At 39.3% G+C, this 72,089-nt stretch overlaps 1 protein-coding gene across 5 annotated transcripts; it reads right to left on the bottom strand.

The window, feature by feature from the left end:
• Positions 1-20,206: 20,206 nt before the first annotated feature.
• Positions 20,207-64,325, bottom strand: LOC128702102 (serine/arginine-rich splicing factor 3). Of its 5 annotated transcripts, none has more exons than XM_070102804.1 (7): positions 64,174-64,265; positions 53,525-53,590; positions 50,893-51,087; positions 49,076-49,177; positions 39,678-39,770; positions 30,908-30,974; positions 20,207-20,856 (listed from the first exon to the last, which is right to left on the bottom strand). In XM_070102804.1, exons 2-6 carry the CDS (start codon positions 53,551-53,553, stop codon positions 30,908-30,910), a joined length of 486 nt encoding a protein of 161 aa, XP_069958905.1. In that variant the 5' UTR covers positions 53,554-53,590; positions 64,174-64,265; the 3' UTR covers positions 20,207-20,856. The 5 variants fall into 5 exon arrangements, 2 of the variants coding, with proteins under 2 accessions (XP_069958905.1, XP_069958906.1); XM_070102805.1 differs by having other exon boundaries at positions 39,699-39,770; XR_011394335.1 differs by lacking the exon at positions 20,207-20,856 and adding an exon at positions 40,529-41,223 and having other exon boundaries at positions 39,699-39,770; positions 64,174-64,266.
• Between the last annotated feature and the right edge of the window lie 7,764 nt (positions 64,326-72,089).

Below are 72,089 nucleotides of genomic sequence, written 5' to 3'. Positions count from 1 at the left end.
CAACGCCCCCGTGGCCCGGTCTGTGACCAGGCCTCCTGGTGGATCAGAGCCTGATCAACCAGGCTGTTACTGCTGGCTGCACGCAAACCAACGTACGAGCCACAGCCCGGCTGGTCAGGAACCGACTTTAGGTGCTTGTCCAGTACCAGCTTGAAGACTGCCAGGGGTCTGTTGGTAATCCCCCTTATGTATGCTGGGAGGCAGTTGAACAGTCTCGGGCCCCTGACACTTACTGTATGGTCTCTTAACGTGCTAGTGACACCCCTGCTTTTCATTGGGGGGATGTTGCATCGTCTGCCAAGTCTTTTGCTTTTGTAGTGAGTGATTTTCGTGTGCAAGTTCGGTACTAGTCCCTCTAGGATTTTCCAGGTGTATATAATCATGTATCTCTCCCGCCTGCGTTCCAGGGAATACAGGTTTAGGAACCTCAAGCGCTCCCAGTAATTGAGGTGTTTTATCTCAGTTATGCGCGCCGGAAAGCTTTATGGAGAAACATCACCCTGACAAGGTTGTTGCAGACCATGTTGGCAACATGTACAGTGACAAAGTCTTGGGCCATTTTAGGGAAGTGTTAAAGAAACGCCAGAAACAGAGCTCTCTCCACAGTTATTTTGCGAAACAGGACTCCAGTGACTCTCAAGGTGGTCCTAGTGGCATTAAGAAACAGAGAAGAGAAGCAACCCCAGAAAAGCAAATGGTACCTGAGGTGTTGATGTAAGGGGATTCCCCTTCCAAACTATAAACAATCCACTCTCCTCCTCCAGTCTCCCATACAATAAGAATCTCCAATAAAGGTAAGTGTTATGCTGTTAATGTTTCATTCATCATTTCCCATTGTATTGTTTATGTACTACATGTATATTTCATGCAAAAAATTTTTTTGTTTTAATACTTCTGGGTGTCAGGAACGGATTAATTGTATTTACATTATTTCTTATGCGGAAAATTTATTTGCATATCGTAGATTTCGTTAATAGTAGCAACTCCAGGAACGGATTAACTACGAAAAACGAGGGACCACTGTATACTCATAAATTCTAGCGGCTTCAAATCAGGCAGGAGAAAGCTGGTAGGCCCACATGTGAGAGAATGGGTCTGTGTGGTCAATGTGCACCATATAAAAAAAAATCCTGGAGCACGCAGTGCATAATGAGAAAAAAAACTCCGACCGTTTTTTTTTTAATTAAAATGCCGACTTTGTGGTCTATTTTCGTATAATATTTGTGGTTGTATTCTCGTTTTCTTGGTCTCATTTGATAGAATGGAAACTATATTATAGAAATAGAGGTGATTTTGATTAATTTTACTATAAAAAGAACCTGGAAATGGAGCACAAAGTACGGGAAATGTTTGATTTTTGCCGATGTTCAAAAGTAAACAAATGATGTCATTGTCCAATAAATGTCCAAATAGCTATTCTAATATGCAGTCATGAATGGGTTGATGTAATTTTTACAATTATTACAGTATTGCAGTAATCTGCATAACAGTAAATCTTCTATTTTTTGTTTGAATAAAATTTCAAAATAAAAAGCAAGAATAATATCACAGGGGCCTGGAGACATGACTGATGAACAAACAAAATGTTATTTTAGAGCCAGGAATGTCTGCATTGTTCATTCTGGTCCTTATTTTGAAATTGTCATTTTTTTTTCGTGAAATTGGCCAAATTGCAAATTTCTGACCATGTTACTGGGTAGTTGGAATCGGTAAATGGGCAGTTTCTTGTACTCAATCGATGGAAAGAATGGAGTTCTGAAGAAATAGCTATGAGTTTGGTTGACTGGAATAATGGAATTAGCCGAAAATAGGGCTCAAAGTGGGCGAAATCGCCGATTTGTAAATATCGCCGAGGTCGCTAACTTCGCAAGAGCGTAATTAAGTCAGTTTTCCATCAAATTTCGTTTTTTTGGTGTCTTTACAATCGGGAAAAGATTCTCTATCATTTCATAAGAAAAAATTATTTTTTTTTTTTTAAATTTTGCAACACCAGGAGACACCTCAGGATTGGGGGTTGCAACAGTCAAAGGGTTAATCAATATTTATTACTGGTATTTCCAGGCATTTCAGACATTACAATTTAATGTTTATTAGGAAATCTGATTGTGGTTTAATGCATTCATTCTAACTTCGATTTATTTTTATTACTTTTATTAGGAACCCATATTCTTGTTTTATAAAAGCTTATTCTATTACAGTAATCCCATAGCTACTATCTGATGTCTTTCAAATAAAAATATCCTTTTATAACACCTAGGTAATGTCTACTGGCAGTAGTCACAGTACTCTTAATATGTTACATATTATGGTAGTTTTGCCTTTACACTAAAGTTTACTTAACTCTTTGACTGTTGCGACCCCCAAATCCTGAATTGTCTGTCGCAAAATATTTGGAAAAAAAAAAAATTCTTATGAAATGATAATCTTTTTCTGATGGTAATGACACCAAAAGTATGAAATTTGATGGAAAACTTACGGAATTACACCCACAAAGTTAGCGATTTCGGTGATATATACGCATTGGTGATTACGCCCACTTTGAGCCCTATTTTTGGCCAATTCCATTGTTCCAGTCAACCGAACTCGTAGCTTTTTCTTTAGAACTCCATTTGTTCTATCGACCAAGTAGTACAAGAAACTGCCCACTTACCAATTTCAACTACCCAATAAAGTGTTCAGAAATGGGCAATTTGGCCACTTACACACAAATTAAAAAAGATGCCAATTTCAAAACAGGGTTCAGAATAAACAATGCAGACATTCCTGACACTAAAATAACATTTTCTCTGTTCACTAGTCATGTCTCCAGACCCCTCTTATATTACTCTTGCTTTCTATTTTTAATTTTTATTCACATAAAAAATAGAAGATTTACTGTTATGCAGACTACTGCATTATTGTAAAAATGGTATAAATAATATCAGTGCACTTGTGAAAGAAAATGAGACTCACCAGTTGACGTGTATTGGACGCATGGCGTGATTTGTTTGCTCTTGAACATTGGCAAAAATCGAACATTTCCACTACAGTGGACCCCTGCATACCGTTGGCCTTGCATAACGTTAAATCCGCATACCGCTACATTTTATCGCCAAGATTTTGCCTCGCATACCGCTAAAAAACCCGCTCAACGCTGTTCGTCTGAGACGCGTCTAATGTGCGCCCTTAGCCAGCCTCACATGTTCCGCCGGTGGCATTGTTTACCAGCCAGCCTCCGCGGTAACATCCAAGCATACAATCGGAACATTTCGTATTATTACAGTGTTTTTGGTGATTTTATCTGCAAAATAAGTGACCATGGGCCCCAAGAAAGCTTCTAGTGCCAACCCTACAGCAATAAGGGTGAGAATTACTATAGAGATGAAGAAAAAGATCATTGATAAGTATGAAAGTGGAGTGAGTGTCTCCGAGCTGGCCAGGTTGTATAATAAACCCCAATCAACCATCGCTACTATTGGTGGTACAGCTGCTGCTGCTGCTGTACCACCGTCAGCTGCTGCTGCTGCTGTACCACCGTCAGCTGCTGCTGCTGCTGTACCACCGTCAGCTGCTGCTGCTGCTGTACCACCGTCAGCTGCTGCTGCTGCTGTACCACCGTCAGCTGCTGCTGCTGCTGTAGTACCGTCTGCTGCTGCTGTAGCACTGTCAGCTGCTGCTGTAGCACTGTCAGCTGCTGCTGCTGTTGTACCACCGTCAGCTGCTGCTGCTGCTGTTGTAGTACCGTCAGCTGCTGCTGCTGCTGTTGTAGTACCGTCAGCTGCTGCTGTAGTACTGTCTGCTGCTGCTGTAGCATCGTCTGCTGCTGCTGTAGCATCGTCTGCTGCTGCTGTAGCATCGTCTGCTGCTGCTGTAGCATCGTCTGCTGCTGCTGTAGCATCGTCTGCTGCTGCTGTAGCATCGTCTGCTGCTGCTGTAGCACTGTCAGCTGCTGCTGCTGCTGCTGCTGCACCACCGTCAGCTGCTGCTGCTGCTGCTGTAGTACCGTCTGCTGCTGCTGTAGCACCGTCTGCTGCTGCTATAGCACTGTCTGCTGCTGCTGTAGCACTGTCTGCTGCTGCTGTAGCATCGTCTGCTGCTGCTGTAGCACTGTCAGCTGCTGCTGCTGTACCACCGTCAGCTGCTGCTGCTGCTGTAGCATCGTCTGCTGCTGCTGCTGCTGTAGCACCGTTGTTGGTGTGGCTTATTGAGAATACCAAGAAACAATTAACCCCAGAGGATTTGCCACCCAGGATAACCCAAAAAATTCAGTGTCATCGAAGACTGTCTAACTTATTTCCATTGGGGTCCTTAATCTTGTCTCCCAGGATGCAACCCACACCAGTCGACTAACACCCAGGTGAACAGGGAAAAATGCCTGGAACTAGTGCTCATACTGGTGAATTTAAAGCCAGCAAAGGTTGGTTTGAGAGATTTAAGAATCGTAGTGGCATACACAGTGTGATAAGGCCTGTTCTGGAAGAAAATGCGAAACAGGACCTACAGTACTCAGGAGGAAAAGGCACTCCCAGGACACAGTGTCTCATCAGTCATTGCTGCATCTTCAATAAAGGTAAGTGTCATTTATTCTTCATTTAGTAGAGTAGTACATGCACAATATATATTGTGCATGTACTACTCTACTATTGTGCATGTATCCTTCTCTTTGTGTGTAGGAAAATGTATATTTCATGTGGTAAAATTTTTTTTTTCATACTTTTGGGTGTCTTGGACGGATTAATTTGATTTCCATTATTTCTTATGGGGAAAATTCATTCACATAACGATAATTTCGCATAACAATGAGCTCTCTTGCACGGATTAATATCGCTATGCAGGGGTCCACTGTACTTTGAGCTCAACTTCAAGGTCCTTTTCATCGTGAAACTAATCTCATCTCTTTCTGTCATATGTCTTCCATTCTATGAAATGAGACAAGAAAATGAGAATACATGTACAACCATTTATACTGCACCTCAAAGCCAGTGTTTTAATCGTCGGATTTTTTTTCTCATTATGCACTGCGTGCTGCAGTTATTTTTATACTGTGCACACTGGCCACACAGACCCATTCGCTCACATGTGGGCCTACCAGCTTTCTCCCGCTTGATCTGAAGCCGCTAGAATTTAGGCAGAGTGTATACATGTACAACCATAAATACTATACAAAAAAGTGCACCTCAAAGCCAGTGTTTTAATCGAGGGTCTTGGCAAAAAAAAATAAAGAATCACGGTCGGATGACACTTTTTTTCTCATTATGCACTGCGTGCTGCAGTTAGTGGACGTTTTCTATACTGTGCACACTGGCCACACAGACCCATTCGCTCACATGTGGGCCTACCAGCTTTCAAGAGTGTATCAGTCTGTAGTGGAAGGAAGGCGGGGTAGGGGTCGGCCTAGGAAGGGTTGGAGGGAGGGGGTAAAGGAGGTTTTGTGTGCGAGGGGCTTGGACTTCCAGCCGCTGAGCGTGTTTGATAGGAGTGAATGGAGACAAATGGTTTTTAATACTTGACGTGCTGTTGGATGTCAGCAAAGTAACATTTATGAAGGGATTCAGGGAAACCGGCAGGCCGGACTTGAGTCCTGGAGATGGGAAGTACAGTGCCTGCACTCTGAAGGAGGGGTGTTAATGTTGCAGTTTAAAAACTGTAGTGTAAAGCACCCTTCTGGCAAGACAGTGATGGAGTGAATGATGGTGAAAGTTTTTCTTTTTCGGGCCACCCTGCCTTGGTGGGAATCGGCCGGTGTGATAATAAAAAAAAAATAAAAAAATTAATATGTCAGAAACACTGGCTCGTAAGACGTATATATACAACCAAAATGGTCAAAGGGTTAATTATCAATTTTTTTCTCTCATTACATGTACAGCCTCTCCTCACTTAGTGACATACTCGTTTGCCGAAGCCTCAGACTTACGATGGGCTCTCTGAAAAGTATACTTAATGTATATTAGAGATAATTTCCTCTATTCTGTTTATTTCAATATACAGTACACTATTGTATAAACATTTAAAAATATGCCAGAAATGTTATAAATAGTGCAAAGGTAACATTAAAACAATATCAAAGGTGGCTGACAAACCCACTACCATTACAGTATGCTCCTCACTTAGCAACAAATTCATTTAACAATGGGTCTTAGGAAAGGAACTCCATCGTTAAGGGAGAAGAGGCTGTAGTTTGTTTCAGGAGTCACTGTTCCAATCTCAAGTCTTTCAAAATACTGTTTATACTATGAACTTAGTAAGGACGGCAAGTAAACAAGTTTATTTAGGCACAAGCACACAAGTACAATTATCATATACAGTATATTGTAAATTACCTAGATCCAGGTATAACCCAACAAAAAAGTCAGTGACTTATTCCCATTGAGGTCTTTGACAGCCTTTAGGTTAATAAGTGTTACGCCTCTGACACTAACATTACATTTCAATAAACTAAGAATTGTTAATTATGTATAATATTTAAACCTTCCACAACATTCAAAAAGCACTCTTAATTACAATAAATTTAAAATATAATTAAAACAAAGGACAAATAGATTGACTTTATTTATGGCCATTCTAGCATAATGTGATTATGGTAATCACAAGAGTGCCAAAACAATTACTGAAATTTTATTAAAAACCTTAATTAGCCTTTTAAACTTCCCTCTCCTAACTTAAAATGAATTACAATGTTTAATAAATTACAAAATACCAAAACAGGAAACCAACATTATGCCTTAACCACTTAACTATCATATAGATCTATTCTACTGGGATCAATGTCGGTGCTGCAGACCTATGCATAATTCAGTATCCTTAAATTTGCTGAACAGCAAATTTTGGCCTAGATAGGATAGAACAGGACTGCAGTGGGTGTGCACACTATTAAATAAATAAAAAAATTGGAACCATGCAGTTTAACCCTTTCGGGGTTTCGGCCATACTAGTACGGCTTACGCGCCAGTGTTTTTGACGTACTAGTACGCATAAATTCTAGCGCCTTCAAATCTCACGGGAAAAGGCTGGTAGGCCTAGGTGTGAGAGAATGGGTGTGTGGGGTCGGCGTGTGCGGTAGAAAAAAAATCTGGGACGCTGTGGCGCATTGTGTGAACGCCATTTTAGTAGACCTTGTTCACCATGCCTCGCGGTAAGAAGCTCCTCACTCCTCGGTGAATTGGGACACTTTTGTTCCCCAATGACAGTTCTAATACAGATAGAAGTGCCAGTGAAGATGAGTTTCAAGGTTTTGGCGAGGTTGTGACAAACTAATGACAATAATATCGGTAATAGTGAGGAAAACCCAGACGACCCTCAGCTTTCCACCTCTGCTGCTGGGCCATCTTGTTCACGTTCAGTTGTACCAGAATCAAAGAGGAAACTCCTATTTTCCCAAATCCCGGATTCAGATGTGAGCATTGGTGATAGTGATAGTGAATATGAACTACAAGCTCTTGAAACCAGTTCCTGTAGTGATAGTGAAGTGGAATATTCTCCATTGAAGCATCAGTACATACGACGATGTGCGCGCTCTGGTAGTGTGCCATATGCTATTCCAAGGGGAAGGAGTGCATCTCGGAGTACATCCCGTGGCTGTACAACAGGAACAGTGAAAATGACGATGATAGTGTTGCAATTGGGATGGAAAATGTGCATGGTAGTGGTAGTGGTGGTGCTGGCTGTGAGGCACCAGCAGTGGGCCATACTGCCACCCACACCGCTGCCTCAGCTGGTCTACAACAAAGGCCACCAGCCTCCACAACCACAACCTCCACAACCACAACCACCTGTCAATGTCCAGTACCCACCAGCAGACTGCACCTGGGATTGGCAGGAAGCTGTCAATTTTGTTCCAAATCCCCACCAGTTTGATGAAAGCCAAAGTGGAATATGGCCATGTTGTACACTGGGGAACAATGCCACTGAACTGGAATGTTTCGAGTTATTCTTTGATGAACCCCTGATGGAAATTATTGTCAGGGAAAGCAACAGATACTACGAGTACAGAATGGCAAACACATTACTTTCACCAAAATCACGTCTACACCAGTGGAAGGAGACAACTGTGGCTGAGATGTATCTTTTCTTTGCCACAATAATGCTTATGTCACATGTGTATAAGCACAGAGTGAAATCATACTGGTCAACAGACCGCCTGATTGCAACCCCAGGTTTCAGTGATATAATGGGAGTGAATCGATCTGTGTTACTTTTACATATGCTTCACTTCTCAGACAAAAACCAGGCCTGACAGAAATGACAGGTTATATAAGATTAGGAATGTGTTTGTGTATCTGAAAGAGAAATTCATTATGTATTTTAATCCCTTCAGGAAGCTTGTAATTGACCAGTCTTTGATTCTGTTCAAAGGAACTCTTTCAAGCAGTACATACCAAGCAAGTGAAAATGCTTTGGTATAAAGTTGTTTGTGCTTTGTGATTGTTACAGTGGTCTGGTATTGGATATTATTGTGTACACTGGAAGTTATACATTGCAAAATACCTGGAAGTTATTGGGCATCTCTGGTGATGTGGTTAGAACAATGATAGAACCATACCTTGGTAAGGGGCATATATTATACACTGATAACTGGTACACAAGCCCCTCACTCTGATTTTTTGCAAGTGAACATGACAGATGTGTGTGGCACAGTGCGTGCAAATCGTAAGCATATGCCCAGGTTTGACGCTGGCACTCGTAGAGGTGAGGTGCAGGTGTTTGCTGCCAATGACATCATGGCATTTTGGTGGCATGACAAACGAGATGTCACAATGTTGTCATAAGTTCACCCTAATGAAATGGCAGACACTGGCAGGCAGCATAGAGAAAGCAATGAACCCATTCTAAAACCTACAGCTGTGATTGATTACACCCTCAATATGCATTCAGTGGACAAATGTGACATGCAGATTGGGTTTGCTGATTGTGTTCGCAAGAGTTATAAGTGGTACATAAAACTCTTTTTCCATCTTCTGGACATTTCCATGCTCAATGCTTATAATATGTACAAGATGAGAACCAGAAACAAACCATCACATGGCGAATTCTGTTTGTCTGTCATCAGACAAATAGTATTCAAGTACCAAGGAACAACACCTGCAATAGACCGCCCACTAAATTATCAACAACTACCTTCTCGTCTGAAGCATGGTGATCACTTCCTAGTAAAACTGCCTGCTACTGCTTTCAAGAAAAAGGCTCAGAAGAGGTGTTACGTCTGTGCACATACAAAAAAAACGCCCACAACAACGCAGACACTCGTTTTATGTGCGAGGAGTGTAAAACACCACTGTGCATGACACCACGCTTCAAAGACTTCCACAGGCTGCGGAACTTCTAGAAACATTCCCTATGACTGTATATGTGTATATAAAATATAGAAAAATAGTAATAAACAACATTTTATATCGTATGTGTGTGAAAACAATTATAAACAATATAAGGACAACAGTGTTTGTGGAGTTATTGTGTAGTAAATAAAGAGAAAAAAATTATAAAATAGTGCTAATATTGGTCTCACAGGTCATAAAAGTAACTTGGAAAAAAATTAAAAAAAATAATAGAAAATAGTACCTAAAAAGCAAAAATAATACCGGGTGACGGCAGTCGCCGATGATACCATACATGGGGCATTTTCTGTCAACTTCACGCCTCCATATCTTGGTAAGTATTGATGGGAAATTTTTTTGTTTAGCCTATAATGTTCAGAAAAAAAAAAACTTTCATAAGAATTTTTTTTTTTTTTTGAAATTTGGGCGACCCTGAGAACAAGTCTCTGAGTGGGCTTGCCGACCCTCAAAGGGTTAAATAATGGGAGTAGCTAACCTCAGAACTTGTCTTTGGGTTAAAATAGTGACATTGGGGTGTCTTCTAGGATGATTCCATGATTTTATTGGATATTTCATGGTGCCAATAGATGGACCAAAAGATATACTAGTAAAAGTGATAGTATTTTTGGTCAGTTTCAGACTGGAAAAGGCACATTCTCCCCTCTCTCTCATGGCTGGCACTAGAAGCTTTCTTTGGGCTTATGGTGGCTTATTTAGCAGTTACAAGCACTAAAAAAAATAGAATAATACTAAATGTATCGTATGAATGCGTGGGATCGTCCTCACTGGCTGGTAAACAATGGCACATTGACTGTACATGGAGTGTCGGGGCCACTTGGGCCCTGACACGAATGACTTATACCGAGTTCAGTGACGTTCACCAAGCCAATATTCTGACGCAAAAACGTTACTCCGAATATTACTTATTCCAATGACATCTTAATCTGGGGGCCCACTGTAAAAAGAGGAATATTGTTTCTTGTAGAGTAAATATTTATGTAATATTCAGCATATCTTTTTGATACTAATATTATTTTTCATGTGCTGCATTTGACAATTTATTTTCATATGACCAAAGTGTATTTTTTATTATTAATGGTGGATTTCTTACTGTGACATGTTAGGTTGCTGGTCATGGACCACACCGTAGGAACGGTGACCCCCAGAGTTTTATAACACTGATCGCTGGTTCTATACCCGCTTGTGGTATGGTTCATTTGCAATCGTGTCACTACGATTTCATGAGTCAAGTTACAAGGACCCCAATGGAAATGCATCCTTCTTACTTTTATGGAGTTATCCTAGGAATTTACACACAGCACTACTATGCAAGACAATTTTAATATTCCAAAATATGTAAAATTGTACCTAAATTAGCTTACTTAAGGACAGGTGTTCTAGTCAGCTATTTAAAGAAACTTCAACAAATAATGCACCCTGCCAATGATATGCATCTTGTGTAGAACCTTATCTTAATGCCTTACTGATGAACATAAGAATGAGCACAGTAATATGACAGTTCAACTCTTTCAAGCAAACGTATATTTTTCCCCCCCTCAACATGTCGACAGTCTCCCACAAAGGCAGGGTGACCCAAAAAATAAACACTTTCAACATCATTCACACACAGACAAGATGTTCCAGAGAGGGGACACAGAAACAAGGGGTCACAATTGGAAGTTGAAGAATCAGATGAGTCAAAGGGATGTTAGAATGTATTTCTTCAGTCAGAGTTGTCAGGAAGTGGAATAGTCTAGCAAGTGATGTAGTGGAGGCAGGAACCATACATAGCTTTAAGACAAGGTATGATAAAGCTCATGGAGCAGGGAGAGAGAGGACCTAGTAGTGATCAGTGAAGAGGTGGGGCCAGGAGCCGAGTCTCGACCCCTGCAACCACAATTAGGCGAGTACAATTAGGTGGGTGAGTACAATCACTATCTTTGCACAGGCACTCAGATATGACAGTTTAGATGTCACTCCAAACAGCCAATATCCCAAACCCCTCCCCTGCAGGCATTGTACTTCCCACCTCCAGGACTAAAGCATGGCAAAACTATATATGTACAGTAATTATTGAATGACCATAAGAACAGCTGTAGATTTTCTGGCCCACACCATACAGGTCCCATTCTCTTCCACCCTTCTCACTGATACAGATGGCTAATGTATTTTTAATTAAAGCTGCCCAAAGCATTAGCTGTAATTAGTTATTTTAAATTACCTACAGCTCTTGCCAAACCAATATATAATTGCCTATTTCTTTTTCATACCCCATCAGCAATCTCCCACAAAGGAAGAGTGACCCCCCCAAGAAATTAAACATCCATCATTCACTCAATCACTGTCTTACCAAAAGTGCTCTTTTGTGAAAATTCAAAATGATCCTTCAAACTGCAACATCCTCAACCTGTAGACAGTAAGCTTACTGTCTAGTTATAGTCCCCCCTTGGAGTAAGCCTACTGTCTAGTTACCCTAGTCCCCCCTTGGAGTGAGTTGTTGTGGGCCTAATTGCACGAGTGCCTACCAGAGGGCAGGGCCTCAAGTTAGACATACATAGCCATGCCTCCCTCTCACTCCTAGACCTACGGCTTTCCAGTTAACAGCTCCCGTCCTGGACTGGATTCAGCACACCTCACACTGCCCCCCTGTGAACCCCATTATTCCAATAAATTAGCTAGTCTACGGCTGTATATCTCTCCTACCTCTACGCTACCTGGCAAGTTACTGGACCAACCCAGTAGAGTTTTAACAAACCCCTCCTTCAGAGCAAAGGTACTTCCCATCTCCAGGGTTAGTCCAGCTAACCAATTCACTCTGAACCCCTTCATAACTGCTGCTATGTTCACATTCCAATAAGTCCATTAAAAACCACCTGTCCGTACTCACTCCAGTCCAACATGCTCATTTGGAAATCGAAACAGTATACCAAATTTTGCCACTGTTTTGAGATGTCTTAGATATTTCAGCACTACTTATGTCCCTCTATTTACCACAATATTACCCTTATTCTACCCTCAAAGGCAGTGCCTCTAGCTAGGCTAGTGAGGGGATCTTGTGCAAGAAACTGGCCCTTTTCTTGGATGATAATAATATCATCTTTATTTCTACATGTATAAAGTATACAGGCATCGCTGATATACTTGGAAAGCCACTTATTATGCAGAGCATTTTAGGCAAATTAGGTCAGGTTTGAAACCTGACTGCATCATTGAGGATAGAGCCTTGGGTCACTTGAAAAATAGACAAGTACACGAGTGAGTTTGGGTAAGCGAGTTGGACTAGCTTAGCATTTACCAGCAGGCCCAATCAGTGCTGCTCCTCAATGTTCATATGCCTCCAATTCCCCAGGTGCAATATGACCCAATTACAATAAAAAAAAAATCCCATAATTCCACACTAAAAGAATGCAAGTTCAGTGCATGTCTTTGTAAGATTATTACATTCATGATTTGGGAGGGGTGATTAAATCTATGCAAGTCCTACATCCTACAGCACTGGGAAAATGGGAGGGAACTGGGTTTGATCAAAGATAAGGGAGGGGAAATTCAATTCCTTAGATCAGAAGCCCCTCACTGGAATCGATGAACTTCCCTCGAGAGGTTTTTGTAGGCAAATTTTCCGACACTGGTTCAACTTTATCATCCTCGTATGTTTTCCTGAATTTATGTTCCTACCTGTCTACCTGGATATAGTTCTGAGGATAAACACCCCCATGGCCTGGTCCTCAACCAGGCCTCACAGTGGATGACCAGGGCCTGATCAACCAGGCTGTTACTACTGGATCTGGCTGTATGGCTAAAGTATTGTGTACTTTGATGCAGAGTGTGTAGGTTTGAATCTAGCTGTGGACCGAGAGAGGATGCTTTGCACGTCCCATGGCTCAGTAGGCAATGCCCTCGCCTCACACAGTGTCAATATTTTAATCCCTGGCCAGGTGGAAACGGGTATGTTTCCTCAAGTGGCTGTGACCTGGAACTGACAAGGTTGGGTCAGTGGCTTAAGCCAGTGGGTGACTTGGACCTGCCTCACAAGGGGCCAGTAGACCTGCTGCAGTGTTCCTTCTTATGCTCTTACAACTGGATTCCCTGTTCACCTAGTAATAAGTAGATACCTGGGTGTTAGTAGGCTGGTGTGGGTTGCATCCCAGGGGACAAGATTAAAGAACCTCAATGGAAATAGGATAAAAGTCCTTGAGGAAACACAGACTTTCTTGGGTTATCCTAGGTGACTACCACTCTGGGTTAAATCTCCAAACAAATCTCGTCTTAACCTCACCTACTCCGAGGATGGGACACCATGAGCACAGCTTTGCTCCTGTAGCTACAAATAGGTACAGTAATTATGTGCAACATTTTTTTTACAATGAGTCCTCTCCCCAACCACTATGTATACTCACATGTTATTCTCTGAATGAATTGATAAAGTCCCCAGTAGACAATGTCATTAACAAAATGCCATAACTCAAACATTAAGCCTTAGCTACACATGCTTGTCAAATTATGTTTAAGGGAACTTCAAATTGTACCAAGTGACTGATTCTACTAATTTTACCCACTATTGAGGTCAGGCTGATTATGAAATAAATCAATGATACGAACCCATCTATGCATTTGTAGCCAATTTAAGCAAATGTGGTAAAGTTAGACTAAGTTAAATAGAAGGCAGGACATAATTCATTCTTAATCTTGCATTTGTTATATCTTTTTTTTTTTATCCCAGGACACATTCATTTATCTTTTATAACAATTCCATGGTAAAAAAAAAGTACATGTTTTTAAATATTTAGTGATAATAGGCACGGTATATATACATTTTAATACTCATGTACTTTTAAATGAGTTATGCAATAGAGATTCTGGACAAATAAGAAAATTCTCTTTTAATAAGTAAATTTAGTAAAGGAACAACCAACCTAACCTAGGCCATGAAATTTTTAGTCAAAGTCTGTGTAAGTTAGGTAAAATTTGGTTGAATCGTGAAAAAAAAAAATCCCATACATACTAAATATAAATAGCTCCATTAAACACGGTACTGGAAAAAATTCCATAAAAGTACACCTGAGGCGTAAAGTAAATACTGACTCATTTAACTAACTTTTTAAACCTTGAAAATAACAGCTGATACTGAAGGCAAGTCCCATTAACGACTAAATAAATAATATATTATTAACAATAGAACACAAGCAATGATTCAATGTTGCAAACACGCAACAAAAGCTTCATAAAAAAAATCTAATTTTAACTTTCTGGCAATCATATTTAATCTACGTTGCTTTAACAGTTTACGCGGTATTAACGTCTAATTATGCTTCATTTACTTATCGTGAACTGTACTCTTGCCAAATAAAACTTATTTATATATACGTACATATATATAAAATGTCCTCACGACGTAGGCTGAGGAGTCCATTTTGTTGGATCCGGAGAAAATCCTTCACATAATCCTGCGTATTTCTACTATCCGATCAAGTTTTTAAATACACGGAAATTGTATTGCCGGCTTACAGTTATTCGAAATAGTCATGGGAAGTACACGCGAGCCGAAAAGAGGAAGAAATGAAGGGGAAATTAATGATAAAACATGGATGGCGTCATATGTATTAATCGAAGTTGCAAGAAAAAAATTGTAGATACAAATTATTTGAAAAAAAATACTAGAAAGTCTTTAAAATATTCGTAGAAACCCTCAAGGGTTAATTAAACCAATTTATAAATGCAGGAATTTGAAATAAAAGACCGTGGTGCCTCGTAATGGCCGCCTCTCCCATCTCCATTGTCTCCCTTTCACCGCCTTCACACATTCCCCTAATATACCCAAAAACCACTTATTTACTTCCCTTCTAACACATCTGGGTGCACTCCCCACATAATCATCTTCCCAGGACCAGACACTTACCTGATGGGAACATGCACTTAACGGAGAAAAACCGATATATAAAGATGAGATGTGATGGAGGTGACGCAGCTTTGGTGGTGATGGTGGTACTCAGCTGCCACACTCAGGCCGCGCCACCCTCTCTAACACCTCTTGTATCAACCACTAGATGGCACTACTAACCTAACTTCACTTTAATGCAATAGATGGCGCTTGTTGTGAACATGTACCAATGTTTTATTTGGATTAGTTTAATCCGGGATTACCCAGTCAAATTGTGTGTGTAAGTTAGGTAGTCATGGAGGACACTTGATGTATCTTGTTTCCTTTGTGATCCTTTTAATTATCTTGCTCAAGGTGTGGATCCCAATGGAAATCAAGGACCTCGATGGAAATCAAGGACCTCGGTGGAAATCAAGGACCCCAATTGAAATCAAGGCCATCAACGGAAATAAGTCAGTGACTTTTTGGGGGTTACCCTAGGTAATTTACACTATATATGATAATTGTGTTTGTGTACCTGTGCCTAAATAAACTTTTTTGCTCACGACAGTAGCTCATAATCAATGTGCCTACTTACTGCTGGTGAACAGCAGCAAAGAGTTTAGGGTGTCCCGTGACTTGGTTGACAATGCTATCGCCTCACACACTGAGTGTCCCTGGTTCGATCCCCGTCAAGGGAGAAAATGCTAGGCGTTTCCATATACCTGCTGTCTCTGTCCACGTAGCATTAATTAGGTACTCGATGTTAGTCCACTGTTGTGGGTGGTATCCTGAGGGACAAGACTGAGGGACGCTAATGGAAATAAAACAGTCTTCGATGACGCACTGACTTTCTTGAGTTATCCTGGGTGGCTAACCCTCCGGATTGAAAATTCAAACAAATCTTGTTTTATCTTCAGGAAACATGTCTAATGTTTCCATTCGTGCCGGGGATCGAACCCCGGTACCTCATTATTATTATAATCAAGGGGGAAGCGCTAAACCCGTAGGATTATACAGCGCCTGTGGGGGGATGTGGAAGGTATTCAGGCTTAATTCAGGAAACTGGAGCACAGATCCAATTACCTGAATCAAGAGCCCCTCACCAGCATCAAGGAGCCTTCCTTGAGGGGCCCGGTACCTAAGTGAGCGAGCTGAGGCCGCTACCAACCGAGCAACGATGGAATGGGCAGGTAACATAAAAAAGGTGGTTATAAATAAAATAAGTAAATAAATAAATATAATATGTATTTCGTTGCTAAGGTTACAGTGTGTGTTTACATAATATGATTGGAGCAAAGAAAGCCACTATCATGCCGAGGCATTTCGGGTTGGCTGACTTGCATCCATAATAGGCCAGTAGGCCTATTGCAGTTCTCTACTTTATTAATGTTGGTAGAATTACCGACAGTATGTTAGGTAAAAGGACACAAGTGCAACTAATGTGACATTTTGTTGTGGTAACAGCTTGATAAAGCTCCTGTTGAGCGAATCGTTGACACAATAAAATGTCACATTAGTTGCACTTGTGTCCTTTTATCTAACAGTTCTCTACTGTTGGTATGTTCAGATAATCACCATTATTATAATTATTACTATCTGTTCATTCATTCCTCTTGGCTTCAAGTCGTCTCGTTCGAGATTCCTGCAAACATTCGCTAGAGGCCATTAAATTTACTATTATTCTCTTTAACCTATGCCAATTTTCCTAATCTTGCGTTTGCCAGGTTTAAAATCCATTATTATTATACAGCGCATGGAAGGTATTCAGGGAACCGGAGCACAGTTTCAATTCCCTATATCAAGAGCCCCTCACCAGCATCAAGGAACCTCCTTTGAGGGGTTTTCATTCAGAAAAATGGCTTAATCATGTACAGTAATGGATCAATTCAGTGGAGAAACTTGGTGCAATAAAGAATTATTTTTATATTTTGGGGGTGCCAAACCCATAGTGGAGTCATACAGATCTGACCCAAGGGTGAAGAGGTCTGATTCCTTAGATCAGGAGCCCCAACTGGCTGTAAAGAACCTCCCTTGAGTTTATACAATGAAGACTCCTCTGACTTCCGGTGTCTTATCATTACCTGTACAGGGGTCTTATTACATTCGTGAGTTAAGTCTTAAACTTGTGTCATGCAACACCTGGGAAATGGGAGGCAATTAAATTTGATCCAAGGAAGAGGATTCTAATGAAAGGAAAATATTAAACTTGTAGAGATCATATGACATATGGGGAAAGCGAGGCAATAAAGTTAGATACAAAGAAACCAACATTTGGCGCCTCCCCAAGTTCCTCATATCCTTTGATTTATTATAATCAAGGGGAAGCGCTAATCCCGTAGGATTATACAGCGCCTGTGGGGGGGAGGGGGGATGGAAGGTATTCAGACTCAATTCAGGGAACTGGAGCACAGATCCAATTCCCTAGATCAAGAGCCCCTTACCAGCATCAAGGAACCTTCCTTGAGGGGAAGGAAAGTAATACAGAGCAGATACCGACAGGAACCAAAAGAAATTAGGACAGGCGAGGAAAGTAATACAGAGAACAGATATTGCTAGGAGCCAAATGAAATTAGGATGGGTGAGGAATGTAATACATTACAGATACTGGCAGGAACCAAAAGAAAGTAGAGATACTTAGTTGGCTCATGTGGGGAAGGCTAGGTTAAGTGTGTGGGAGCACTTGTACTTCTGGGATAGAAGTGGAATTTTAAAGGGGTTGGTTGGAGAATGAAGTACGTGAAGGAATGACAGTGCTGTTGCAAGGTTTTCAGACAAATTTTGAAGGTCTTTCAGAATGTGGTGTCAAAGGCACTGTTTTAGAGGACTTTGTGGGATGGTGGAGCACAGGCGATAGAGATGAAGAGTTTCAACATCAGTCTTATCATAGGTCAACTAAGTTCCAGCACAGTTATGGTGTGGGTTTGAGTTCCCTCACTAGTAGGCATTATTATGATACATACCAAGGGGGGAGAGAGGGGTTTCTGGTTATCGAAGATCAGTTTTGCTATATTAGTCATGTTTCTGTTTACGAGCAGGGCGAATACAAGTTTCAATCCTTGTGACTCAGAAGTGTTGAAAATCTAATTATTGTACATCTGAAGCAGCCTGTACAGATTTGATGTATCACCATTTGAGGGATGACAACCTTTCCGTAGCAAGAACCAAGTAGTCACTGCGATCCTGCCAATGATGTGGAGCTAAATTTGTTTTATTGGCTTGGTCAGTATCTTTTGTGCTGATGCAGTACAGCTCACATTTTAGTAGGTGTAATGCATGTCCAATGCAGTGTTTGTAGCATTTCTGTCAGTGGAAGAGGTTTTCAAATGGTGTGTATACTCTTTCAGCACTGTTTGCTCTCTTAGCAATGACCAAGTCACTCTTTCTGCTTCATCTATATGTGGTTCTGGGGATTACCTTCCCCATGGCCTTGTCTCAGACCAGGCCTCCCTACTTGGCAAGTAAATATTATAGGATTAAGAACACAGGAAAGTAAAGGTATGTACTATACTGAATGTTAGTAGTAAAGATTTACTTGTTATATGAAGGATAGATCAGCAATCCTACCAGTGAAGAGTAAGTTTCCATATCACACATTTGACAGGACAGATTGCCACTATCTACCAACCTGCAAATAAGAGGACGACACCTCCAGAACAGAGGTAGACTTAGCAAACCCACCTTAGTAGACGAAAGCACTAAAAGCGCAATCGTCTTTCAGCTAATAGTGGCTGGCGAATCAGAAATGACACCTAGTCGCACCTTCAATTGCCACTCCTGGACCCACAGACAACCTCCAGTAACATTGTACAGCACCTTTGTCAGAAGCCCTGCTAGATGCCAGAATATAATCTATTACCTTCAAGTGGAGTGGTAAGACAACCACAGAACTACTAACATAAGCTATGTTAGAACAAGGATGATAAGTGTCCTTTTTCCCTCTATATAGGAGCTAGGCCTCACTAAATGGTATTTTATATTCCTGGGGGAGAACTAAACTTGTAGGGGTGAAGAATGGGAGGCATTCAGGTTTGATCCAAGAGAGAGTACATGTCTAATTCCTTTTTTCAAAAACCCCTCAAACTTAAAGGAACCTCCCTTGAGATTCCTTGAAGTCGATGGGGGTAAAAAGGGTTAAGGGTAAAATTTAACCAGACACCAAATGGAGAGTTGCAAGATTGGGGTATTTATTTTTGATCCTCAGCCCCTTAGCTGAGACAGGTAGTCCCTCTTGAAGTTGTAATTATAAAACTGACTCCATTCCGTTGATTATGCAAACCACTGGACAATAAATGATATACAAATGTAGTGCATTATCACTCTTAAATCTTAAAGTAAATGAAGATTTAAGTTTAATTTCACACAACAAATTCCCAGCTTAAATTTTAAATTATAATTTTGCTCATCAAATTCCCAATTTAAATTTAAATTATTACAATCATTACTAAGCACTAAACCCATAAGGGTCATACAGCACTTGTATCTACATTAACTACACAAATGGTTTTAATATTAAAGTTCTGACACAATACATGCAAAACCTTGACCATAACTCCATGTCATTATATTAAGACTCAGCTCGGGTAACTGATAACTAAATTGGCCAAGATCTGCCAGTTACATTGTTACTTCTATTCATAGGGAGTGTTAAATATGTAGGGGTCATATAGTCGGGTGAATGGGAAGCATTCGGGTTTGGTCCAGTTCTTTAGATCAAGAGCCCCCCTCACTGGCATATTTGCATTATACTAATTTGCTTTAGGAAGAACCTACTAGTACTTTATGGTCAAACAGCACATTCATTATCAACACGTGTATTTTGAAACCTTTCTCCAAGACCAGGGCTCAAGACCAGTCAGGTTTAAAATTCCACAAATTTCTTGTTAGCTCCTGTTACAGATGCATCTGCCAGTGGCAACAAGGTCCTTTGAACTGCAAAATTACTCCTGAATTAGTTATACTAAAAATCTTAAATGCCACATTTTATTTATTTCTTAAATTTTTTCAAATTTAGCCCGAGCAATTTACATTGGTTGCAGTGTTGGAGTTTATAGATTAGTTGAGGTTTTAAAGATTTTATTTCATAAATATTCATTTGTAATTTTTACATGCAGCAAGACAAATCCCACTTGATAATCAAATATGGGTTTTTAATAAAACAAGATTAAGAACTGTGGAACTTCATTGTTCACAAAAACTTAATAGAAACAGTCCATACCTTTCATTTTAATTTGTACTACCACAATTTACAAATGTTATAATTTTCATCTTTATGGAATTATATGTGAAAGGTATGGCATACTATCGACATTCACCCATTCATACCTTATAAAAACTGGAGAACCCTAAAATGCAAAATAACACGAATCCTACTAGTCTCATGGGGGTCGAATGATTAAGAAGTTAAAAATGTAATGATCATCACAATACTTAGGATCCAAGTGACCTTCATAGTACAGTCAAGTGTTACAACTTGAAAGAAACAAAGAAATATACATTTATAAAATGAAATCAGGTTTTATGACAACTGTGAATTGACAAAAAATTATTGTCAATCTCGTAAAGTGATCATACATTTCTCATAGATAGGCATGGTGAGAAAATATCCTATATCTGAGGCAGCTTCTTCACAAGCTTCCTCCCCACCCGCAGCCTCTAGTTACAAATCCCAAGTGTTCTGAAGACAACTGCCTTCATCTTCATTTGCATCTGGAAAAGAAAATACATACATTAAGAAACTTTGAGAATGGTACTCTGTGCATTCACAAATACAGTAAAACCTCGATTTAATGGACCCCCAGTTAATGGATTTCAGATTTAAGACAATCAGTGCCCAGACAACATTCAATAATGGACAAAATCTGTTCAATCCCAAACTATCTGTCACTCCCATGGTCCACTAGGAAGGTTAATTTCATATTTAATGGACTGTCCATTAACCCTTTCAGTGGCCCACATGCAGAACTGTTACTGAGGCCAGGGGTCCTTCATGTACTTCAATGTCTAGAGCTCAACTCACTCAGATAAACTGCAAGCAGCAAACTTTGGTCTAGATATGAAAGAATAGGCTTGCGTAGTGTGTACTCAGCATAAAAATAATTCTGCCCCACACAGCGCATGATGGGAAAAGCCAAACTTCAACCACACGAATGGTTTAAAATAATGAATCTGCAGTGCCATTTCTGATGGTTGTTATGGGCTTACTGGCTGTTATTTGGTATCAATTGATAGAAAGGAAGACATACCACTGAAATAAGAGATTATTTTGTTTGCTTTTCAAGACTGAAAGTAGTTTGAAATGAGCTCATAATAGTGGAAATATTCAAATTCTTGCCAATTTTCCTGAGGATAGGTATGCCCTCTCTACACCCCAACCCCTGGTCTGATTTATGGGTTTTTAATAGGTTCAATTTAATTATTGGGACGACACAAACCAATCATACATGGTTATATCAATTATCAGAGGGGGAAATCTTCTAATTTTGTGATTATAAATTCAACATGGAAGGCAAGTGTAATATAGAAGAGGCCTGGGGACATGAATAACGAGCAGGGGAAATGTTTTAGTCCTAGTAATGTCTACATTGTTTTGGACTATTTTTGTATTTTGTGTAACACTGGCCAAATTACCAATTTCTGTGTACTTCGTAGGACAGACGTAGTTGAATGAGTAGTTTCTTGTGCTCAATCAATAGAACAGAAGGCATACTAGTGAAATAGCTAAGAATTTGGTCGAATGGAGAAATGGAATTGACAAATAGGACTCAAATTGGGTAAAACTGATGTGTAAATTGTTCTGAACCTGCTAACTTTCCACCTGCGTAATTAAGTTTTCCATCAAATTTTGTACTTTTGGTGTCATCACCTTCAGAAAAAGATTCTCTACCATTTCAGAATAAAAAAAAATAATGGTGTGTGTGTGTGTGTGTGTGTGTGTGGGGATGGGTGTGGATAGTGAAAGGGGTCAAATCAGAACTGTCCATTATTTCTGCAGGATACATGGATTTAACCCTTCGGGGGTTTCGGCCGTACTAGTACGGCTTACGCCCCAGGGTTTTTGATGTACTAGTACGCCTGTATTCTAGCGCCCTCAAATCTAGTGAGAGAAAGCTGGTAGGCCTACATATGAAAGAATGTGTCTATGTGGTCAATGTGTGCAGTATAAAAAAAATCCTGCAGAACACGGTGCATAATGAGAAAAAAAAAACTTTGGCCGTGTTTTTGCATTAAAACGGCAACTTTGCACTGTATTTTTGTATGTTATTTATTGTTGTATTCTAGTTTTCTTGGTCTCATTTTATAGAATGGAAGACATTTTACAGAAATTGAGATGATTTTGACTGGTTTTACAATGAAAAGTACCTTAAAATTGAGCTCAAAGTAGCAGAAATGTTCGATTTTTACCAAAGTTCAAAAGTAAACAAATCATGCCAAGCGTCCAATCCACATCAACTGGTGAGTCTAATATTCTTTCACAAGTGCGCTGATATTATTTATACCATTTCTACACTAATGCAGTAGTCTGTATAACAGTAAATATTCCATTTTTTGTAAGAATAAAAATTCAAAGTGGAAAGCCAAAGAAATATAAGAGGGGCCTGAGGATGTGACTAACGAACAGAGAACTTGTTATTTTAGTGCCAGGAATGTCTTTCTTGTTTATTCTGGACCCTATTTGGAAATTGGCATCTTTTGAAATTTGTGTGAAATTGGCAAAATTGCTGAATTCTGACCACTTTATTGGATAGTTGAAATCGGTAAATGGGTGGTTTCTTGTACTCATTCGATAGAAAAAATGGAGTTCTAGCGAAATAGTTATGATTTTTGTCGACTAGTACACTGGAATTGGCCGAAAATAGGGCTCAAAGTGGGCAAAATCACTGATGTGTAAACATCGTCGAGACAACTAGCTTTGCGAGAGCATAATTCCGTAAGTTTTCCATCAAATTTCATACTTTTGGTGTCATTATGATTGGGAAAAGATTCTCTATCTTTTCATAACAAATAATAATTTTTTTTTTTTGAAAATTTGGTGAACCTGAGAACAAGTCTTTGAGAGGGCCTGGCGACCCTCAAAGGGTTAAATAAATTTCTATTTTTGCAGAGGTGCCCAGAATACAACAGCTTAGAAGTTATTTTTTTTTTTTTTTTATTATCACACTGGCCGATTCCCACCAAGGCAGGGTGGCCCGAAAAAGAAAAACTTTCACCATCATTCACTCCATCACTGTCTTGCCAGAAGGGTGCTTTACACTACAGTTTTTAAACTGCAACATTAACACCCCTCCTTCAGAGTGCAGGCACTGTACTTCCCATCTCCAGGACTCAAGTCCGGCCTGCCGGTTTCCCTGAATCCCTTCATAAATGTTACTTTGCTCACACTCCAACAGCACGTCAAGTATTAAAAACCATTTGTCTCCATTCACTCCTATCAAACACGCTCATGCATGCCTCCTGGAAGTCCAAGCCCCTCGCACACAAAACCTCCTTTACCCCCTCCCTCCAACCTTTCCTAGGCCGACCCCTACCCCGCCTTCCTTCCACTACAGACTGATACACTCTTGAAGTCATTCTGTTTCGCTCCATTCTCTCTACATGTCCGAACCACCTCAACAACCCTTCCTCAGCCCTCTGGACAACAGTTTTGGTAATCCCGCACCTCCTCCTAACTTCCAAACTACGAATTCTCTGCATTATATTCACACCACACATTGCCCTCAGACATGACATCTCCACTGCCTCCAGCCTTCTCCTCGCTGCAACATTCATCACCCACGCTTCACACCCATATAAGAGCGTTGGTAAAACTATACTCTCATACATTCCCCTCTTTGCCTCCAAGGACAAAGTTCTTTGTCTCCACAGACTCCTAAGTGCACCACTCACTCTTTTTCCCTCATCAATTCTATGATTCACCTCATCTTTCATAGACCCATCCGCTGACACGTCCACTCCCAAATATCTGAATACGTTCACCTCCTCCATACTCTCTCCCTCCAATCTGATATTCAATCTTTCATCACCTAATCTTTTTGTTATCCTCATAACCTTACTCTTTCCTGTATTCACCTTTAATTTTCTTCTTTTGCACACCCTACCAAATTCATCCACCAATCTCTGCAACTTCTCTTCAGAATCTCCCAAGAGCACAGTGTCATCAGCAAAGAGCAGCTGTGACAACTCCCACTTTGTGTGTGATTCTTTATCTTTTAACTCCACGCCTCTTGCCAAGACCCTCGCATTTACTTCTCTTACAACCCCATCTATAAATATATTAAACAACCACGGTGACATCACACATCCTTGTCTAAGGCCTACTTTTACTGGGAAAAAATTTCCCTCTTTCCTACATACTCTAACTTGAGCCTCACTATCCTCGTAAAAACTCTTCACTGCTTTCAGTAACCTACCTCCTACACCATACACTTGCAACATCTGCCACATTGCCCCCCTATCCACCCTATCCTTAGAAGTATATACGTATAAAAATGCACAATATATCCCTCCAAACTGCCAATATTCCAAACCCCTCCTGTAGAGTGCAGGCATTGTATTTCCCATTTCCAGGACTCAAATCCCTTCACTAAATATTACCCTGCTCATACTCCAACAGCTCGTCAGGTCCCAAATACCATTCGTCTCCATTCACTCCTATCTAACATGCTCACACACGCTTGCTGGAAGTCCAAACCCCTCGCCCACACCTCCTCCTTTACCCCCCTTCCTCTAACCTTTTTGAATATGACCCCTACCCCGCCTTCCTTCCCCTACAGTTTGTATGCTCTCCATGTCATTCTACTTTGATCCATTCTCTCTAAATGACCAAACTACCTCAACAAACCCTCTTCAGCCGTCTGACTAATACTTTTATTAACTCCACACCTTCTCCTAATTTCCACACTCCGAATTTTCTGCATAATATTTACACCACACATTGCCCTTAGACAGGACATCTCCACTGCCTCCAACTGCCTTCTCGCTGCAGCATTTACAACCCAAGCTTCACACCTATATATAAGAGTGTTGGTACTACAGTGGACCCCCGGTTAACGATTTTAATCCGTGCAAGAGGGATAATTGTTATGCGAAATAATCGTTATGCGAATGAATTTTCCCCATAAGAAATAATGGAAATAAAATTAATCCGTGCAAGACGCCCAAAAGTATGAAAAAAATTTTTTTTTACCACATGAAATGTTAATTTTAATACACACAAACTGAAAAAGGCATGCACAATTACATGACACTTACTTTTATTGAAGATCTGGTGATGATTGATGGGATGGGAGGAGGGGAGAGCATTATCTTCTTACTGTTTAGAAGGGGAATCCCCTTCCATTACGACTTGAGGTAGCAAGTCCTTTTCCGGGGTTACTTCCCTTCTTCTTTTAATGCCACTAGGACCAGCTTGAGAGTCACTGGACCTCTGTCGCACAACAAATCTGTCCATAGAGCTCTGTACCTCCCGTTCCTTTACGATTTGTCTAAAATGGGCCACAACATTGTCATTGAAATAGTCACCAGCACGGCTTGCAACAGCTGTGTCAGGGTGATTTTCATCTATAAAGGTTTGCAGTTCAACCCACTGTGCACACATTTCCTTAATCTTTGAAGTAGGCACAATGGATTCCACAACTGGCATAGGCTTCTCAGGGTTAGCCCCAAACCCTTCAAAATCTTTCTTAATTTCCATACTAATTCTCACCCTTTTTACCACAGGGTTGGCACTAGAAGCTTTCTTGGGGCCCATGGTCACTTATTTTCCAGAAACAGCACCGAAAACACTGTAATAATACGAAATATTCCGAGTGTATGCTTGGATGTTACCGCGGAGGCTGGCTGGTAAACAATGGGACGGCCGGCACATGTGAGGCTGGCTGAGGGCACATTGGACGCGTCTCGGACGAAAATCGGTAAGCGGGTTTTTAATCGGTATGCGCGGCAAAAATTTTGCGATAAAAGTAATCGGTATGCGGAAAAATCGCTATGTGATGCCATCGTTATGCGGGGGTCCACTGTATTATACTTTCCTACATTCCCTTCTTTGCCTCCATAGAAAACATTTTTTACCTCCACATATACCTCAATGCACCACTCACCTTTTTCCCTTCATCAATTCTATGATTAACCTCATCCTTCATAAATCCATCTGCTGACACATCAACTCCCAAATATCTGAAAACATTCATTTCTTCCATACTCCTCCTTCCCAATTTGATATCAAATTTTTCTTTATCTAAATCATTTGATACCCTCATCACCTTACTCTTTTCTGTGTTCGCTTTCAACTTTCTACCTTTACACACACTCCCAAATTCATCCACTAACCTTTGCAATTTTTCTTCAGAATCTCCCATAAGCACAGTATCATCAGCAAATAGTAACTGTCACTTCCCATTCTGTATTTAATTCCCCATAATTTAATCCCACCCCTCTCCCAAACACCCTAGCATTTACTACTTTTACAATTCCTTCTATAAATATATTATACAACCATGGTGACATTACACATCCCTGTCTAAGACCTACTTTTACAGGGAAGTAGTCTCCCTCTCTTCTACACACCCTAACCTGAGCCTCACTATCCTCATAAAAACTCTTTACAGCATTTAGTAATTTACCACCTATTCCATATATGTACTTGCAACATCTGCCACATTGCTCTCCTATCCACTCTATCATATGCTTTTTCTAAATTCAAAAATGCAATAAAAACTTCCCTACCTTTATCTAAATACTGTTCACATATATGCTTCAATGTAAACATTTGATCTACACATCCCCTACCCACTCTAAAACCTCCTTGCTCATCTGCAATTCTACATTCTGTCTTACCTTTAATTCTTTCAATAATAACCCTACCGAACACTTTTTCTGGAATGCTCAGTAAAGTTACTCCTCTATAATTTTTACAATCTCTTTTGTCCCCCTTCCCTTTATATGAAGGGACTATACACGCTCTCCACCAATCCCTAGGTACCTTCCCCTCTTTCATACATTTATTAAACAAAAATAATACCAACCACTCCAACACTGTCCCCCCCTGCTTTTAACATTTGTCATGATCCCGTCAGTTCCAGCTGCTTTACCCCCTTTCATTCTATGTAATGCCTCACGCACCTCCTCCATACTCACATTCTGCTCTTCTTCACTCCTAAAAGATGGTATACCTCCCTGGCCAGTGCATGAAATTACTGCCTCCCTTTCTTCGTTGACATTTAAAAGTTCCTCAAAATATTCTCACCATCTACCTCCATCTCCCCGTCTACTAACTCCCCTACTCTGTTTTTAACTGACAAATCCATTCGTTCCCTAGGCTTTCTTAACTTTTTTAACTCACTCCAAATTTTTTTCTTATTTTCATTAAATTTTCTCCCACTCTATCATCCGCTCTCCTTTTGCACTCTCTCACCACTCTCTTCACCTTTCTTTTACTCTCCATATACTCTACTCTTCTTAAAACACTTCTGCTTTGTAAATACCTCATAAGCTACTCTTTTCCCTTTTATCACACACTTTACTTCATCATTCCACCAATCACTCTTCTTTCCTCCTGCACCACCCTCCTATAACCACAAACTTCTGCCCCACATTCTAATACTGCATTTTAAAAACTATTCCAACCCTCTTCAACCCCCCCTACTACTCATACTTGCACCAGCCTACCTTTCTGCCAATAGTTGCTTATATTTCACCCAAACTTCCTCCTTCCTTAGTTTATACACTTTCACCTCCCTCTTACTTCTTGTCATTTTCCTCTTATCCCATCTACCATTACTCTAACTGTAGCTACAACTAGATAATGGTCTGATATATCAGTTGCCCCTCTATAAACGTGTACATCCTGGAGCCTACCCATCAACCTTTTATCCACCAATACATAATCTAACAAACTACTTTCATTACGTGCTATATCCTACCTTGTATATTTATCCTCTTTTTCATAAAATATGTATTACTTATTATCAAACCTCTTTCTACACATAGCTTAATTAAAAGCTCCCCATATTCAGTGATTATGTGTGAGTGAGGTGAAAGTGTTGAATGATGATGAAAGTATTTTCTTTTTGGGGATTTTCTTTCTTTTTGGGTCACCCTGCCTCGGTGGGAGACGGCCGACTTGTTGGGAAAAAAAAAAATTACTTAATGGACAAAGTTTGTTAAATCCAAAATTTGGTTATTGTTGCAGTCTGCTTGGTAGAATTATTTTCCAATTTAACAAACTTGGTCTGTTCAATCCAAAAACTGTCCATTACTGCTAGTCACAAAAGATACTCGTAAATCAGCTTTAACAGGCACCCCTCCTCATACTAGTCTATTCAGTTTGAGGGGTCACTACTTATATTTTAGTTTTATGCTCAAATTTTACTGAGTGCACACATGTACATTCACTGATTGGAGTTTGCAGTAATTGGAGCCTTGGCTCCTGACCCCTGTCTCTAAAACTATATCAACCAGTATTATTGATTACTGGTCCCTAGAGACCAAGAACTCAAGCTCATCCCCGTTTCCCACAAGCTCAAATAATTACACTACCTGGTACTAAAATTGCCTCCAGTTATTAACTTCATTCCTCTTCTCTACCTAGGAGAGTGAAACAGTACTCTACTTCCTAATATCCCTAAGGCATATTAATCTTTTACCTTTACACTTCTCTAATTGTGGCTGGCCCTCACAATTTAAACTGTGCAGCTTCATGTTCTTATTTACTCTTATCAATTCCTCTTACAACATATTAATCATGTCTCCTCTAGTCCCCTCCAACATCATCAGGCTCATCACAATCTACCACAGATTGGAGAATAAAGCTTAAGAGGACAAAAGGCAAACTATAACATGCATTTGTGTCTTTGCAAGAAAATGCATAACAAAAATGCCATGAGTAAACGTTACCATGTTCATCATGGACCAGTGCTTTCAAATTATTTCTAAATTTATATAAATGACTTAGTCACTAGAATTAAAAATTACTATATTAATTTGTTGAATCTAAAAGTAATTATAGACAAAATATCATCACTTAAAAGTTCATATACAGTAAATGAAATCTTGATGAAAAACTCTTACTATAATGACTAACTTTAAGTCAGCCTTTAGATACAAGGATGGGAAAATGCCAGAACAGTTCTTAAATGTAAGGTATACCAAAATTTTAATATAAAAGTGGATAGGATAAAAAATTAAATAAGCCATAAAATCTGAGTTACAGAAATGGCCATGAAAGTTTGAAAAGTATTTTCACTGGCAGACATGAAGCCAAAACAAGACCAATTAACCATATTCAAGGTCCCAAAAGGATACAAGAAAGTATAGATAAAGACATTTTAACCTCAACAATGGAAAATGAGTAGTCACAACAGTAACCAGTAAAAAGCAGTGCCAAAGGAATACAAAAAAGTGTTTTTACCCATTAACCCTTAAATGGTCCAAACTTATATATACGTTTTTTCAACATTTGAAAGTATGTAAAAAAATGTAGATCTTCTTTCTTGTTTTACATTTAAAAATGTGTAAAAAACTTTTATCTATTTTTTTTTTTGCTATTTTTGAAAATATGTAAAAAATGTAGATCTACTTTTGGAGCACTACGGATTTGAATGTCTATCTGCTTGGACCGTTTAAGGGTTAATAAGTGGGATGTGAAGCTTGGGTGGTAAATGCAGCAGCGAGGAGACGGTTGGAGGCAGTGGAGATGTCCTGTCTAAGGGCAATGTGTGGTGTAAATATTATGCAGAAAATTCGGAGTGTGGAAATTAGGAGAAGGTGTGGAGTTAATAAAAGCATTAGTCAGAGGGCAGAAGAGGGGTTGTTGAGGTGGTTTGGTCATTTAGAGAGAATGGATCAAAGTAGAATGACATGGAAAGCATATAAATCTATAGGGGAAGGAAAGAGGGGTAGGGGTCGTCCTCGAAAGGGTTGGAAAGAGGGGGTAAAGGAGGTTTTGTGGGTGAGGGGCTTGGACTTCCAGCAAGCGTGCATGAGCATGTTAGATAGGAGTGAATGGAGACGAATGATACTTGGGACCTGACGATCTGTTGGAGTGTGAGCAGGGTAATATTTAGTGAAGGGATTCAGGGAAACTGGTTATTTTCATATAGTCGGACTTGATTCCTGGAAATGGGAAGTACAATGCCTGCACTTTAAAGGAGGGGTTTGGGATATTGGCAGTTTGGAGGGATATGTTGTGTATCTCTATACGTATATGCTTCTAAACTGTTATATTCTGAGCACCTCTGCAAAAGCAGTGATAATGTGTGAGTGTGGTGAAAGTGTTGAATGATGATGAAAGTATTTTCTTTTTGGGGATTTTCTTTCTTTTTTTTTTTGGGTCACCCTGCCTCGGTGGGAGACGACCGACTTGTTGAGATAAAAAAAAAAAAAAAAAAAAAAAAAAGTGGGGCAGTAGTAGTGTTTATTTACCAGGACAGGAAAGTATCTCTGGTGATAATACTGTATAATATATATATGAGTGAAATGCATCAAGTTACTGAATGTTAGGCAACTGGCATTATGAAGGATTAAAAGTGGACAGGTACTAAAAGAGTGCAAGAAAAGAACATCTAGTGATAAAATGCCCTAAAATAATATTTATGAATTAAAATACAGTACTGTACACTATAAAATAATGGCTGTCTTTTATACCTTAACAGAACTGGTGATCTTTTGTCGACTTTTCAAGCCGCCAAAAGAAAGCACAATTCAGTGTAGAAAATTTTTATTGGCACCTATAAAAGGAAATGTTAGTGAAGTATAGACTTACCTATGATCGGGATCGGGAACGTCTCCTGAAGTCCGGTGAATCACTTCTTCGGCGGTAGTCATCATACCTAAAGAAAAATAATTGGTGTTTATCTGAATATTTTTTAGCATTCTGCGCTTATGTATTGTGGGCTGTGTGCAGGACACAGAGGCCAGTATGTGAAGCACAGTGAGACTTAAATGTGTAGCAGTGAGAGATCTGTATGCAGGACTCTAGTGAGAAGTTTGCATGTGTGGCAGTGATAAGTCTGTAACAGAGAGGAGTCAGCACATACGGCACAGTGAAGAGGGATCCGCATGTGCAGCACAGCGAGAAAGGGGGGTCTGCATGTGCAGCACAGCAAGGAAGGGGGGTCTGCATGTGCAGCACAGCGAGGAAGGGGGGTCTGCATGTGCAGCACAGCGAGGAAGGGGGGCCTTCATGTGCAGCACAGCGAGGAAGGGGGGCCTTCATGTGCAGCACAGCGAGGAGGGCCTGCATGTGCAGCATAGCGAGGAGGGCCTGCACGTGCAGCACAGCGAGGGGGGGCCTGCACGTGCAGCACAGCGAGGGGGGGCCTGCACGTGCAGCACAGCGAGGGAGGGCCTGCATGTGCAGCACAGCGAGGGGGGCCTGCACGTGCAGCACAGCAAGGGGGGCCTGCACATGCAGCACAGCGATGGGAGCCTGCATGTGCAGCACAGCAAGGGGGGCCTGCATGTGCAGCACAGTGAGAGGTTTGCAGGCATAGTAGTGAGAGATCTACTTATGTACCTTGGTATGGGGTCTGCTTTATACAGCATGGTGTTATGCACGTTAATACTAAACAGTTAATCTAAACGATTCTGACGATCATTTGCCCCACAGCCACATCTCTGACCAGACTTCCTAATTGGAAATAAGAACTATTAAGAAAAATACACAAAGTAAAGCATATACTAAATATACATACAATTCTGCATCATTTACAAGGTTTAATAGACAGAAAAATAAAGACCAATAATCCTGCCAGTGTAAAACAGAAACTTCCATTTCACACACTTATGACAAGATGGTAACTCCTCCCTGGATGGTTGCTGTCTACCAACCTACCTATGTTGTGCTTATGCAGTACTGTGAAGTCTGAGTGTGCATCACAATGTGAGATGAGCTGTTTGTAGCACTGTAGCATTTGATGTGATCTGTGTGTAGCACTGTGAAGGATTTGCATGTGATTATAGCCCCTGTAACACTGTAGAAGTTGCATGTGCTTATAGCACCTATTATTTCTACCTATATAGAGCTACAACAACAGAGCTATGCTCATGGTGTCCCATTTTCAGAACTAAATTGATAATTTTTTTTAATTTCCAACAGATGTAGCACCATTCCACTGTTCTACCACTGTCCATGAGGAAAAAAAAAAATAGTAGTAGACTTAAAACACAAAAATTACTGTACTTTCTTTTGTTAGTAACTGTAAGCACTGTCTCTGTTGATGTGAGCGATTTTCTTTATTCTCTTGTATCCTTTTATCATTATATGTAATTCTGACAAGCTGCTGAATGTTACTGATAAAGGAAAGCAGTGATTTCATGCACTGGGAAGGGAGGGATAACCTCATTTATTAGTGGGATGTGGGGAAAGTAGGCAAGGCAATGGATAAAATGAAAGAGGAGTAAAGTGGCTGGGGTAGGTAGATGGGATTAAGGTAAATGTTAAAAGCAGGTAGGAGTGATTGTTCAGAATAGATGCAAGAAAGAGAAGGTACTAAAGGACTGGTAGAAAGCATGCATTGTTTCCTCTGTGTAAGGGAAAAGGGAACAGGAGAATGTAGGAATGATAGGGATGAGTGTACCAGGTAAAGTTCAAAACAATTAATGAAAAGGTTAAGGGAAAGAAAAAATAGGATTACAAAGGAGCAGGGAAGATTTATGAAGGGTAGAGAATATGTAGACCAAGGTTTTACCTTTAAGTAAATGAGCAGACCTTAAATAAGGGTAAAGATACATTTGTTCCATTACCTTCAGAAAAGGACTTTCTACCATTTTGGTTTAATTAAACAGAGGACAGAGCAATATTAATTTAATGGGTCTGGACAGTGAAAGGGTTAACATTCAATTCCATCAACTATTTATACTTCCATTTATTCTACCCAAGTTCTTTTCAAGGAACTTAGTCATGGTAAATTTACAACCCCTAGGTAGTAGGTTGGTGGACAGCAACTGCCCAGGAAGGTACTACTGTTCTGCCAAGCAAGTGTAAAATGGAAACCTGTAATTGCTTTACATGATGGTAGGATTGCTAGTGTTTTTTTTTGTCTCAAACATGCAAGGTTTCAGGTATGTCTTGCTACTTCTACTTACACTTAGGTCACACTAAACATATACAGGCATATATATACCCACCCCTCTGGGTTTTCTTCTATTTTCTTGCTAGTTCTTGTTTATCTCCATGGGGAAATGGAGCAGAATTCTTCTTCCATAAGCCATGCATGTTATTAAGAGGCAACTACAATGCTGGGAGCAAGGAACTAGTAACCCCTTCTATATACATTACTAAAGTTATGAAGAGAAACTTTTGTTTTTCTTTTTTGGCCACCCTGCCTCGGTGGCATATGGCTGGTTTGTTGAAAGAAGAAATTCACAACCCATGGGTGTGAAGCATGGATTGTGAACATTGCAGCAACAAAGAGGCTGGAGGCAGTGGAGATGTAATGGAGGGGAATGTGTGGCATATATATTATGCAGAGAATTCATAGTGTGAATATTAGGAGATGTGGAGATACTAAAAGTATTATTCAGAGAGCTGAGGAGGGGTTGTTGAGGTGGCTTGGTCATTTAGAGAGAATGGAGCAAAATAGGATGACTTGGAAGGTGCATAAGTCTTTAGTGGAGGGAAGGCAAGGTAGGGCTCGTCTTAGGAAAGGATGGAGGGAGGGAAGGTAAAAGAGGTTGTGTATGCAAGGGGCTTGGACATACAGCCAGCATGTGTGAGCATGTTAGATAGGAGTGAGTGGAGATGAATGGATTTTGGGACTCGATGAGCTGTTGGGAGTGTGAGCAGGGTAATATTTTGTGAAGGGATTCAGTGGAAACCAGTTAGCTGGACTTGAGTCCTGGAGGTGGTAGTACAGTGCCTGCACGCTAATGGAGGGGTTTGGAATATTTGCAGTTTAGAGCGATATCTAAACTGTCGTACGTATATGCACACCTCTTGCAAGACAGTGATAGTGTGAATGATGTTGAAAATTTTTTTTTTTTTTTGGGTCACCCTGCTTCAGTGGGAGACAGCATTAAAAAAAAAAAAAAAAGTTTGTATAAAATTTTGCATCATCAAATACTCGTTTTTTCTTTTTTTTTTAAGACGTCGACCGTTTCCCACCAAGGCAGGGTGGCCTAAAAAGAAAGAAAACCCCCAAAAGAGTGAAAAAACTTTCATCATTCACCACTTTCACCATCACTCATACATAATTACTGTCTTTGCAGAGACGCTCAGATACAACAGTTTAGACGTCCCTCCAAACTGCCAATATCCTAAATTCCTCCTTTAAAGTGCAGGCATTGTACTTCCCACTTCTAGGACTCAAGTCTGGCTAACCGATTTCCCTGAATTTTTGACAAAATATTACCCTGCTCACACTCCAACAGCTCATCAGGTTCCAAAAACCATTCGTCTCCATTCACTCCTATCTAACATGCTCTCACACGCTTGCTGGAAGTCCAGCCCCTTCGCCCACAAAACCTCCTTTACCCCCTCCCTCCCATCTTTTTGGGGACGACCCCTACCCCAACTTCCTTCTCCAACAGATTTATACGTTCTCCAAGTCATTCTTTGTTCCATTCTCTCTAAATGACCAAACCACTTCAACAGCCCCTCTTCAGCCCTCTAATACTTTTAATAACTTCACACATTCTAATTTCCACACTCCAAATTCTCTGCATAATATTTATACCACACACTGCCCTTAGACATGACATCTTCACTGCCTCCAGCCACGTCCTCGCTGCAGTATTTACAACCCATGCTTCACACCCATGTAAGTGTGTTGGTACCACTATACTCAAGTATGTTCCCTTCTTTGCCTCCTTGGATAAAGTTCTTTGTCTCCACAGATACCTCAATGCACCACTCTCCTTTTTTCATCAAGTCTATGGTTTACCTCATCCTTCATAAACCCATGAAAGTTTTTAATACCTCCTCATTAATTTTATGTAACTTACAAACTTTAGCAATTAAAGTTACAGATCATTCTAGTCCCTCAGATACAGGTTGTATTTTCTTTCTTCATCACTCTCCCTCCTCCCTTCCCCTTGCTCTCTCCATTCTTATACATATAGGTTAGGTTATTTTTTATGAAACAAAACAGCATGGCCAAAACCAAATACAATGAGACACACCAAAAAAAAAAAAAATCCTTTAACTGTATAAAATGGAGTCAACGTAGTGTCACTTGCTATTCTAGCACTTCTTGTGACCTTTGGGAACAGTTCTAGAAGTCTCTCATTACTATGAAGCATTTGGTTCTAAGAAAGATTAACACAAATCTGAAAATATGAGTAGGCTTAATATTAACTATCTTTGCTAATATCTGAGTCTTGCAAATTTAATTTATTAAAAAATCTTAAGACTGGAGATTCAACAATTAAATTCATTTGAGGATTTATTAACGACACTTTGTACACCAGCAACCATGCCTGGATGTTGGACCATACTTGGATCTTGTGCTCAAAATGACATCCTCACTACAAATTTTGTGGCATTCCTAAAATGCACCTGGAACACATCATGATGGCATGCCTATTCTAAGTTATAAACAGCCTGAGGCACAAATTAAACAAATTCCTCTAATTATGGGTATCTCTACAAATACCTTAACAGAAAGAACTGAAGATATGAATCAGAGTATGTCAACAAAGTTATAAACATTAAAGATCTATCTGCAAGAATACACAAACTTGAGATCTGAAGAGCATGTACTAAAAATAACAAATACTGCACAAAGTACAACTACAAATCATAATTCAAGCTAACACATGCACATGTTTAAGTATAATAAATAATATACAAATGACCAATGATCACATATTAGAATACTAAAGAATTTTTTCTTAAAACACTGAATGCTTACTGCCAAAGTGGTACAACTCAAAGAAATACATATTCACCATCTATTGGATCCTGGATCCCATTTCAGGATACAATAATCACAATCCAATAATTACTTGTTAAACCACAGCATCACTCTGGCATACTTCTAATTAGGGAGTTTTCCTGAATTCCCTTGTAGATATCATGCTTGCAAACCACATCAAAGCCCCCCAAAATTCACCTCTGTTCACTTCAACTAACAAGTTACTTAAGTGACTATGAATGAAAGAATAAGGTATTTTCTGGTTTAGGTACACTAGGGAGATGAATTAAAGGGACAGCTTCCCCAGGAAATGACTAATTTTCAAACAAAAGTACAAGATGCAAAACTAGGCTTGTACAAAGTCATAGAGGACGAAAATATTGAGTGAACCCATGGTTAAACTGTCAGTCTGGAGGTAAAATCTAGGAACATGTAGGCAGGGCTGAAATATAAAATGAATACAAATCCAAAGAGCAGAGAAGCTAGAAGATGAGTTAAAAATTTCAGTATATCAAGGTGAAGAGGATAGCAGAAAAATTTGAAATACACACTGCACCCAAGGCACAGACAGAACCAAAGCTTCTTTATAGCCACAATAAAGAAAAATGAAAAAGGAACAAGTGGTTACAAAGAAGTAAGGAGAGAAACTAACAGGAAATATTTAAGTTATATAAGCTCAACACTCCATGGGAAAGTGGGAAAGAATTCTTCCTCCATAAGCCATGCAGGTTGTAAGAAGTTTTTCCTGCCACTAAGTGCAAAATGAAAAACTTTTGTTTTTCTTTTTAGGTCACCCTGCCTCAGTGGGATACGGCTGGTGAGTTGGAAAAAAAGAAAATAGCTCAACAAGATTTTATGATAATTTTATAAATGAGCAAAGGTCCATACCACAAATGGAAGAGAGGGTAAATTAAACTATCAAACACTGAAACAAGATAGGATAAATTAAACACAACCATGAAATATTGAAACTGAAGAGAAGACTTGATGAAACTTGACACAGTATAGGCAACAAAATCTGAATACCCCCCAAAAATATTAGAGAGTCAAAATATGCAGAACACTCACACTGATCTTTAATAAATCATTAGAGATGGGCAAAGTACTAGATGACTGGAAGATAGAAAATGCCATACCAATATGAAAGGCCATAGGCAGCACACACAGTCCCTAACAAGAATAACACAAATTAGAAAATGGTAGAAGAGACTTTCTGAACATCTAGACTCTTGAGTATTTATTCCTCACATATCACCAGAATGGATTACTAACCTCCTAGACACATGACTGAATAACAAGAGAAAAGGTTAAAAAAAAATGTAATGTGTGGACTTAATAGACTAAAAATTTTTTTAAATGGTGTTACAGACTATTTACCACATTGGAGAAACAAGCCGTCATGAAAAGAAATGTAATGACAAGGTTATGATAATACTAGAACAATGGTAACAATGGGAAGAAGCAGGTTAAAGAATAACCATTACCCCAACCCTGACTTAGAGGCACACAATGTAAATACAGCAGTAGCAATGAAGGCTAAGCTTGCAAATTTAACCCTTTGACTGTCGCAACCCCTAATCCTGAGGTGTCTCCTGGTGTCGCAAAATTTCAAAAAAAAAAAAAATTATTTCTTATGAAATGATAGAGAATCTTTTCCCGATTGTAATGACACCAAAAAACGAAATTTGATGGAAAACTGATGGAATTACGCTCTCGCGAGGTTAGCGACCTCGGCGATATTTACGGATTGGCGATTTCATCCACATTGAGCCCTATTTTTGGCTAATTCCATTGTTCCAATCGACCAAACTCATAGCTATTTCATTAGAACTTCATTTTTTCTATCGATTGAGTACAAGAAACTGCCCATTTACCGATTTCAACTATCCAATAACGTGGTCAGAAATTTGCAATTTGGCCAATTTCACGAAAATTAAAAAAATATGACAATTTCAAAATAGGGTCCAGAATGAACAATGCAGACATTCCTGGCTCTAAAATAACATTTTCTTTGTTCATCAGTCATGTCTCCAGGCCCCTCTGATATTACTCTTGCTTTCTATTTTGAATTTTTATTCAAACAAAAAATAGAAGACTTACTATTATGCAGACTACTGCAATACTGTAATAATTGTATAAATAACATCAACCCATTCATGACTGCATATTAGAATGGCAAGTTGGACATTTATTGGACAATGACATCATTTGTTTACTTTTGAACATTGGCAAAAATCAAACATTTCCCCTATTTTGAGCTCCATTTCCAGTTTCTTTTTATAGTAAAATCAATCAAAATCGCCTCTATTTCTATAATATGTTTTCCATTCTATCAAATGAGACCAAGAAAATGAGAATACAACCATAAATACTATACGAAAATAGACCACAAAGTCGGCATTTTAATTAAAAAAAATGGTCGGAGTTTTTTTTTTCTCATTATGCACTGCGTGCTCCAGGATTTTTTTATATGGTGCACACTGACCACACAGACCCATTCTCTCACATGTGGGCCTACCAGCTTTCTCCTGCTTGATTTGAAGCTGCTAGAATTTATGAGTATATATACGTCAAACACGGTACCTCGTAAGACGTATATATACGGCCGCGACAGTCAAAGGGTTAAGAGAGTCTTTCAGGAACCTAGATGAAGGCTAGTTTCAATACTTCACACTTCACACATACGACCCACTTTTGCGCATGAAATGCTGGTGTAAAGCCCACATCTTAAAAAAAAAAAAAAAAAAAAAAAAAAAAAAAACTCTGAGAATACAAAGAGCATCAAGACTGGTACCTGAAGAAAGAAGAATGTGAGAATCTGGCATTATCTTGCCCAAGAAGCAAAGAAAATGAGGGAGCATGATCACAGCAAAATACTATAAGCATAGATAGGATACACAAGGATAAGCTCTTGGTAAAAGAGCCAAGCCTTGTCTACCATGGCAAATAAGCTACAGGAATATCAGAAAGCATTACTATTTTGGCTACAACTCTTACCAGTTATAAAAAATAAGTTATCATTGAGTTACAAATGAGTTACAATGAATGGATGCATCAGCCAGCACACAAAATATCTTTAGCTAGCTTTTATAAACTATATATATTAGATTTTAAGATACTCTGCACCCAAAAGATCCTTGATGCTAGTGAAGGGCTCTTGATTCAAAGAACTGAAACCATCCTTCACTTTCTTGGATCAAACGTGAATGCTTCCCACTTCCCTACAGTTTAGTGCTTCTCGTTAAATAATAATTATAATAAAATAAACACGCCCAGAAAATAAATCTGAGTATTTTTTTGTCTGGTCACATTTGCTTGAATAGCTGTTCGAACAAAATTATCTATCAGTTATATTTTGTTTTCTAATTTAATTAATAAATTTTAATTAATGCTGCTTAAACCAAAAGCAAGGATTTTATGGGTTGGCTTAGTTTATCAAAATAACTGTAAAAGTTCTACAGTTCTTAAATAAGACATTATGCATAAAACTAAGACTTATTAGGCAAGTACTGTTCTCAATTTCTATAAAAAAAAAAAAAAAAAAAAAATCGAACTTTAAGCAAGATGGCAAACCAAAGATTTTTACCGAAACAGACATTTACCACATATGTGAGAAGCAGTGAAACAAATGAGAAGCACTACAACACAAGATTGCTAATATGGTTACATGACACAGACCTTGGGGATCGTGAAACAGACCTGGGGGAGCGAGATCGGGAGCGTCTTGGTGATCTGGAACGAGAACGACCAAACCTCCTAGGTGAACGGGACCTGCAATGAGGACTGAATTAATATTCAAATTCTTGGATGTAAGATACTTGTTATTGTTCTTGGAAGTAACCACCTCCTTGAAAAAGGAACACTGGATTAATCAGAGCACTTTCCATTCCCTTTTATTCAAATATTTCTAATCGCTACCCTACATGAACCCATGAGATGAATAATTTTTGTTAATATAATTCAGATTCCTTGAGTACATGATTGTGACCAGAAACTAGACCTGCCTCTGCTTGCGGTTATTAAACCATACAGTTTGCCAACTGTACTGCCCTTATATGGTATGTGGGGTTCAGTCAGCCAAGGTAAGAAGGAATCCATTACCACCATATTTGAGGAGGACATGCTGGCTACATTAATATACTCTTGAATGAGTTAATATTTTTTTACCAACAACTGATTAATTTGAGAAAAACATGTTAAGAGATATAATTACAAGCTCTAAGTAATTTATGATGATCAAAAGTTCTACAATGGAAAATGCTCCTAAATGATGCAATGAAGAACTGTAAAGAAAATGATGCCTCAAGCTGTCCAGCCCATACCCACAAACCACCTGGGTGACACTCGTGAGTACCCTGCTAGAGATTCAAATGTTCCAGTAAGCATAAAACAAATGAACCATCTACAGGTAAACAATCACTCCTCAAGGTATCATCATCCTTAATGATAGGATGTATACCTACGTTTGACTGACAATCACAAACAAGTTTGTGAATAGTGATCAAATGGTCAAATACTGAGTAGTGTACCGTCACAGCAGGGTAGTCGTTATGATGAGACGAGACGCGATGAATGTAAGAAAGTGGAGCGAGCGTTGGAGGGTCAGAGACCCAAGATGGTGGGTGGGGGGGCAGGCCTGACGGTGCGCAGGCAGCGGGCGGGCGTTGGGCGGGCAGTGGGCGGAGGGTAGACGTAGACGGGCGGGGAGAAGAGGACACGTGAAGCGCATAAGGGCTGCCCGGGTGCCGCGAGGTGCCGCGCAGTAGGAGGGCCATCAGGCAACGTGCCGCTCACCACCACCGCCGCCATGCCTTGGCTGATCAGGGGCCAACACCTCATCCAACACTGGTACACTCCACTACCCAGTGACAGTGAAGCATGACCTTTACAGAGAACATGCTTCACTACCAAAGGAAGTCTCATGATTTATATATGTTCTTGAGTTGTTTCACCAGTGTAAGATTAGGTGACGAGTTGGAGCCCCCAGAGAGAGCTCCAACCTCCCCTACAACCCAATACTGGAAGCCCACTGTACAAGCAGGCTGATGCTGATGCTAGCAGTGGTGGTGGTGGTGGTGGTGGTGGTGGAAGTACTTGTGGTGGTGGTGGTGGTGGTGGTGGTTGTGGTGGAGTTGGTGGTGGTGGTGGTGGTGGTGTGGTAGCAACAGTAGGAGGAGTAGATGGTGGTGGTGGTGGTACAAGAAGTAATTTGGGCGAGATAGTCCTGTAAATGGGCCACACACCACAATTAACAAAAAATTGAAATATAGAGTATTTAATGCTCAAAATGTGATGAGCTGAAATTCTGTTGATAATTAAGGCAAACAGCATTATAACCCATTAATGTGTTTGAGCTTTAAATTTAAAATAATAAGAAAATTAATAAAAACTTATATGGCTAGTGTTTGGTACTCTCCCCAAAGAAAAACTGTCAGTGAGAGAATGAACATTAGTTTTGCAATATTAAGAACCTCATGAAAAAATTGTAAGTTCAACAGTGTATATAATAAATCTGAACTAAAAGTCAAAAGGAATTAAGAGAAATGAGAATCTTGTCTCAGCAAGATCATCTAGCATCTACCCACCTTAGTCTTAGCAACCTACCTCAACACCTGCACTCACATCAGCAAAGGCAACCTTTAGCTTTATAATGTCCCTGAATGGGAAGCTTGTAGAAAATAATTAAATTGCTACATTTTAAGTCCAACATTACCTTACATCAAAAATGAGATAATCAGAAGTTAGCAATTTTATTCAAGATTTACTGAAAAAAAAGGGGGGGAGGGAGAGAAAAAGCATGATCATAAGAACCATCAAAAATGGTGTGTGCAAGCCCAAACACTGTCGAGGAAGCACTGCATCGAAAGTCTTAGTTAACAAAAAAAAAAAATAAAAAAAAAAATAAAAAAAAAAATATATATATATACACATGTACCGTATGTATAAACACGTACAAATCCTCAAATCAGCCTTTTATTCAAAATGAAAATTATATAAAACTATATAAAATGAAATATGGATTTCTATTTTTGTTGCTTGTTTGTTTTGGTGGCATTCTGGATAAGTTTATTTATGCTGACTCTTCAGGCCTTATGTATGCCTTGGTTCACTTTTTTTTTTTCTTGGATCATCCATGTCAGAGACTTGATGATGGTCCTAAGGGGTTCCTCTTTCCACTCATCCAAAGTGTGTCATTTAGAGAAAGAGGAACACCTAAATGTGTCATTTAGATATGATATAGGTGAGCAATGTACTGTACAAGGTAGGCACAAACCCTGTAAGTTTTTCATTTGAACACCAACCTTAAACCACAGTGTTTTGTCTACAGGGCAGATTTCAGTCTACAACTCAAAGAACTGGATGGTATGTACATACCAACAAAGAATCATTGCACTCAGATGCAGTGGATACCTTTGTTAGTGACATTTACCCACACAGTGGGTTTTATCAAATTATCAGAGGATACAAGAGCATCATATACACAGGTACAAAGGAAGATGAGGTGCATTGAGCATCCTGGGGAGGGGGGGGCAATGCAAAGTGTACAATGGATCATTATAATGATTCCTGAATATGTGGATAACTTGCAAGTATGATTTAAGCTAAAGGCTTAGCTAACATGAAGTTACCCTGGTCCTGTGTAATAGTATTTGAAATGCTGATCTTTCATTCTTTGATAACTGGCTTAGTATCTTTCCAGTTCATGGGGAGATTATCAGTGCCTCAATGAATAAAACATGCTTTGTATTGTGTTCTGTGTGATGAATGGTTTTGAAAACCGACAAGTTGAAGAATTGAGACACTTATGCAACACATGGGAATCTTTACTGAAGAAACGTTTCGCCACACAGTAGCTTCATCGGTCCAGTACAAAGTAGAAATGGGTAAGGAGAGGAGGAGATTGAGGTAACCAGTCCCTCAACCTGGAATCGATGTGTTCAGTCCATCAAGAGTGATGGACTGCACAAGTGTCTCAATTCTTCGTTGTGTTCTGTATATATACAAGTATTCTTTGACCTATGTGATGACAGCCAATGAAGTTTCATTACATAATGTTTGTCAAATCTACCGTATGAAATAATGCAGTCTGGTTTTATCTACATCAGGGATTCTTTACTGGGGGCAAGGGGGGAGTATGGGAACCAATAATGGAGATATGGGACTTGATCTTTAACAAAAAAAAAATTGTTGCTAGATTGGAATAAACTATCACCTGTTCTGTTCCTAGCTATCCACATGTAAAGTTAAACCAAGCTACTGACATCTTTTCTGAAGTCACACTGGTACCTAATAGGACTGGTAGTGATTGTTTTGACAGTCTGGCACTGGGGGTATGGAGACACATTGGGCAATCCATTGATGGGAAAGGGGGCATCTGTAATTGTAAAAAATCTAAGTGCCCACTGATGACAGTAGAAACAATGACTTATGATGACTATGCCTCTCAACAGAATGTTGGCAAGGTTGGTGGGAATACTGCAGGTGGGGGAATAATAATGTACCTGTAAATATATTTCTCTGCTTTAGCTTTCTCATATTTGCAAGTTAAAAACCCTCTTTCACTGTTGCAACCTCTGAAATTAAGTCCTGCCAATTTAAAAATAATAATTTCTTCTGAAACAGTAGTCTTTCTAAAGGTAATTACAAAAAATGCAAAATCTGATGGAAAAGGTTATGAAATTATGCAATCACAAATTTGAAAGTTGGGAGAACTTTATGCAACTGATTTTGCTCAGTTTGAGGCATATTTTAGGCCAATTCCGTGGCTCAAAATGACCCAATTCTTGGTTATTTTCCTAGTATACCTTCTGTTCTATCAAAGAGTAAAAAAAATTGCCCATTCAACTGTCAGAACTACCCTATAAATTTAGTGCACAGAATTCAATAACTTTTCCAATCTTGCACAAAATTTAACTAATTCCAATTTAAAAAGCAAGAGTCCAAAATGAACACTGTTGGCATTCCAGCAACTAAAGTAACTATTCCTCTGTTCACTAATCACAACCCCAGGCCTTTCCTATATAACACTTGCCAGCCACTCTGAATCCATTAAAAAAAAATGAGCAATCATGGTTTAGGGCATCCAAGCAATTGATGAAAACCTAGTAAAAACACCAATAAAATAGACAGGGAAGAGAGGTTTTGATGGCCCTGCCCTTCCTTAGGAAATTCACCAAAAATCAAATATTTCTACTACTTCGAGGCCTATATCTGGCCACTTTGTCTGAAAAGGATCAAAATCATAATAGTCTCCATTTCACCATGTCTTCTACTATATCAAACACTAAGAAATAGCAATAAGATCGGAAAATCCACTCTAGAAAATTCCTCAGTCACTATTTTAACCCAGACATGGGATCAGAGGTTCACTGATCCTATAAAGCTCTGCATAGTGCAGGATTTTCTTTACATTGAACACACCCAACACACACATCCATTCTCTCATGTCTAGGCCATTACTTACCGATCACATGTATATTTGAGGGCACTATAATAAAAATTTAAATCTAGGTAAGCAACACTTGTCTTAGTGCTGTAGATCTACAATACAGTGAAAGGGTTAAGGCATCCAGGAGCAAATACATAAGTGTGGTACACACACCCAAGTCGTCAAAATTGAGAATAAAATCTCATCTAATTTTTTTAGACTTGACAGTTGAGGTGATCTGGCAATCAGTTTCACAGAGTAGAAGGTTTTGAAACAGGAGACAAGATGACCTTGAGTGTGTGCATTTGTACAAGTGTTAGTCACAGGTGTTGCCATGTTCTGGATATATCACCTGTTGAGGTGCTTTGGAATAGTAAATTTAACTCATCCACACCACACCCTCCTGCCATACCTTCTCTTAAACAATTACCCTCACAATTACACCCCCACACCATATACCCAGGCAAACCCTCACATGTAGAGTATTGTGTTAGATATGATACGAGGGAAAGTGGCAATGAAATAGATAGTGAAAATAAATGGGAGGCAGTCTACCTGCTGCCCTTACACATCACCCTACTCCTCCCACACCACATTCAACTATTGTAATGAGGGAGTATAGAGCAAGCATATGCAATAAGTACAATACTACATGTGATGTTAGCATGGGCGATGCAGCGAGATTTATGTTATGCCATTGATGGACACTTTTCTTACAGGTCATTTAATTAAATATAATACGAAATAAAAGATTATGTATAAATTGATAATTTGCTATAAAATTCAAACTTAAATATTGGGGAGCAACATTTTAGTAATATATCCACTGTGATTAACAAGTGTCATTTGTAGTCGGCTAACAATTGGCCCAGCATTTCCCCTTCCATTTTTTCTTTTCATAGGCAGGGTATGCCATATATTTTATATCTGGTGTAGCACAATAATTCATGGAAATCACTCCATTTTAACACTTAAATCTTAAGACATGGGGGATTTGTATGTCATAAAAAAATCAATTATACTTAAATCAAGTATCACTCAAGACTCACGAAATCATAATGACACTATTGCAAACAAACCATACCACGGGCGGGGATAGAACCCGCGATAAGTCTCTCTGATCATGGGTTCTATCCCCACCTGTGGTATGGTTTATCACTCAACAAGCCTGTGTAAATTTTACATGCTGTTCAGTGATATTAACCCTTTCACTGTCCAGACCCCCAATCTGAAACTTGTCCACACTGTCCAAGAATTTTCAAAAAAAAAATTATTTTTTTCTTATGAAATGGTAGAGAATCTTTTTCTAAAGTAATAAACAAAAAGTATGAAAACTACACACTTATTTAACTTATTCAACAAGCTGTACAATATTTTGGGACAGCAGCAGCAGTACTGGTATTTGGTTACATGCCCTCACTAAATATATTCTACCTCCCTCTTTCACTCCAAGTTTTGTTTTAGATACAATAATCATGAAGTATAAATTTTTTTAACAGATATGCTAGAAAATCATAGGTAGTAGGCTGGTAAACAGCAGCCGCCCAGGGAGGTCCTGCCAAGTGAGTGTAAAACGAAAGCTTGTAATTGTTTTACATGATGGTAGGATTGCTGGTGTCCTGTTTTGTCTCAAACGTGCAAGATTTCAGGTACGTCTTGCTACTTCTACTTACACTTAGGTCACACTACACATACATGTACAAGCATATATATACACACACCCCTCTGGGTTTTCTTCTATTTTCTTTCTAGTTCTTGTTCTTGTTTATTTCCTCTTATCTCCATGGGGAAGTGAAACAGAATTCTTCCTCTAAGCCATGCGTGTTGTAAGAGGCGACTAAAATGCCAGGAGCAAGGGGCTAGTAACCCCTTCTCCTGCATAAATTACTAAATTTAAAAAGAAACTTTCTTTTTTCTTTTTGGGCCACCCTGCCTCAGTGGGATATGGCCGGTTTGTTGGGAAAAAAAAAATGCTAGAAAATATTAATCTAAAGTTGTATCACCAAACTTTCAAGTAAAACCAAATTAAAATGAAGACAAACAATACACAATGATACAAGAAGAAAGTATCAAGTATACACAAAGTGAGCTCAAAGCGCCTCGAATATTTCATGTTAGTGTTTGAATCCTAGAATTAAAACAGCACGGTGACTGACAGGCTGGACTGTGGGGAAGGGGTCAACTATAAAGACATACAAATCCTACATCCAAGACTGCAGTCATTACCAGGCAAACCCCATCCCACATTTGTATTACAGGAAACTTGATAGGGAACCTGATTATACAGCCTCTTCTCACTTAACGACAGAGATCCATTCCTAAGACCACATCAGTAAACGAATTTGTCGCTAAGTGAGGAGCATATTATAATGGTAGTGGATTTGCGTCAGTCATCTTTGATACTGTTTTAATATCACCTTTGCACCATTTATAACAACATTTCTGGTATATTTTTAAATGTTTATACAGCAGTATACTGTATATTGTAATAAACAGAATAGAGGAAATCAGCTCTTAACATACATTATTTAGGTATGCATACCGGTCACAGAGCCTGTTGTAAGTCCGAGTTGTCAGTAAACGAGTACGTTGCTAAGTGGGGAGAGGCTGTATTTAGTAATGTACACCAAAATCAGGAAATCCTGAAAATTATCCATGTTTTCATTCCAAAGAAGCTGGATTTGAGGATTTGTACGTAGAGTATATGCATTATGTATGCACGATGTGTAATAAAGTCCATTAAACAAACCAAACTACCTTAAAAATTGTGTATTGCACCTCAAAATTTGATTTTTCATCACTATTTTGTTACGTCGAAAACCACGTCAATAAATACTGTAGTATAAAAAAAATTTTTTTTTTACTAAAAACTAACTTGCAAACTTACACAATCTTTTCTAACATAAACAGTAACTGGATCTTACCCAACCTAAGGACAGCCTTAATTTAACAAAGCATAATAATTTCCTTTTCAGTGTGATTTTCCCCAAGTTATAGCAAAAATAAATTAATACAGCATGCTGAGCTTGTTTGATTAAACAATACAAGATGAACAAAGTCACCAAATTTGATTCAAAGAGCAGACATACATGGGTGTACATTTTTTAACACACCAGTCATGTCCAGAGGTAGGGTTATCCCAAAAAAGAAGAAACACTTTCAACATCATTCACCTCATCACCATCTTGCAAGAGGTGCACTACAGCTCTGCAATATCCTCACCTCTACTGCAGAGAGAAGGCACTGTACTTCCCACTTCCAGGACAAGTCCAGCTAACTGGTTTCCCTGAATCCCTTCGTGTTACTTCGCTCACACTCCAATGACATGTCAAGTCATAAAAAACCATTTGCCTCCATTCATCCCTATCTAATACTGTCACACGCACCTGTGTGAATGTCCAAGCCCCTCACATACAAAACCACTTTACCCCCTTCCTCCAACCTTTCCTAGGATGACCCCTACCCCACCTTCCCTCCATTATGTGTATGTATATGTGCATATATAGTACAAACATACAGAAAAAATAAACAAGACACACATGCAACATCTGGGTATCTTTATTGCAGACGTTTTGCCATTTGGTGGCTTTATCAATACAGATTCTAGTACATAATTTGAAGACAGTAGAACTATATACAAAATATGAGGTAATCAGTCCCTCAGCCTTGGAGTTGGTGTGAAGAGCACCGTAGTCGTGAAGATTCTGGACTACAGAATCTACACACAATCTGACACACACATACGCACACAAACACACACACACATCAAGAAACTGAAAGTGCAAAGGTTTGCAACAAGGCTGGTTCCAGAGCTAAGGGAAATGTCCTACGAAGAAAGGTTATGGGAAATCGGTCTGATGACACTGGAGGACAGGAGGGTCAGGGGTGACATGATAACAACATACAAAACACTGCATGGAATAGATAAGGTGGACAGAGACAGGATGTTCCAGAGATGAAACAGAAACAAGGGATCACAATTGGTAGTTGAAGACTCAGATGAGCCAAAGGGATGTTGGGAAGTATTTTTTCAGCCACAGAGTTGTTAGGAAGTGGAATACTCTGGCAAGTGATGTAGTGGAGGCAGGAACCATACATAGTTTTAAGACGAGGTATGATAAAGTTCATGGAGCAGGGAGAGGGAGGACCTAGTAGCGGTCAGTGAAGAGGCGGGGCCAGGACTGGAGCCGAGTCTCGACCCCTGCAACCACAATTAGGCTAGTACAATTAGGTGAATTAGGCGAGTACACATACACAAACACTAATTTTTACAATACAAAAAAAAAGACTGACAAATTTGTGCCTAGAACATAACCCTAGTTTACAATGCTCCAATTTTTAGGACAACCCACACTCTGAGTATGTTTACTGTACTGTACTTTATTTTTGCCAAACAAGTCATGTATTAATTCATTCTAACTTTACAAAAATCACTCTGAGCATACAAAAATATATTACTTCAACGATGTTAAATATTACCAAGATTACTTTAGGCTGGCTTTTGAATTTTCTGATAAAGATGAAGCCACTCTTCAAAACAGCCATATCAAAGATGTTTTGTCTTAAGCTCCCTACTATACCTGCCAAACCCATTGTACCCAATGTTGAAATCAACACGCTCAGGAACAAAAACTGGAAAAGTTCATACCTTGATCGCCTACTTCCACCTCGTCTTGGGGAAGAACGGTATCGTTCACGGCGTGATCGGCCAGTGGACATCTCCACTCTTACACGCACACCACATAAACGACTAGGAAAAAAAAAAACCACGCAAATTTTAATAAGAAGGAAAATATCACAACCTATTTCTTAAGAATCCAAACTGCTCAAAAAACAAGTACAGTAATACAACTACGGTAACTATTTATAATCACAGATGGACCCACGTGAAACATTTAGTACAAGAGTCAAAGCTAATCTGTCAACAATATAATGGCTTAACCAAGGAAGCATGGGTCCCTCTGAAATAGGTAATAAAAACCCCCCTTTCCCCATACAGTGGACCCCCGGTTAACGATTTTAATCCGTGCAAGAGGGGTAATTGTTATGCGAAATAATCGCTATGTGAATGAATTTTCCCCATAAGAAATAATGGAAATCAAATTAATCCGTGCAAGACACCCAAAAGTATGAAAAAAAAAATTTTACCACATGAAATATACATTTTCCCACACACAAAGAGAAGGATACATGCACAATAGTAGAGTAGTACATGCACAGTATATATTGTGCATGTACTAGTCTACTAAATGAAGAATAAATGACACTTACCTTTATTGAAGATGCAGCAATGACTGATGAGACACTGTGTCCTGGGAGTGCCTTTTCCTCCTGAGTACTGTAGGTCCTGTTTGGCATTTTCTTCCAGAACAGGCCTTATCACACTGTGTATGCCACTACGATTCTTAAATCTCTCAAACCAACCTTTGCTGGCTTTAAATTCACCAATATGAGCACTAGTTCCAGGCATTTTTCCCTGTTCACCTGGGTGTTAGTCGACTTGTGTGGGTTGCATCCTGGGAGACAAGATTAAGGACCCCAATGGAAATAAGTTAGACAGTCTTCGATGACACTGACTTTTTTGGGTTATCCTGGGTGGCAAATCCTCTGGGGTTAATTGTTTCTTGGTATTCTCAATAAGCCACACCAACAACGGTGCTACAGCAGCAGCAGCAGCAGCAGCTGACAGTGCAGCAGCAGCAGCAGCTGACAGTGCAGCAGCAGCTGTACCACCAATAGTAGCGATGGTTGATTGGGGTTTATTATACAACCTGGCCAGCTCGGAGACATGCACTCCACTTTCATACTTATCAATGATCTTTTTCTTCATCACTATTGTAATTCTCACCCTTATTGCTGTAGGGTTGGCACTAGAAGCTTTCTTGGGGCCCATGGTCACTTATTTTCCAGAAAAAGCACCGAAAACACTGTAATAATACGAAATATTCCGATTGTATACTTGGATGTTACCGTGGAGGCTGGCTGGTAAACAATGCCACCGGCGGAACATGTGAGCGTGGCTCAGGCCGCACATTGGACGCGTCTCGGACGAAAATCGGTAAGCGGGTTTTTAAGCGGTATGTGAGGCAAAATTTTTGCAATTAAAGTAAGCGGTATGCGAAATAATCGCTATGTGATGCCATCGTTATGCGGGGGTCCACTGTATTTGGCTTTAGAAAAAAGGCAACATTTATGTCAAACCTGTTTAATGATCAAAATTTCACTGCATTTATATACATGAATTTAAATTTATTACAAAAATTAAAGTCATGAGGTACATACACGTGTATGTACACTCGCATGCATGAAAGTTCTACTGCCATTTCTATCTTAATTCCACCATGTAGAAGAACAAAACCTACACCAAATTTAAAAGTTAAGCAAAGTACCATATAATATTTTAGTGTGGTAAGCAAAAGTACTCCATTACAATATTTGAAATAAGTTCACACACACACAACTTACGTTCCATCCAGGGCTCGAACTGCATCTTCAGCATCCCGTGGATCCTCAAATTCAACAAATGCAAAGCCAGGAGGATTACGTGCAACCCACACATTCACTAATGGACCATACTTGGTGAATGCTGACTCCAGCTCATGCTTTGCAGCATTGTTGCCAAGGTTGCCCACATAGACCTTGCAATCCATTCGCATTCTTCTGCAAATGCAAGTCAAATATAAAACATATAGACAACTAATAATAGAACACACTACCCATACATACAGAATTTAACAATAAAGATAGGTTACCAAATCATCCCCTTTCAGAATTTTATTGATGACTAGGGCTACAAAATAATGTTTCCTGGACTCTATTGCATGGTACATCTGGTTCCAATTTTTACCCCTTACCTTCATCATGGCTAACACAGCAAACTAATATTCTTATCATTAGTACCTAATAGTTTTTGCAGCATTATTATGATTATACAGGAGTACTGTTATAGAGCACATATGATACTTTTCATTCAGGAGTCATATGCTATGTCTAAAGACTAACTTTACATAACATTTATTAATACCCTGCTCCCTTTAGAAACATTACCTTCTTTAAAGGTTAAGTCACATGTATTTTTTTATATTTTAAATCTTTAAATCTCAGTAAAATGAAGTACTAGATATTCAAAATACAGGCAAGGAAACAATTAGTGTTTTAATTTAACAAGAGATAGTTAAATTAATACAGTACGTATTACACTAACCACCATTAATAATATACATCCATTACATATATGGTATGAAGCTTTTAGGGGAGTGCCAAAATATCAGTAGGTATCAAAGCTAATTCTGATGGTACACCATTGCCCTAAGACTGAGTATCACTACTGCCAAATTTTATATATAAAATACAATAGTTTAGCTCAGAGATCACACTTTTTTTTTTTTTTAACCCTTTCAGGGTTTTTGACGTACTAGTACAGCTTACGCACCAGGGTTATTGATGTACTAGTACGCCTAAATTCTAGCGCCTTCAAATCTAGCGAGAGAAAGCTGGTAGGCCTACATATGAAAGAATGGGTCTATGTGGTCAGTGTGCACAGTATAAAAAAATCGTTCAGCACACAGTGCGTAATGAGAAAAAAAAACTGACCGTGTTTTTGGATTAAAACAGCGACTTTGCACTGTATTTTTGTATGGTATTTATTGTTGTATTCTAGTTTTCCTGGTCTCATTTTATAGAATGGAAGACACATTACAGAAATTGAGATGATTTTGACTGGTTTCACAAAGAAAAGTACCTTGAAATTGAGCTCAAAGTAGCAGAAATGTTCGATTTTTACCAAAGTTCAAAAGTAAACCAATCATGCCATGTCCAATACACGTCAACTGGTGAGTCTAATATTCTTTCACAAGTGCGCTGATATTATTTATACCATTTCTACACTAATGCAGTAGTCTGAATAACAGTAAATCTTTTATTTTTTGTAAGAATAAAAATTCAAGTGGAAAGCAAAAGAAATATAAGAGGGGCCTGGGGACGTGACTAATGAACAGAGAACTTATTTTAATGCCAGGAATGTCTTTCTTGTTTATTCTGGACCCTATTTGGAAATTGGTATCTTCTAAAATTTGTGTGAAATTGACAAAATTGCGAATTTCTAACCGCTACATTGGATAGTTGAAATTGGTAAATGGGTGGTTTCCTGTACACATTCGATAGAAAAAATGGAGTTCTAGCGAAATAAATATGATTTTTGTCGACTAGCACACAGGAATTGGCCAAAAATAGGGCTCAAAGTGGGTGGAATCGCCAATGTTTACACATCGGCGATGTATAAACATCGCGAGAACATAATTCCCTAAGTTTTCCATCAAATTTCATACTTTTGGTGTCATTATGATCAGGAAAAGATTCTCTATCATTTCATAAGAAAAAATTATTTTTTTTTTTCCGAAAAATTTTCAACCCTGAGAACAAGTTTAGGAGAGGGCCTCTCAACCCTGAAAGGGTTAAAGAACTTTTACACAACACCAAACAAGTACATTCCTTTTTATAATGTATTGTTGACTGCTTATTCCTATTTAGTCTTCACAGTGTTACCCATAAAATAATGGTCAAGAACTTAATTAGCCAAGCGGCAAAGAGGAAAAGCAGTCCTACCCAATTTACAGATGAGTTTACCAAGAGTGTGATAAAAACAAGTTTCCTTTTTTTCTTCAATCCACAACAGTCCAGTAATCAAATTGCTGCAAGCACACAAAATTCAATCAGGAAAATTGTCCTAAGTACAGTATGAACAAAACGTAAATAAATGGCAAACCACCACAAGATGCTTTAAAAGACTGAACAAAGAACCACCAATAGACTAAGCATGTTTTTCACTACTAGTACAGTTGGTGACCAGAGCCAAGGTTTACAAAAGATTAATTGAAGAAAGTTTCTTTTGAACATCCAAAGTAAGACTTTGGGATAGATCAGTTGCACCTGAAAATGTGAAACCTTGTCCTAAGTTTTCTTTCATCTCGAAGGAAAGACACAGCCAAAGGACTAAAGACAAGCATTAATAATGGTCATCCAGACCCTCAGTCTTAACCAATTATCACAACTCAAGAAGTGCGTTGCCCTAAAATGATTCAATACAAAAATTTCTCACTTTGGTATGTAGTTGTCGACTCCCTCCATTGTTGTTCAAATTCTCCAAGATTCAAAATGCCAACATCTGTTGAGGAATATAATAGCTAGAGAACTGCTGCTTAGCTTGTGAAAAAATGTTAAGAAAAAAAAAAAAAATCAGCTCTACAGAAAGCTCAATACAGGGGGAGAAGAGAGCAACCCAACACAAACTCTTAATGGATTCCTTAATGCTCATTTCCCTATGACAATACATCCACCCACTGAAGATAAAAGCACCTCTAGCAGCTCATTCTTAATATTTCCCCCAAATACAATTTCCAACAACAAATTTAACAGCCCCGAGACTTTCAATTTGCAGCAGAGCCAATACAAAACACCCAAGTGTACTTGGTACAGTACACACATTGCACTACTAAAAGAAATTTTTGATAAAACAGAACTGAACCTAGAGAAAATAGTGCATCCAAACTGTGAGTAACCATGTGCTACTATAATCAATCTATCCAGTGCTGAATGACCTAAAGTTGACCAGAAGCACCCATCTCCAAGAAAAAACATCAGATGTTAGCAGTTAAAAGCCTGTTAAGAATGTTATTTCCGAAATGCTATAGTGGACAATAGAGAAGTACAAATAAATATATTTTATACAGCTATCAATTATGTTACATGTGATCATATTTCATGCTTGCTTGCTTAAAGCATCTTAACTCCTTCACTGTCCAAAGCCCCGAAACCAAAAGTGCTGCCCACAAGTCAATATTTTTCTGAAGCTATATCACCAAAAGTATGAAAGTCAGTAGAGAGAACTTACAGAATTTGCAGGTGCAAATTCAGCAGTCTGAGCACAATTTGCACATCAACTGTACTCTAACCCTTAAACTGTCCAAATGTAGATCTACGTTCACGTGCATAGTGCTCCGACCTTGATTTTACCCATTTAAAATCATATAAAAAAAAAAGTAGATCTACGTTCGCAGCCCCCCCACACGTGAACGTAGATCTACATTTGGACAGTTTAAGGATTAAAATAATTACATTGCTCAATTTGACCAAATTCTTAACTAGTTCACTAGCACACCTTTTGTTCTATCGATTGAGCACAAGAAACCATCTTTTCAACTATCAAACTATCCGATAAAATACACAGAAATTGGTAATTTGGCTAATTTTACACAAATAAAAAAATTCCAGTTAAAAACAGGCCAAAATAAACACTGTAGACATTCCAAGCACAAAAACATTTCCTCTGTTTATTAATAATGTCCCCAGGCCTCTGCTGTATTACACTTGCCTTCCATTTTGAGTTCATCACAAAAAAAAAAATGAAGATTTACCTTATTTCTCGGATAATAAAATATAACCAGGAATGACTGGTCATGGCTTGAGGCCTTAACTGTCCTCAAGAAAAATTAGAAAAAAAAAATCGAATATTTCTGCTGTTTTGATGCCAATTTTTAACCTACTTCAGGTCCTGGAATTAATCAATTTCATCTTTATTTCGGTAATATGTTTTCTATTCTATTAAATGATACCAAGAAAGCCAATAAAACCACCCTAGAAAACACTTCAGTCATGATTTTAAGTCAAACACAAGGGCAGATTTTTGCATTACTACTGCATATCAAACTAAAATTTTCCCCAAGTTAGACTGATATACATGGCCAACCTTCATGTAAAATTTTATCGAAATTGTAGATGGTCATGCGAGGACAATTTTCAAAATTGGTCCACTTGACATGGAATGACCCAATGGTGTGTTAAATAACATTCATACATCACTAAGGCCTTCTTATAATAGAAAACTTTCCTACGTACCTTAACCTGAGCCTCAGTCTCCAAACAACTAGTTTTTAGTAACCTACTAACTATACCCAGTGGCAGCTCATAGTACCAGTAATACCTATCCTATCGTACCGCATCAAATGTCTATTTTTAACCCTTTGACTGTCGCAACCCCCAATCCTGAGGTGTCTCCTGGTGTCGCAAAATTTAAAAAAAAATTATTTTTTCTTATGAAATGATAGAGAATCTTTTCCCGATTGTAATGACACCAAAAAAACGAAATTTGATGGAAAACTGACAGAATTATGCTCTCGCGAAGTTAGCAACCTCGGCGCTGTTTACAAATCGGCGATTTCGCCCACTTTGAGCCCTATTTTCGGCTAATTCCATTGTTCCAGTTGCCCAAACTCAGCTATTTCTTTAGAACTCCATTTTTTCTATCGATTGAGTACAAGAAATTGCCCATTTACCGATTTCAACTACCTAATAATGTGGTCAGAAATTTGCAATTTGGCCAATTTCACAAAAACTAAAAAATACAGGTCTCCCTCAACATTCACGTTTTCAACTTTCACGGGCTTCACACATTCGCGAATTCCCAACCGCCAAATTCCCAGCCACCAAATTCCCAGCCGCCAAATCATATTTAAGTTTCCCGCCACCTGCGAGTCCCTACTACCCTCCCTCCGACCCCCGCAACTGGCAGCCAGTCCTCCCACCACTCAGTGTGGTGAGTGTTTTGTTTGTTCATTATTTGCTATTAAACTACAGTATAAATAATGTAAACCCATTCATGACTGCATATTGGAATTTCTGTTCGGACAGGTATTAGACGGTGACATCATGTGTTTATTCTTGAACACTGCAAAGAATTAAACATTTCTGCTACAGCTAATAACAACAATAGTAATAATAATAATAATAATAATAATAAATATGATATAATCGAAGAAGGAAATTGTACAAAAATACGAGGGAGTGGTTGACACATCATCAGTGTGACTTTGTTTATGCTGGAGTGAACAATAGTCTCCCTGCTCTTCCAAACATTTCACAATAATTCATTGTGTTTGGTGCTTGTAGATTGAGTGTGACTGGAGTGGTAGAGGCAGTGATTGAGGCAATGGTATTTAATAACATACATGTTAATAATAATACATGTTATTAATAATATGTACTATTATTATTTATAACATATGTTATTAAATACATACATGTTAATAATAATACATGTTATTAATAATAACATGTACTATTATTATTTATAACATATATGTTATTAAATACCACTGCCTCAACTGCTGAATTATTGTGAAATGTTTGGAAGAGCAGGGAGACTAATGTTCACTCCAGCATAAACAAAGTCACACTGACGACGCGTCAAGCACTTCCTCATATTTTTGTACAATTTCCTTCTTCAATTATATCGTATTTATTATTATTATTATTATTATTATTGTTATTATTAGCAATAGCAGAAATGTTCGATTCTTTGCAGTGTTCAAGAGTAAACACATGATGTCACCATCTAATACCTGTCCGAATAGCCATTCCAATATGCAGTCATGAATGGGTTTACATTATTTATTCTGTAGTTTAATAGCAAATAATGAACAAACAAAACACTCACCACACTGAGTGGTGGGAGGACTAGCTGCCAGTTGCAGGGGTCGGAGGGAGGGTAGTAGGGACTCGCAGTGGTGGAGGCATTGGTGGAGTCTGTGGTATTTAATAACATACATGTTATTAACATACATGTTATTAAATAACATACATAAGCATAACATGTATATATTTAGTACAATTTACGACGTTTTCATGTATTTTATGATTATTCATGGTTCAACAAGTTAAGGAAGCAGTATTGTAATATATTTCCCTACAATATATTGGAGCACCAAACATTCACGGTTTTTCAACATTCGTGAGGCTCTTGATCCCCTAACCCTCGCGAATGTTGAGGGAGACCTGTATGACAATTTCAAAATAAGGTCCAGAATGAACAATGCAGACATTCCTGGCTCTAAAATAACATTTTCTTTGTTCATCAGTCATGTCTCCAGGCCCCTCTGATATTACTCTTGCTTTCTATTTTGAATTTTTATTCAAACAAAAAATAGAAGACTTACTATTATGCAGACTACTGCAATACTGTAATAATTGTATAAATAACATCAACCCATTCATGACTGCATATTAGAATGGCTAGTTGGACATTTATTGGACAATGGCATCATTTGTTTACTTTTGAACATTGGCAAAAATCAAACATTTCCCCTACTTTGAGCTCCATTTCTAGGTTCTTTTTATAGTAAAATCAATCAAAATCACCTCTATTTCTATAATATGTTCTCCATTCTATCAAATGAGACCAAGAAAACGAGAATACAACCATAAATACTATACGAAAATAGACCACAAAGTCGGCATTTTAATTAAAAAAAAAAACGGTCGGATTTTTTTTCTTCTCATTATGCACTGCGTGCTCCAGGATTTTTTTAATATGGTGCACACTGACCACACAGACCCATTCTCTCACATGTGGGCCTACCAGCTTTCTCCTGCTTGATTTGAAGCCGCTAGAATTTGAGTATATATAAGTCAAACACGGTACCTCGTAAGACGTTTATATACGGCCGCGACAGTCAAAGGGTTAATCATTTATCTCATTTCAACAAAAAAATAAAAAAAAAATCCCTTATAAAATACACCGAAAACAACATACAACAGATTTTTCCTGTAATATATTTGTCAGTTGCAAATTATTTTAGCATAAGGTTGATGAAGTCATACGTCTGGCAGTGAGCATCTGGGGGGGGGGGGGGGGACTGCAGCTCTGCAGTTAATAAGAACATAAGAACGAAGGAACACTGCAGAAGGCCTACTGGCCCATGCGAGGCAGGTCCAAGTCTCCTACCGGCTTAAGCCAAAGCACCCAACCTAGTCAGGTCAGGTCACATTGACTTAAGGGAGGAACACGGCAACCGACCTGTTAGCACAAGCTATCAGGTCTAACTCACACCCACCCACATCTACTCATGTATTTATCCAACCTATTTTTAAAGCTACACAACGTTCTGGCCTCTATAACGGTACTTGGGAGTTTGTTCCACTCATCCACAACTCTATTACCAAACCAGTACTTTCCTATATCCTTCCTGAATCTGAATTTTTCCAACTTAAAACCATTGCTGCGAGTCCTGTCTAGGCTAGATATTTTCAGCACACTATTTACATCCCCTTTATTTATTCCTGTCTTCCATTTATACACCTCAATCATATCCCCCCTAATTCTACGTCTTTCTAGAGAGTGCAGTTTCAGGGCCCTTAGTCTATCCTCATAGGGAAGGTTTCTGATACATGGGATCATCTTTGTCATCCTCCTTTGTACATTTTCCAGGCCTTTTCTAAATCCCTAAATACAACGAATATACTTGCCTTAGCTAAGTGTTATTCACTTGTAGAATTCAATGCAAACCCCTTGGTCTACACATACCCTACCCTTCCTGAATCTTCCTTGTTACCTTGCAATCCTACTTTGTCTTACCCTAAATCAATAATAATTCTAACATACACTTTAAATGGTATATTCAACAGGCTTATTTCCCCATACATGTAGTTCTTATTCTCTCATCTTGTTCCCTATACTATGCATGTTCTCTGCCAAACCTTACATACCTTCTATTCCTTCATACATACTGTAGAGTGAACAAATACACCAACCACTTTCAACCAATCTTTCATATTAATGTTTTCAGCTTTTCATCATAAATCTCAGTTTTAGCTCTTGGATCCATTTTATGGCTCCTCTTTGCATCTCTTATCTGAGCCACAAATTTTATGCATGGACACTAGTGTATGTTGTAAAAACCTTCCTCAGAATTTCACCATTCATATGTTTGAAAGCTATTTTATAGTCAAAGATTAAAGATTCTTAATTTCAGCATTATACAATGTTTGTACAGAGGTGAATGATATAAGTGTGCATGCAGAAGTCTCTTAGTATGAAGAGCATTTTGGCCAAACTTAAGCAAACTTAAGCCTATCTTAAGATTAACAAGGCATTAACTAATTGACTACTAATATATACAGTGGACCCCCGACATTCGATGGCATCAACATTCGATAAATCCGACATTCGATGCATTTTAACGCAAAAATTTCGCCTCGACATTCGATACGATTCGTACGAGACTTGTCCACGTGTGGCCTGAACTGCCCCCTGCGTGCCAGTGTTTACAAGCCAGCCAGTGTGCGCACATCTAAGGATACATTCAGTACATTCCATATTATCCATATTATCACTGTTTTTGGTGCTTGTTTCTGCAAAATAAGTAACCATGGGCCCCAAGGAAGCTTTTAGTGCCAACCCTAATGACTATTGAAATGAAGAAAGAGATACTAATTGCAAAGTACGAAAGTGGAGTGCGTGTGTCGGAGTGCATGATGATTTGGTAAAGAAATTGCCTGCAACTAGTGGTGATGCGAATGGTGAATTTAAGGCCAGCAAAGGTTGGTTTGAAAGATTTAAGAATCGTAGTGGCATACACAGTGTGGTAAGGCATGGTGAGGCTGCCAGTTCAAGTCCTAATGGAAGGGGATTCCCCTTCTAAACACTAACACCATCCACACTCTCCCCTCCTCCCATCCCATCAATCATCACCAGATCTTCATTAAAGGTAAGTGTCAATTATTCTATTGTTATTAATCTATTGTTATTGTTGTTACTGTAATTATTCTATTGCATTAAACTTAATATTTCATGTGTAATTTTTTTTTTTCATACTTTTGGGTGTCTTGCACGGATTAATTTGATTTCCATTATTTCTTATGGGGAAAATTAATTCGACTTTCGAAATTTTCAACATTCGATGAGCTCTCAGGAACAGAATTAATATTGAATGTCGGGGGTCCACTGTACTCTAAGTGGTTGTAAAAATAAAATTAGGAGTTACAAAGATTAAAGGAGAATTGAATATCATATTAGGTGTCCCGTAGCTCAATTGTTAGCGCACTCAGTTCACACACTGAGGTCTGGGGGTCTATTCCCGGTACGGACGGAAACATTAGGACATGACCCTGTTCACCTATTGTTAAAATAGGTACCTGGGTGTTGGTTGACTGGTGTGGGTCACATCCTGGGACAAAACTGATCCAATATGCCCGAAATGCTCTGCATAACAAGGGGCTTTCTATACAGTAGTATATCACTGATGTCAGCTAGGCCTGTATACCTTGTACATGTACTTGTAGAAATAAATATTACAGTGGACCCCCGACCTACGATGTCCCCAACCTACGTTAAAACCAACATGCAATGCTTTTCAGCGTAAAAATTTGACCTCGACATACGTTGAAAAACTCTACTTACAGCATTCATCCCGAACCTGTCCATCTGGTCCATCTGGCCAGAGCGCCTCAGCTGAGCTAGTGTGACACTGTTTACAAGCCAGGGCGGACTGTTTCATGCTTACATTCAATAAATTTTGTATTATTCCAGTGTTTTTAGTGCTTGTAACTACTAAACAAGCCATAATGGGCCCAAAGAAAGCTTCTAGTACCAACCCTGTGGTAAAAAGGGTGAGAAGTACTATCCAAATACTATAGTACCATGGTCACCTGCTGCTGCTGTACCATGGTGAGCTGCTGCTGCTGCTGCTGCTGCTGTACCATGGTCAGCCGCTGCTGCTGTACCATGGTCAGCTGCTGCTGCTGTACCATGGTCAGCTGCTGCTGCTGTACCATGGTCAGCTGCCGCTGCACCAGGGTCAGCTGCTGCTGCTGCTGCTACTGCACCAGAGTCAGCTGCTGCTGCTGTACCATGGTCAGCTGCTGCTGCTGCTGTACTACAGTCAGCTGCACTACTCGAAGATGTGGAGAGACTTGTTGGTATGGCTTATCGAGAATACCGAGAAACAATTAACCCCAGAGGGTTTGCCACCCAGGATAACCCAAGAAAGTCAGTGTGTCATCGAGGACTGTAACTTATTTCCATTGGGGTCCTTAATCTCGTCTCCCAGGATGCAACCCACACCAGTCAACTAACACCCAGTTGAACAGGAAAAAATGCCTGGAACTAGTGCTCATATTGGTGAATTTAAGGCCAGTAAAGGTTGGTTTGAGAGATTTAAGAATTGTAGTGGCATACACAGTTGTCGAGTGCTCTTCTAAGTTTGGTATTTTCCGACTGGCAGAGTTCTCCCACATAAAAATACTGTGAAACTACCAGGAAGCACTAACCAAGCAATAATATACCATATGTAAGATGTATCTACTACTACACTGACTAGTGCATTTTGATTTTTTATTCACATAATGAATTTTTATTCAAACCAAAAAAATAGAAGATTTACTGTTATGCAATACTGTAATAATTGTATAAATAATATCACCACATTTGTGAATGTATATTAGACCCACTAGTTGTCATGTATTAGACTTGTGAGGTCATTTGTTTACTCTTGAACATCGGCAAAAATTTAACATTTCTGCTACTTTGAGCTCAGTTTCAAGCCATTTCCAATACTAAAACCAATCAAAATCATCTCCATTTCTGTAGTATATCTTCCATTCTATCAAATGAGACCAAGAAACTGCAAATACAACAATAAAAAAAATACAAAAAAACACTGCAAAGTCGCCGTTTTAATCGAAAATTACTGTCAATTTTTTTTCTCATTATGCACTGTGTGTTGCAGGATTTGTTTTATGTGGTGCACACATACCACATAGATGTATTCTCTCATATCTAGGCCCAAATTTACTGCTCACAGCTTATCAGGGTGAGCTGAACTCATGGCGTAGATCTACGGTTTGGACCCTGAACGTAAAGCACAGACCCTGAAAGGGTTAAAACTATTTATATTATCAATGGGTTTGACTTGATTAGGTAACGTATTTCATATAGTACTGTATTTAATTAAAATTATTTTTAGCCTGTCACCTATAGCATATATACTACAAAACTGTGTACATGTACTTAATATTTTCGTTCCTAAATTAAGAATTAACCCTTAAACTGTCCAAACGTAAATCTACGTTTTTTTTCAACATTTGAATGTAAAAAAAAAAGTAATTTTTTTTTTTACATTTGAAAACGTGTAAAAAACTTTTATCTACTTTTTTTTTTGTTATATTTGAAAATATGTAAAAAACGTAGATCTTTTGGAGCACTATGGATTTGAACATCTATCTGTTTGGACAGTTTAAGGGTTAAAAGGCAAAATATTTTATACATTAATTATTTGCAATTTTGTAATGGTTTTATTTCAGCTGTGTTACTTTTCTGCTACTTCTAGCATTCCAAATTTTTATAGTTTATCCTGGCTAACATGTGTTCTTGCACCCTGGTCCAAGATGCATGTTACTACCATGTTTTGAGCACTTTCTAATCTGTGAAATATTTTTGTTAGGACAGAGTACCATGATAAACAGTAATACCTGGAGAGGGTTCCGGGGGTCAACGCTCCCCACAGCCCGGTCTGTGACCAGGCCTCGATATTGTCATTTATATGATTTTCCTGATAAGGACCCATATATAAATACTACATTTATGCTCTGCAAAGCCAAATAGAACCTCTTATTTTTATGAGGGCCCATTTTTGTTGCCACCTTTGAAAAAGAGGGGATACAAGGCATTGGTTAATGTCATTTTATTTAAGTTTCATGAAAAAATTAAAATTCATACAATGGTTTTGAGGGCACACTCATAACACCTTATATAATACATTATTATAACACTTATGGGAAAGTGCTACATCCATAAGGTTATATTTATTATTATATATTCAAGGGGAAGTGGAATATAACCTGGTTGTGTAGTTTACCTATAGTTGCTTCCAGGGGGTCACTGCCCCCTACAGCTCAGTACCAGACCAGACCTCAAAATGGTACAACATACCAACAGTACATTAACCAATATGACGAGAATTATGGCATTTTAGTTATAAAATACCATACCTTACCCAAATATCAATTCATAAAATGTCCCTTCTGGAAGAAACCACAAATAAAATGTCATTACAAAGACCCCAATGGAAATAGACTTTACTTTTTTTTTTTTTGGGGGGGGGGGTTATCCAAGGTAATTTACATTATACACTATAACTGTACTTATGTTTACTTGTACGTAAATGAACTTACGTGTCTTATTTACAATCACTGGGAAACACTAAAACTATAGGGGGTCTTAGAGACCTTAATTAATGAGATGCAATCTAACTTGATTCAAGGCTTAGGAAAAAAGCTCCAATTCCTTCAAGAGCCCTTCACCTCCTCCAAGACACCCATGGGGGGGCCCACTCACAACAGGTTATGCTATATCCATGTAGAAACGCCAAACACGTAAGGGCCATACAGCGCCTGTGGAATGGGTAATAATGAAATGTGATCCGTGAAAGTTAAGGTCAGCTCACTGCAAGGATCAATACAAATTTCAAGGACCCCAATGGAAATAAGTCACTCTGGCTTTTCTGAGTTATCCTAGGTTCTCTGCTATGTATGATAATATATGTAAGTGTATTTGTGTATACCTGAATAAACTTATTAAGAGCCCTGTACCAGCCTGGTGGAACCCACCTTGAAGAGCTGCAGCCCAACATTACCACCACCTGGCAACATAACAGCCCACTCTAATGGATTTATTTACCAATATACAAACTCACAGAAAAACAACAGGAAGAGGCAAGAACGTTATGAGAGAGGTAATAATGAGGTCGCTTGGCGTAATGTCGCTTCCGCCATGATGATCCAACCTGCCTAGCCCAACCCCTTCACTTCTTGAAATTTACTTCCCTCTCACTCACTCACTTGTCAAATACGACACACGTCACCTTGTTCCGTACACCACAGACAAATACGATTGGTAAAGATTGATAACAGACTCACCAGAACACGACTTTAGCAAGAAAACAGTAGAGCCGCCGCTCAAGCTCTCCCCTCCTGTGAATTTTTCTTGTGATGACATCACCAGTCATGCGCAGTGCACAACAAGTGGAGAAAATCAATTTGTGGATCAATACGTGCCATCATAGCTCCACATTTTCAACTGGAATGTATTCAGTTTAACAAGTACACCATATATAAATCAACTTCTTTTTATAAAGTAGCATTATGAAAGAGAAAGAATTTTAGGGCGTCAGTTTTCCTCCATTTCACGTTGTGATGTACTGCGCAGTAAGGTGTGCAACACACCTTATTTACCTAAATAACCCGCTTTTACTTTATTATATAGACAAATTATATATCATGTATACCTTTTTTGGTGTTTTTATTGAGAAAATCACATTAAAGTTTGTCCTAAATCATTGAGAAATAATTACGTAAATCGTGTTTCAACATCTCACTTTACCTGTTACTGAATGGAACAAATTCGAATAATTAACAAGACAAATAATAAATGTTAGCAAGTAAGTTTATTTAGGCACAGGTACACATAAGAACAATTATTATACATAGTATAAGTTACAAAGGATAACCCTAAAAAGTCAGAGTGATTTATTTCCTCTGGGGTACCTCCACACATACCACACCTGACATACATCAGTACACATACCACACCTGATATACACATAGCACACCCGACATAATCCAGGAACACATATACTACACCCGACATACACCAGGGACACACATATAACATCTGACATACATCAGGAACACACATGCTACACCCGACATACACCAGTACACACCCTCAGATACTCCCGCATTAAGATAAGTTAAGATTTCGTTCGGATTTTTAACCCCGGAGGGTTAGCCACCCATGATAACCCAAGAAAGTCAGTGCGTCATCGAGGACTGTCTAACTTATTTCCATTGGGGTCCTTAATCTTGTCCCCCAGGATGCGACCTACACCAGTCGACTAACACCCAGGTACCTATTTGCTGCTAGGTGAACAGGACAACAGGTGTAAGGAAACGTGTCGAAATGTTTCCACCCGCCGGGAATCGAACCCGGGCCCTCCGTGTGTGAAGCGGGAGCTTTAGCCACGAGGCCACCTTTCATTAAGACGTGTTTCTTTGAGACACCTGCTGTCCCTATTCACCTAGCAGTAAAACAGGTACCTGGGTGTTAGTCGACTGGTGTGGGTCGCATCCTAATTTACCCGAAATGTTCTGCATGGCAAGGGGCATTCTAAATAGTAGTATGTCATTGATGTCAGCTAGGACTGTATATACATTGTACATGTACTTGTAGAAATTAATTATTATTATTATCATTATTATTCTAATGTATATGCAAACATACTCTGTAGGGACCGGACAAGCACCTAAAGTCGGTACCTGACCAGCCGGGCTGTGGTTTGTACGTTAGATTGCGTGCAGCCAGCAGTAACAGCCTGGTTGATCAGGCTCTGATCCACCATGAGGCCTGGTCACAGACTGGGCCGCGGGGGCGTTGACCCCCGGAACTCTCTCCAGGTAAACTCCAGGTCTCCACGTAGGGAAGCGGAAAAGAATTCTTCCACCGTAAGCCATGCGTGTCGTAAGAGGCGACTAAAATGCCGGGAGCAAGGGGATAGTAACTCCTTCTCCTGTATAAATTATCAAATTTAAAAGAAAAACTTCCGTTTTTTTAGGTCACTCTGCCTCGGTGGGATACTGCCGGTTCGTTGAAAAAAATACACAATTATCCCCTCCGTCCCTCAACTTCATAAAACTAATGTAACCGAGCCTCCAGATAAATAAGCAAGCCATGTATCTCCCTGATTTAGACCTTCAAGATTCCTTCATCCTTCCTCGTATAACTTATTTTTGTAATCCCTTCACCAACTAGGAAAACCTTCCATTGCTTCCCCGTTCTTTAAAACACTTGCATATTAAGTTTCCAGTGTGATTTATGTTTTACCACCATCCCATCACGGTTTCCTTTATCGGTGAAGAGCGGAGGGTAGTCACAGCACAATACCTTGACTAGCACAATACAAAAATAACCCGCACATGGGAGAATGAAACTTACGACGTTTCGGCCCGACTTGGAACGTGAATAGTTCAAGCTCCAAGTCGGACCGAAACATCGGCACAAGTTTCATTCTTCTATGTGCGGGTTATTTGTGTAGAGAACTGTGCCAGCGTTCGTTAGTTTAACATCTTTATTATGCACCCATATACCCATCCCGTGGGCGGTAGTCACCCCACACCCATCCTGTGGGCGGTAGTCACCCCAAACCCATCCTGTGGGCGGTAGTTAAAGGATTACAGACACACATAATGGGTCCAGGGCCTGGACTGCAAAGTTTGGATAGCTGAACGAGTTACAAAAGTAATGAACTATTTATATCTGGTAACAATCGTAATGAGTTATTCATGAAAACATTAATTAGGTCACAAACACATTACACACACACATTGACAAGGTGGACAAAGACAGGTTGTTCCAGAGATGGGATACAGAAATAAGGGGCTACAGTTGGAAGTTGAAGACTCAGATGAGTCAAAGAGATGTTAGGAAGTATTTCTTCAGTCATAGAGTTGTCAGGAAGTGCGATAGCCTGGCAAGCGATGTAGTGGAGGCAGGAACCATACATAGTTTTAAGATGAGGTATGATAAAGTTCATGGAGAAAGGAGAGAGAGGACCTAGTAGCGATCAGTGACGAGGCGGGGCCAGGAGCTATGTCTCGACCCCTGGGGTTAAGGAACTGCGGCGCAAAGTTTTGACAGTTGGACAAATTACAGCGGTAATGAACTATTTACATGTTTATATCCTGTCAGTGTCCGTGGGCCTCGACTTTGCAACCGGCTCACATTCACGGGAAGGGAGTGGGAACTGTATAACACCATAAGAAATGCGTGGCAATCAAGTTCGATCCAAGGTAGGGGAGGCCAGGATCAATTTATCCGACTTGAACCATTTACAAAGTCCAAGTCGGACCGAAATATCGTCGTAAGCTTCTCTCTCCTATGTGCAGGTTATTTGTATATTGTTCCAGTCACGGCATTGTGCCTTCTTGTTCTTCAGAGCGTCAGTCTTCAATTAGTAATGTGAAATACCGCCTGGAAAGTTCTGTTTTGTTCCAGCACTTTAAAAATAGGATAAATTGGGACAAAGTCAGAACATTACAGAAAACTGAAGAGATTCACAAGAAACAACTGAGCTGACCTAAACGAAACAATATAGACACCTCGAGAAGGAAACGGATTCCTGATGTTATCTCAAAATTAGCCACGAAGAGATACATTTCTGTCCCAGATTTACGATTCCCATGACTTGACCACCCACCGGTCACTACCGGCTCGTAATTACATCTGGCACAACCTGAAGTGTATGCAAGCTACTATACGTGGTGTCCAGCTCAGCATATTTAGGAGGAGGAGCTAAAGTGCAGGTTTCCAGCCTTTTCCCCCATCAATATACATGTGTACAGTGGAGGAATTTGCTCACTATATAAACCAACACTATTTTTTTTTAACTTTCCTGCGTTGCCGAGGATCCCAGAGTTTGAAATCTAATCTCTTTCTAACATTGTGTTTCTGTCTACATGTGGGTTTCTCTCAATTCATGGATAAGTATCCGGTACACAGAGAATTTGAACTTATGTACTGTTGCTCTCAGTGCATGCACATCAAGAGAAATATGCTACTACTACTACTATTACCAAAAGCACTACTACTACCACAAGTACTACTGCTACCTACCACGACTGTATTATGCTTTGCACCTCACTCTGTACCCATATATACCTCTGTGTGTCCCTGTGGTGCTCGCTCCCGCAGAGAGAAACGTTCCCACAATAAAATGTCATATTAGTTGCACTTGTGTCCTTTTACCTAATAAAGAATATACACAGTGGAACTACAGTATAACTAATTTTTAAAGGTGTGGACCGGTAAGCTAGCGGAAGGCCTCGGTCAGATGACCAAAAGCTCCAGCTGCGGGTCATCATACAACTAAGACCCACGTCAGGAAACACTTGTCCTGTTTCTTGACGAACTTACCTAACCTAAATAATTTAACACAGTGAATTATTATTATTATTATTATTATTATTATTATTATTATTATTATTATTATTGAAGTATTAATAGTTCACCAAGCCTGGTGATGCTCATTATGGATGGTCCCTTAAAACTCACATCGCCCCCACAAAATTTTACGTCTTGCTAACGCGTAAAGTGAGTCTTAATAGTAACATTTTCTCGACTTTTTTATGACTTAATTATGGAAATTTACACGAAGCACAAGGCAGGAGGGGAACTTCGTATCTTTTCAGTAAATTTTTATAATTTTTTTTAGTTTTCAGCTACAGTGTACTAGGTTGAAGATCATTTTATAATGACCCTGTCTGGTTTGACCTGACCCTAGAAGGAATGGTCCCGAATCTGTACAGAAAATCACTCCCTACGAAAGTAAGAGACTGGGCAGGCGGTGCAAAATACTCCCAGTGAAAAGTAGGGGCGCCATTGGTGCACTAAGAAAAACACCATAAATGTTCGGGGCCCAAGACTGTTCAACAGCCTCCCACCAAGCATAATGGGAATTACCAATAGACCCGTGGCTACCTTCAAGAGGGAGCTGGACAGATACTTAAAGTTGGTGCCGGATCAGCCGGGCTGTGGTTCGTACGTTGGACTACGTGCGGCCAGCAGTAACAGCCTGGTTGATCAGGCCCTGATCCACCGGGAGGCCTGGTCGTGGACCGGGCCTCGGGAGCGTTGATCCCCGGAATACCTTCCAGATAGACCCTGTCTGGTTTGACCTGACCCTACCTGCTCTGACCTGACCTGTCTGGTTTGACCTGACCCCTGCCTGCTTTGACCTGACCCCTGTCTGCTTTGACCTGACCCTGTCTGGTTTGACTTGATCCTGTCTGGTTTGACTTGATCCTGTCTAGTTTGACTTGATCCTGTCTGGTTTGACTAGGCTTGACATGATTACAGTACTTGCAGGAAAGGGGCTTTGATGCTGATAAAAGGCTGTTGATAGAAGGATGATCCTTATAGATTTAGCGCATCCCCGAAATACTACTACTACTACTAATAATAATACGCTAAGCCTAGTTTGTGTCAGGACCAGGGGTCAGGGCTCAGAGGTCAGGGCTTAGAGGTTAGGGAAGTGTGGTACCATCAAATGCCATATAGCCATACGAGCAGAGAGAGATTAAAGCAGATAATTCCTGTGTTTGAAGAATTCCTCTTTGTTATTGCGAGCCACAATGTAGGGCATAAATACAATTATTTGTTAAGTCTGATGTGGCCCGCGGGTTGTACTTGGTCCACCAGTGATGTGGCCCGCGGGTTGTACTTGGTCCACCACTGATGTGGCCCGCGGGTTGTACTTGATCCACCACTGATGTGACCCGCGGGTTGTACTTGATCCACCATTGATGTGGCCCGTGGGCTGTACTTGGTCCACCACTGATGTGGCCCGCGGGTTGTACTTTGTCCACCACTGATGTGGCTCGTGGACCGTACTTATCTTAAACTTATGTTTCCCCGCGGACCGTACTTGGTCCACCACTGATGTGGTCCGTGGTCCGTGGTCCGCAACTGATCCACCACTGAAGAAAGTTCTAGTACTGTGGAAGTCATTCACGTTTAGCTCTTTTGTGACAACAACAGTAAAATTATTACTGAAAGATTTACATCCTATATTGGCTATTAAGGTCAGCCAGTAGATAAAAAGGTGAGGGTGGTACCTTGATGCTGGTGAAGGGATCTTGAGCCTAAGAATTAAAGGTACTCATTGGATCAAACCAGATCACCCTCCATTTCCCAGGCATTGTAGGACCTTATGGGTTTAGGGCTTTCACAATAATATAATAATCTTTATTGTGTGCCAAGATAAAACTAGGCTATACGAGCTAGCATTTTGAAAAGTCTCCTTTAGCTACATGGATAGGTTCATAAACACATGAACTGGTAAATTTAATTTGGGGGCTGTCACCTAACAAATAAGATAATAAATTTGAGAGAGAGAGAGAGAGAGAGAGAGAGAGAGAGAGAGAGAGAGAGAGAGAGAGAGAGAGAGAGAGAGAAAGAGAGGCAGAGACAGACAAATTTTAGTTTGTAAATAAGTTAGGAACCCTTACCCTAACCTTGTACAGAGATAGACAGATATATAGATAGACAGATAGAGAGAGAAACCAAAAGTCAAGATTTGACCCCCAGCAGACACAAATCGATGAATACATACATATACACACACACACACACACACACACACACACACACACACACACACACACACACACACACACACACACACACACACGCACACACACACTCTTCCACTCATTATTCCACTTTCATCTTACCACCATCAATTCACACTCCATTCCTCTCTTCCATTATCATTAATATCTCATTCAATCCCACCCGAGAGCGTTTACTGCATTATTTAATTATGACTGATGGCGGCTGTAAAGAACTTTTTGATTCTTCGAAAGCGCAGTCCTCGGCAAATGTTGCTAATGGATTCCATCCCCGTTGACACAAATAATAAATTCTACGCTGAGACATTTTTAGAGAACGAGGAGCGGGCATGGAATTTAAATTCTCCTGGCTAATAGCAATGAATGACCCATACGACGTAATGATAATAACGATGATGATAATAACAATGAATAATAATAATAATAATAATTATGATGAGCGGTAAAACCGTAAGGATCATACGGCGCCGGAGGTAACGGAAGGCACTGAGGATCGATTCAAGGAACGGGAGGACAGATCCAGTTCTTCAGATCAAGAGCCTCTCACCAGCCTCAAGGAACCTCTCTTGATTTTTAGATTTTGCCACCGAAGTGGATAATATATCATGCACTCCATATCCATCCTGTGGAGGGTAGCACAAGAGCATATGGATACACAAAAGGCCTGGAAATTAGGCCCTTAAAAGGGTAAACTGGAGTATATCTGAAATTATATCTACAGTTCACTTATCTGTTATAAGCAAATATAGGAAATTTGCTTAATATATCTGGTATGTTACCAGATATATTAATGTATCTGGTATCTTACCTCCCTCCCACCAGGAGGAGAAGTTTGGTAATAATAAAACTGATGTATTTTAAGAGCACTTGTTTGTACGGTAAAGGTCGATGTAATTCCAAACGCAGAGACGAGGATGTATGTTAGACTCTTGGGAAATACTCGCTAAGTATTAAATTCAGGGAGGTAAATGATATTACACTGACAGAATGATATTTTTCCGGGTATTAAATTCTGGGAGGTAAATGATTTTACGCTGATGCAACTTTTCACACTGATGAAACATTTCACACTGATGAAACATTTTACACTGATGGAACATTTCACACTGATGAAACATTTTACACTGATGGAACATTTCACACTGATGAAACATTTCACACTGATGGAACATTTCACACTGATGGAACATTTCACACTGATGGAACATTTCACACTGATGAAACATTTCACACTGATGGAACATTTCACACTGATGGAACATTTCACACTGATGGAACATTTCACACTGATGGAACATTTCACACTGATGGAACATTTCACACTGATGGAACATTTCACACTGATGGAACATTTCACACTGATGAACATTTCACACTGATGAAACATTTCACACTGATGAAACATTTCACACTGATGGAACATTTCACACTGATGAACATTTCACACTGATGAAACATTTCACACTGATGGAACATTTCACACTGATGAAACATTTCACACTGATGAAACATTTCACACTGATGAAACATTTCACACTGATGAAACATTTCACACTGATGAAACATTTCACACTGATGGAACATTTCACACTGATGGAACATTTCACACTGATGGAACATTTCACACTGATGGAACATTTCACACTGAT

This window comes from Cherax quadricarinatus, chromosome 83, assembly GCF_038502225.1.
Source record: "Cherax quadricarinatus isolate ZL_2023a chromosome 83, ASM3850222v1, whole genome shotgun sequence".
Lineage (NCBI taxonomy): Eukaryota > Metazoa > Arthropoda > Malacostraca > Decapoda > Parastacidae > Cherax > Cherax quadricarinatus.
Note: the sequence above shows the minus strand (reverse complement) of the source record. Positions and strands in the feature narration are given on the sequence as shown.

What these genes read in the sequence shown, in the direction of transcription:
- LOC128702102 (XM_070102804.1), bottom strand. Translation starts at nt 53,553, where the DNA reads ATGGAGGGAGTCGACAACTACATACCAAA. An exon ending in GTCGACAACTACATACCAAA is followed by an intron (nt 51,088 to 53,524) that starts GTGAGAAATTTT and finishes TTGCATTTGCAG; the next exon opens with AAGAATGCGAATGGATTGCA. An exon ending in TCTGTTTCACGATCCCCAAG is followed by an intron (nt 30,975 to 39,677) that starts GTCTGTGTCATG and finishes ATTTTTCTTTAG; the next exon opens with GTATGATGACTACCGCCGAA.